Here is a 72089-nt window from a genome sequence, read left to right as displayed (position 1 = left end):
TCCCTTGGGCGAACCTGTAACCCCTATAGGGCGCGTCCCCAGATGGCGGATAGGGGAATGCTTCCCAGATATGGGTGGTAGGACGGAAATCAAATACGTCCCGCGGACCAACAGGTTGCTGCGTCTGACCTTAAGTAAAGCGGCAGCAAACAGCGTCTGAACTCCATGCGGAGCGGCTGAAAACTAGATGGAAAACTGTAAACCCTTCAGAAGGCAACGGGAAACCACTGAAGTAATCTCCCTTGAAAATCATACAATATGAACAACACAAACCAAAACACACGGCCCTCAGTCTCCGGCCAAACGAGGGTGCTAAGAATCCCCGGAGGTAAAAACAAGCAAAAACTGAATATTGGAACATGGAATGTCCGAAGTTTATACGAAGTTGGCAAATTAAACAACACAATTAATGAAATGAATCGGCTTAAGATTGATATACTAGGTGTCAGTGAAACCTGGTGGACAGAATGCGGCCATTTTGAATCCCAAAATGTTGTAGTATACCACTCAGGAAATATGGAAGGGATACACAGGAAGGGTGTAGGCATTATCGTCAAAAAAGACATTGCAGACTGCGTGATTGGTTCTGTCCCAATGTCTGAAAGGACTATGATGATTAAAATCTCAGCAAAGCCCCTGAATTTAAGTATTATCCAGGCATATGCCCCTACATGTGATGGAAGTAACGACGAGGTTGAACATTTCTATGAAGAAATAAGTCAATTATTAAACATGACGAAATCACATGAAATAACTATAGTTCAAGGCGACTTTAATGCCAAAGTGGGAAATGATGAAGTAAATGGAGTAACTGGAAGGTATGGACTTGGAGAAAGGAATGAGAGAGGAGACAGATTAATTCAATTTTGTCAAGAGTTTAAGATGACAATTACAAACACAACATTCCGATTACATCCCAGGAGACTTTATACATGGAGATCACCAGTAGATAACAGAAGGAATATCGTTCGAAATCAAATTGACTTCATAATGATCAACAGCAGATTTAAATCTTGTGTAACGAAATGCTCAACATACCCAGGAGCTGATGTACCATCCGACCACAACCTGTTGATGCTCAATATTCGGCTAAAAATTGCACGAATTAAAAAAAGGAAGAAAAAGTCTCACAAGATAAATACTGAGATACTCAATAACCCATTTACCAGAAATGAAGTGAAGATGCAAATTAATAACAAACTGGAAGTCATCGATTCAAACGATGTAGAAAATATATGGAACAAAGTCAAGGGCACAATGTGCGAAATAACAAAAAATTATCTTAGAAACTGTACAAGAAGAACACAACAAGAATGGATGAACGAAGAAATTATGGAGCTTCGTGAGGAACGAAGGAAATACAAAAACGTTGACTATGAACGTTACTGGGAAATCAACAAGGAAATTCGCACTACTACCCGAGCTGCAAAAAATGATCTACTCAATCAAAAATGTAGAGAAATTGAACATCTGCAAAACGTTCATGATGACTATAATCTACATAAAAAACTAAAAGAGTCCGCAGGAGTGTATAGGAAGGTAGCACCAGCATTACTAATGGATGACAACAATCAGCCAATTTTCGAGACATTACACATAAAGGATCGATGGAAAAACTATATTGAACAATTATTCACAGACGACCAACGATCAAGAAATGATCAGAACACAATTAATTATATAATGGGAAACCCAATCACTACAGCCGAAGTAGAATATGCGATTCAATCGATAAAAGATAAAAAATCAACAGGACCCGACGAAATTCCTTCCGAAATCTTAAAATTAATTGATGGAAACAACATCTCACTCATTACACGACTTTTTAATCATGTGTATGGTACTGGCCAATATCCAAACGATTGGTTGAAGTCTACTCTTATTGCAATACCAAAAAAATCTAATGCAAAAAAGTGTTGTGACTACAGGCTTATAAGCCTTATGTGTCACATATTAACAATTTTCCTAAGAATAATTCACAAAAGAATTTACTCCAAATGTGAAAGAGTTATGGGAGAGTCCCAATTCGGCTTCAAGGAAGGTATGGGTACCAGATAAGCCCTACTATCCATCCAATTACTTGTACAGAAATGCAGAGATGTCCACAAAGATGTTTATATATGCTTTATCGATTATGAAAAGGCATTTGATACCGTCCAACACGACAAATTGATTAATATACTGAGGGAAATAGGAATAGAAGAAAACGAAATTAGGTGCATACAGAATCTATATTGGAACCAAACTGCAAGAATCGAAATAAATGGTGAACTGACTGACGATATTCCCATATCAAGAGGAGTCCGGCAAGGGTGCATACTATCACCACTCCTCTTTAATATATATTCCCAAAAAATATTTCATGAGTCAATCGAAGGAGAACGAATTGGAATAAGAGTTCAGGGTAAAATTATAAATAACATACGGTACGCTGATGATACCACAATTATTGCTGGCAGTATATCTGGGCTACAACAGCTTCTAGACAAGCTCACGTACGTAAGTGAAACATATGGCCTCAAAATAAATACAAAAAAGACAAAATACATGATTGTTAGTCGGAAAGATGCAAGTTATGAAACGTCACTGAGTATTAAAGATGAACTTGTCGAACGTGTAAAAACTTTTAAATACCTTGGCGTTTCAATAAACGACCAATGGAATATTTTAAACGAAATAAAGCGCCGAGTGGAGATGGCCATAAACGCCTTTTTTAAATACAAAAAAACCCTTACAAATCACGAATTAAGTCTCGCAACCAAGATAAGATTCGTCAAATGTTATATTTGGTCTATACTATTATATGCCGTAGAAACTTGGACCATCAAAAGTGCAGATCAAACAAGAATTGAAGCATTTGAAATGTGGGTCTATAGAAGAATACTTAAGATACCCTATACATCGCACATTTCAAACCAAGAAGTTCTCAGACGAATGCATGTCGATAGGCAACTCTTACACACGGTCAAATCGAGAAAAATCGCATACCTTGGACACCTGATGAGAAATGACAAATACAGATTTATACAATGCATTATTAAATGCAACATAGAAGGACAACGACCAAGAGGCAGAAGAGAGATATACTGGCTAAGTAACATCCAAGAGTGGACCGGATACAGAGATGAAACAAATCTGCTACATGCTGCTAAAAATCGAGAGCTGTTTATAATTTCATAAAATAAAATAACATAACATGTACATATGATATATATAAATGTAATGTATACTATTGTATGATCGCTTTATATCCGAATAACGGATCCGCAAATAAAGAAGAAGAAGAGTGACTATATCGTTCAACTCTTTCAGGATTTCTCCCAAAAATATTCAAATACATATGTATATTCGCTAAAGTATAGCATAAGGACTATTCAAACATTATTTTTACCAGATATAGTCCTGTGTCGACTGTTTTGGTTATATCTTCCTAAAAATTTAAGCCTTGGTCCAGTCTATAGTCTGGTCTCAGATCGTTTTATCAAACTTCTAGCGTTTGAAGTACTTGTGCTTTAAACAATTTCTTTGTCATTTACGAAACTGCAGTTTCTATTATATTCTATTATGCTACTACTTCCTCCTAGTACTTTTGTGTTTTTCTTTTTAAAGACACGTGCTGAAGGTACATAGCTCTAGGCAACCACGATTGAACCTTTTTTTTTTAATTTGCAATGGTGAATAGTCACATCCTCTCATTACCCGTTTTTAATTCCTAGGATCTGAATATATTCCTGATTTATTACTTGTTTCATTTAGCTTTAGTTTCCACCTATGTTGGCATAATAAACACCAACATCTGCACACATTAACTGTTTCGCACCAAAACACACATTCATGAATTGTTAATGTATATATTGCTGTTGCAATCGAAATTAAAATTCATCGTAGTAAAAGATATGTTTGTAAATCGTCATAACATCTGTGTATTTCACACCTGCATTCCAGAGGAATCTTGTGTTTAACCCATGTGTGATTGAATGTCACTCAAATCGGCTTCAGAGCAAAACTCTAGAGTTCAAAAATAAATTTCCGAAAGATATGAAACAAGAACACTAACTCCGACCACAAAAATGCAACAAATGACGATAAGATAACTCTCAGGGTAACAACAGAGCGAGAATTGTGTTTCCACACTGAAGCAATCGTAGGTCCTGTATCGTAAATACGCAAATGCCATTGCTAAGATAAAAGTTTACACTAGTCCCTCAATATACCTTCTTAGATAAAATCAGAAGTTTTAAGCCACAACTACTAATATTCATGGTATCTTTTATTTGATTTTGATCTGCATAAGGGTTAAGCATAAAATCTGTTCGGTCTGTTGGTCGTCCCAAACTTTGAATATTCAAACAATCAAAGGACGTGAACACAAAATATGAATGATGAATTCAATATTGAAATGATATCGGCTGCCTAACCGAAAACAATGGTGGCGCATAGCTTGCATTATCGCAAGCATCAAACCATACACACATTTAAGTTTTTCGCCACAAGTGTAGGAAATGCGAGTTACTCATTGAAAAAGAACACAAAAAAAAAAATTCCCACCTTTAACTAACACTCATCCGACATTTATTCATGCGTTCACCATTTATCCTCTGTCCATTTCAGGTTGATGGCCTTGCAATTAAGCTTTCTACGTTTCCCATGTGCCACACAATACATCAAAATACGTGATGAACCATCATTATCATCTACATTGCTGAAGGAGTTACAGGGTAGTGGAGGAGGGATTTGGGTTGCTAGTAGCAGCAGCAACACAGTAGGAACTCCTGCAATGCAGCCTAATGGTAATTCACCTGTGGTATCCAGCGGAGCTCAATTGTTATTGGAATTCTTTGCCGGTGATGATGGTAGCATTGAAAACAATACTGAAATTCATACGGGTCTAGTATGCACTGGTGGTTTTTTGGCTAATGTTGAACTAAATGGTAAATAATTTTTGGCTCTGTATAGGGTGGGGGAGAGTGATGAATAGACATCGGATTTTGCATATTTGCATATTTTTTATTAATAAAGATACGAAAATTTTGATTGGACCAAAATTCGTTTTGAAGAAAACTGAATGCAATGACAGGCTCATATTTTTTATTTTTTTGCATATTTGCATATTTTGCATATGCACAAAATATGCAAAAAATATGCAAAATATGCAAAAAATATGCAAAATATGCAAAAAATATGCAAAATATGCAAGTAATTTTTTTGACAAAAATCATCAAATTAAATTTGGAAAGTCATCAAAAAGTGTTCTATATTAAGTTTATTGCCGTTAAACGTCGATTTCTTAGCAGATTATCATGTTATTAGTTATTATTCCGCCACAGCAATAAATCTGGACTAAAAGACTTAGAAAATTTCCTATAACACAGCCTTCTTATTACAACATAAGTTGCTTTCTAATACAAATTTGTTGAAAAACTCAATCAGAAATGTCAAAATGTATGTATCCAAATATGTTGATAAGTTCTGCTCGGCCAAAATTGTGTGACAGAATAACAAATGAGCTAGAAATTAATACTAAGGAAATATTGAATATTACATAAAATCTTTCATATTTAATTAAAAACATATAACAAATATATACGGTGCCATCATGAATATTTCCTTCTGAATTTTCCACACGGAAAATAATTTTTAAAAGTGAAATTCTTTAAAAATCAATATTTGTTAAAAGTTGAAAAGTACTAGATTCGCTTCATTATGGCGTATACTAGTCGAATCGACAAAAATATTCCCTTTTTGAGCATAAATACGGAAATAAAAAATTGTGAAATTGGGGAAAGGAAACAAATTCTGCACGGAATTTTTATTCATGATTCATTCATTTTAATACCCTAAGGGTATTATGTCTTAGTGAATGAGTTTGCAACATGCAAAATGAAACGAAATAGACCCACAGTTCCTTTTGATGATCTGCATAGATTCGCATCTCGCCATGTCTTTTTGAAAATAAAGCACATGTCACATTTATAGACCACTTCGCATAAAAATTGGAGAGTTTTTGGCCCTAGGGTGATCCCTATTTTGGTAAGAATTGATTCAGATTTGGATATTGCTCCCATATATACAGTTGATTCGCGATAATCCCTACACCACAGGTTTCGGCGGTGTCCGAATTATCAAAATGTTCGGATTAACGAATTGTAAGGAAAATAAATTATTTTATATGATTAAATCACTCGTGGAAGTTATATAATAATACTTTTTTAAATTGTAACTGCTAATTACGAACACTTAAATGAAAGTGCTCTACGTGTAAAAACTAGTGAGATTTTTTACTCGAAAATCCGGAAAAAGAAAAAGCCAATCAGATTGTGAAAGTAGTGCTAGAAATATGGCGTTTTTAAAGTTTACATCAGGATGTAAGCAAACCTAGAGACAGATGCATAATTTCATCGTTTTGTAAATTAATATTCCTTAACATGTTTGCCTTTTAGGCGTATAGTGCATTTTGCAACTTTAATGACAATATTGCGCGAATATTTTTCTTAATATATTTATTAATATCCTATACAACAAGACTAATGTGTCATGAAAGGTTTGTCCTTGTACTCGATAATCTTCTTCTATATATATAAAAATGGTGTAAAAAATGTATAGTAATTCATAAAATGAGAACGGCTAGGCCGATTTCTGTAAAATTTTTTGTCAGTTATTCGCATTTTCGAGGAGAAGGTCTTTACGGAAGAAAATTTTGGAAAAGTCGGAAAATTGGAAAAATCGAAAATTGAGTTTTTGTACGAAATTTTATTCCTTAATAGCGAGACGAAGTTCGCCGGGTCCGCTAGTTTTTACTAAATGTTGCTGAAACAATTTTTTTACCAACTTCTCCATTAAACAACTGTCAAAATTCAAAGCATTGGTAATAATTAGTACAAATTATCGAGTACACGGACAGGTATAAATTAAACAATTGTGTGTACCAAAGGGTTATGACTTTTCGACTGTGTTATCAAAATTGTTTTCCTGTAGCAGGAATGAATGAACTATATTTTTTAGCATTCCAAATACTTTTCTAGCAGAAATATGTGAGTGGTTTTGCCATTTAAAGACAATTCCAAGGTTTTTGACTTATTTTACCACTACCACTCTATTGTGTGGTTTTTCTAAGTGATGTCATATTGCACTAATCATTGGACGTTCTTCATTTTTCTTATTATTCATCGTGGGTGGGTATAACAATAATGCATTACTTTTCGCCGAGGAGTGAACATTTTCCAATTCTGCATTATGCGTACAATATAGACCGAAATTATAAAATTATGTATTTTTAGTGCATTAAACTAAAACCATGTCATCAATATTAAAGCGGCAGTTAGAGCATTTTTCCAATGAAGCTTTTTGACCATAAAGAACAAAAATTGTCAATTTATGTCTGTATAAACTGAATAAAGGACTAAACACTATAAATATATTAAAATCTAATATGTGGATATTCAAAACGTATACTTCTAATTATAGTTATATTCCAGAACCTGGAATCGTAAATGGTACTTTAGTACTTTTTCCCATTTTTCGCTAAAAAACGAACCCTTTTTCCAAAAACTAGAAAAAATTGAGCTTTTATCTAAACAAAAATAGCGATGACTAACTCTAGCTCCTTTGTTTTTCTGCTAGACAATTTTGGCCGATTAGAAACTATCACCATATTTGGACACGTTGATTTTGACATTTCTGATTGAGTTTTTGAAATTTTTCCATTATCTATCTACATTTGTATAGGAAGCAAATTATGTTGTAATAGGAATGCTGGGTTATTTGACATTTTCTTACCTTGTGAAAACTGATTTAAGTCTTGTTAGTCTAGATGTATTGCTGTGGCGGAATATCTGGAGAGTCTCAATAACATAATAATCTGCAAAAAACTATGTTAAACGTCAAAAAACTTAATTTAGAATGCTTTTTTGATGATTTTCCAAGTTTAATTGACGATTTTTGTGAAAAAAACACTTGCATATTTAGCATATTTTTTGCATATTTTGCATATTTTTTGCATATATTTTGCATATTTTTTGCATATATTTTGCATATTTTTTGCATATTTTTTGCATATTTTTGATATGACCCCAAATATCGAAAAATTGACCCTCAAAACGCCTAGATCCAAAATTTGAGTCCAATCGGATAAGAAATAAAAAACATGCTAAAATCCGATGTCTAGTGATGAATTATTTAAACTTTGTTTGGGGAATATTTGTTTCAATTTTCTAGGGAAAAATGCAAGCGTCTCATCAAGACTTGTTATGGCAGTCACAGGTTTTATTCTGAAAAATAGAATTTTACCAAAACCTAAATTAAAAATCAAATTTAAATTGTTCCACTTAGTTGCCATTGCTTTTGACAGTATTATTATTCTGATAAGTGTTTTGTTGAATAGGTTTCAAGACTCCGAATTCCCTTTCACTTTATCATAAAATGAGTTTTTTTATAGGAGCCCAATATGTGTTACGTCATCGCAAATATCACCTGGCCAAAACTAAGCGTAGTGAAGAGTACTCTCGTCAACATACACCCAGTGCTTCAGTGAATTCACTGGCAAGATCACCTTCAAGGGCCATGTCTACTAGGACACTCATATCGGAGGTTATTTATATGGAAAAAATGCGCCGCAAACATCACTTAAGCATTCGATACTCCGCGAAAGCGTAGACGCTGAGAATTTTGCAAGGCAGACAGAAATGAATGAGATGAACATTAAGGAAATCGCAATCATGAGGTGAGTAGCCGCGCACTTAGTGGCTTGTTGGACATTAACAATTTTGAAAAAAAAAATATTCTTAAAAAAATCCAAAATGCATATTTTTTAAAAAAGGACTGTTGGTACATTAAGAAAAATTCTTTAAAAAATCCACGATTTCATTAACTGTTGGCCCTTGAAAAAATATTCTTTAAAAACTTCACGTATTCATGGATAGTGGGTCCTTCAAGAAATGTTCTTTAAAAAATCCACGTTTTCAAGGACTGTGGAGCTTTTTTTTAAAAAAATTACGTCTTCAGGAACAGTTGGTCCTTGAAGAAATATTTTTTAAAACAATTACGGGTTTCAAGTACTTTTAGTCCTGGAAAAATATTCTTTAAAAAAATCAGAATTTTCAAGGACCTCCAGTATTCTTAAAAAAATCATAACTTTTAAGGACTATTGGTCTTTGAAAAAATATTCTATAAAAAGTCCGCGTTCTCAAGTACTGTTGGTCCATGAAAAATTTTCTTCTAAAAATTCCAGGTTTTCAAGGACTGTTTGTTGGTCCTTGAAAAAAATATTCTTTAAATAATCAGCGTTTTCAAGGACCACCTGTATTCTTTAAAAAATCGTGATTTTCAAGGACGGTTGGTCCTTGAAAAATTTTTTTTAAAAAAAACCACGTTTTCAGAGACTGTTGCTCCTTGAAAAAATATTCTTTAAAAAGTCCAAGTTTTCAAGGACTGTTTGTTTAGGGTTCTAAGGCCTTGCAAAAAATATTCTTTATAAAAAGGACCGTTTTCAAGGACCACCAGTATTCTTTAAAAATCATAATTTTCAAAGACGATTGGTCCTTGAAAAATTATTCTTTAAAAAAGTCCACGTTCTCCAGGTCTGTCGGTATATGCAAAAATATTTTTTTAAAAAAAATCAAGTTTTCACGGACCGTTTATCCTTGAAAAAAGATTCTTCTTTGAAAAAATCACAAAGACCTTTGGATCTCACTTTCAAATAAAAGAAAAACCTTGCATTCTTCTTTACAGCGTTGATGAACATGGCAGCGCTGACTCCATAGCTACTCTGCAAAATGAAATCATTTCCCCCCCACCCCCATCGAGTCGTTGAGTAGTACTCCATCTACTGAAGGAGGTTTGACAAATCGTCTAACCAGTGATGTTTCAAATTGGAAGGAAGAGGAAAATGATACCAAGAATGCCAATTCGTAACGCAAGGATGGTGACAAGTATTCGGAGGGTATTATATCATCAGTAATGTCTTCAACATGTAATAGCCCACCAATGAATGCCAAACGAAGTAGTAAATATTCTGAGCGTTATGAAGCAGCCACTTTGAAAGTGACCAATTCATATATGGTAGAGAAAACCGATTGTCGGTTGTTGATTTTTTATTTCAATTTCCTCACTTTTCCTTCTTTATAGACGTGCTATTCTCCTGCATTAAGTGTTGCCAGCTCCGCTACGATATGCAGCACAAATGCCAAGGAAAGTAAAGAAAAACAAAATCTCAAAAAACTTTTAGGTGGACTTGGTTCAGAATTCTCCCTAGGTAATCATGAGGACTTTTAGCTGGATTTTTATGACTATAATGTTACAAATGCTGGTGCAGCGCCTGGATCATATTTGGCTATGGATCCAGCGCATTATATATGGGTACCACCTTTCAATGATACAAGCGACAATGCAGACCGAGATGATGATAAAACCCCGGAACCAATGTCCAATGGAAATCATAAAGCCACAAGGCAGCAATCAAAATCTTCAATGTCGTTAGGTGGACACAATGATGAAAAATCTATACCTCTCAAAGAAATTTATGTTGAAAAGGCCAGGAATTTAGCACCACGAAAAGAAAACCACCAAGAAGTGGAGCGTGAAACCATCTTAGAAACTGATTCCATGAGTGGTCCTTTTGTTGAATAGGAAACATCAGTTGTTAAATCTCCAAGTGACTTACATATATATTCCTCATTAGCAATGGATGATATACAATTTGCGGATAAATAGTAATGGAAGCGATTCAGAAATACCGTTGGAAGAAAACATAGAGAAAGTAGAGAAATTATCGGCTATGGACATTCTATCTACGGAGTTCAAAAGTGTGGGAAATATGAAAAGAGTTAGCGGGACATTGTTACACCACAAGCAGGATGGATGTGAGAGACGTTAAAGAGGTTAAGGCTTCGTACCTGAAAATTACTGTGATATTACAACAATAGGTTTACACTTAAGTTAAACTATAAAGTTTTTTTTTAAATTTATATTACTTTGACCATTCTAGTCCTGCCCGCAATATCAATTTAGGCAGTGATCAATTCAAATATATGTAAATTGTAGTGAAATATATTCCATATTAAATGCCCATACGTCGGAGTATTGGAGTATAAAAATTAAATTAATTAAAAAAAATAATATCACTGTTTAACTCTGGGGAGCAAATTCTCAAACAATCTCAAATTAATGGGAAGACAGTTGACAATTTTTTAATGATCGCTATAAGAAGTGAGTATATATCAGGTAAGTTAAAGCGTTTTTATTAATAGGTGTCATCTGAAAGCATTTTGCCCTTTTTATTCCCTATACCACTATGCGGTAACATATCGAAATAATGGTCACAGACACAGTTTTATATATAAAAGGGGTCGGGGATAGGGGTCCATGAAAAGAAGAAGCCTATTGATTTTTTTTTGGTCGGATAATATTTAGTCGAAATTTAGGCGCTTTTATTAAGGGTATTCCAATGCAATGCCTGTCAATGAAAGAAGAAAAGTTTACCTTTACAATGAAGCGCAATAGGCTGGCATAGGTTGTCAAATAACGAAGATACCACAATAGTAGCTAATCCATCCAAATATTGCGTTTTTATACCCTCAACCATAGCATAGAGGGTAAGTTAAGTTTATTTCTCGCTTTGTAACACAACGAAATAAATATTTGCGATCCGATAAAGTGAAGTTCTTGATCAGGGTAAAATTCTGGGTCGATATTGCCATGTCCGTCCGATATTGAGGCTACCACTTTCAAAATACCGAAATCGGGAGGTACTGTTCTATGGGATAAATGAAAACGTGGACTTATACTGACAAATTTCAGGTGGAAAGTTTTTTACTCCCAACGAAGACTTTATACAAAATGTCAGCCATTTAAGTCTGATGTTGAGGCCACAACCTTCAAAATATCGGAAATCGGGAGGTACCGTTCTATGGGGGCTATATGAAGACGTGGACCCATGCGGACAATTTTCAGGTGTAAAGTTTTATACCCCTTCGAAGACTTGATAGCACATTTCAGTCATTTCGGTGGGATTTTTAGACCACATATGGTTTTTACATATGCTCTTTTTTGCAAATATGTAAAAATATGTCAAAATATGCACGATATGCAAAATATGCAAACATTTATGGGCCTAATTCATTTTTTTTGTGATAAAACGAGTTTCTGTCTAATCAGATTTTCTCTATGACCATGCTAACCATATATGCATTTGCATAGGATTCCGCTGTCTATTCATCATCCATGTATAGCCCCAAATAACAATAGCTCTCGAATAATGTATTTTGAGGATGTTAGAATCGTTTTTGACCGAACTACCTGTTATTTGACATTTGAGGTTCCCCATGGCCACAAAATATTTCTACCAAAAATAGTTAATATTGGTCCATATTTTTGCATAAGCCCCATATCTCTCGATTTTTGGGAATTTAAAGATTTTAGCTAATTTTTTTACTAAACTATTAGTAATTTGGCATTTGAGATTCCCAGTGGTCACGAAACTTATGTACCAAATATTGTCAACATAGGTTCTTGTTTTGGTATAAGGCCCATATAACGGTACCTCCAGATTTTCGGTATTTTGAGGGTTTTAGCATTTTTTACTGAACTATCCGTAATTTGGCATTTGAGGTTCCCAGTGGTCACAAAACTTTTTCTCTAAAAATTGTCAACATAGGTCCATGTTTTGGTATAGCCTCATCCCGATTTTCGATTCGAACTATCCGAGGTGTTTGATGTTCGCCGCCAAAAATTTTCAACATAGGTCCATATTGTGGCATAGCCCCCAAATAATTTTACCTGCCGATTTTCGGTATTTTGAGGATTTTAGCTAAAATTTTTAACCAAACTAGCTGTAATTTGAAACTTGAGCCACGAAACTCCTCCATCAAAAATCGTCAACATAGACTTATATTTTGGTATATCCCCCATAAAACGGTACCTCCCGATTTTCGGTATTCTGAGGATTTTTGCTACATTTATTAACCGATCTACTTGTTATTTGACATTTGAGGTTTCTAGCGGTCACAACACCTATCCACTAAAAATTTTCAATAGAGGACCATGTTATCATATAGCCCCCATATAAAAATACTTACCATTTTTTTTGGTATTTGGAGAATTTTAGCGACCTTTTTTGGTCGAACTATATGTACTTTAACATTTGAGGTTCCCAGAGGTCACGAAATATTCCAACCATGTTTTGGTATAACCCCATATAACGGTACCTCCCGATTGTAGGTATTCTGAGGATTTTAGCTATGTTTTTTGACAAAACTACCTGCAATTTAACATTTGAGGTTCCCAGTGGTCACGAAATTTATGCACCAAACATTTCCAAAATAGGTAGATTTTTGGTATAGCCGCCGTATGACAGTACCTCCCGATTTTAGGTATTTTGAGAATTTAAGCAAAGTTTTTGACCAACTACATGTTAATTGACAGTTGAGGTTCCCCGCGGTCACAACTTTTTTCTACGGAAATATTCAGTATTGGTCCATGTCTTAGTATAGTCCCCATATATCGGTACTTCCCTTCGGTATTTTGAGGATTTTATCTACATTTGTTGTCCGAACTACCTGTTATGTGACATTTGTGGTTCCCAGTTGTCGCAAAATTATCCATCCAAAAGTGTCAACATTAACCTATTATCCCTCATATAACGGTACCTTCCGATTGTAGACATTTTGAGGATTTTAGCTACCTGTTTTGACAGAAGAACTTGAAATTTGACTTTTGAGGCTCCCGAATGTCACAAAACTACTGTCAACATAGGTTTATGTTGAAATGCAGTCCCCATAATACGATTTTTCCTGATGTTCGGTATTCTGAGGATTTTACCTATAATTTTTAACCGAATTATCTGTAGGTCGACATTTTAGATTCCCAGCGGTCACAAAACTTCTTCACCAAAAATGTTAAACATTTGAGGTCACAAAACATCTCTACCAAAAATAGTCAATATTGGTCCATGTTTTATCTCCATATAATGGTACCTGCCAATTTTCAGTATTTTTAGGTTTTAGTTACACCTTTTCATTTAAACTACTCGTACTTTGAATTTGCAGGTTTCTTGCAGTCAGCAAACTTATCCACCAAAACTTTTCAACATGGTTTCACGATTAGGTATTGTCGTTATATAACAGTATCTTTCGGATTTTCGGTATTTTGAGAATATTAGCTAAATTTTTTACCGAAATAGTGGTAATTTTACACTTGACATTATTTCATGGTGGAGGCCCAGCAGTTTATCCTGGCGGAGCCATATTACGACCTTACAATTTTTTCTGGAGCAAGTCCATATTTCTTGAGATAATAGCCCTAAATATGAAGCCTGTCTACACCAACTTAAATGATTATGAGCACTACAACTTACCAATTGTGTACACGAAGTGGCCGAAACTTTGCACATTGCACAGATTTCTGTCAAAAGTACATCATGTTCAAAGAAGGTCTATGTCGGATAACATCTTAGGGTACACCATTCACAAAAGGTAAATTTGTTCTCTACAAAATCCTACAGTGATCAAGTAAAATAAAGTGACTACCGAAAGCTAATGACTCCCAATATTAGATCGCGTTCTATGATAAACTATTCCTACAGGTACTTGCTTCGCACAAGCTCAATACTTTTGCGCTTTAATCCAGTTTAAGGCCTATTTTCGGATAGTGTTGAAATATTTAATCGCAGGTAGTCATTGCGATGATTACTGCAATATTATAATTTATTTTTCCTAGAGTAAGTTAATACCTTCTGAGATATAGGAATAGGTATCGATTTGTTGGTCTTGGTTACATATTTTTTTAGATAATGACCCGAATGTTCTTAAGAGAGGTAAAACTGTTTTTTCAAACATGAAAAGGAGGCAATCCAAAAATTCATCACGTCATAACTTAGAAACTTGACGTATGGAGAAAATTTGAGTATATTATCTACCCACCGCCAAAAACCCTGTTGCACAGTAAAATCATTATAAAGAATGAATCACTCATAGTTATTCTGCAACGAAACTCACGGTCTCATTAACATTAAAGACAATCAATGTCCGTAGACGCACAATACGCAAAAAGAAATGTGCTAAAACATAACGAGTTTATTATCTACCCACCTTTATTGTTAAACTTCACAACATAAGGTAGGCAAGAATACACCTCACCCATACTCCAAAAAAAATTTAAAAACAACATCAAAACACCCCACTTAGATGGTGGCATGTTGCACATGGAGGGTCAAAAAACAACCACTAACGGTAAATTCGCATGTTATTTTATTTGGGGAGAGAAATTTGCTTTAGTTCTCCTGTTAACTTCCTCTTAATTAAAACGTTTGCCGATTGTGTAAGAACATATAACAGTTATTCATTGCAATTTCATTGAGATTTTCAGTGAAGCAGCTCTCTTTCTTATCTCATATTCCTTTCGTTTGTTCTTCATATGCACTTGCACACATGTTGATGTCTGTTTTGTTTTGCTGTTATTAAAGCAGGGGTGCCAAGTTTGTGGTTTTCCCACTACTTGTGGTGATTTTTGACGTACAAAAACCACTGTTTAAGCAGGAATGTCAACTGTTTTAGGGTAAAAATCGCTACAGACCTATGGTGCGTATGTGGCTGTAGCGATTTTTACCTCGGAACAGTTGGCATCCCTGTATTAAAGTATTTCCGAGAGAGTTAGTAATAACGATGCTCACCATTTGAAGGAATTTGTTTGTGTTTGAGCAACCACAATAAATACAGTTCTGTTATTTTATGAAAGGAAAAGAGAAGAGGTATTCTCATTCAATGTAAATAATGCATATCTAGAGAAATTTTAATGTTTTATATCATTCAGTGATAAGTAAATTTAACAAAGACACGTACTACCGTCATTTTTGCCAGATAACATATCCTCAGTGGAAGCAAACGCAACAGAAGCCAAATCAGTAGCAGCTGAAGCAAGGATAGCAGTCGCGACGGCTATGAGCAGCTGTTGTATTCTACCAAAACATTGTATTTCCACCACAAAGCACCGTTGTAGTCGACTGAGTCACTGCTTACGTTCCATGTTTGTCTGCCATCATTTTTGTCCTTACTGTCTGCTGTTATCCTTTCGAATCGAGACGAGTACGTCTACGTCAACCTGCCCTCATTTGGAGTACGTTACGTTATGGTATATCAGCAGAGCAACACGTGCGCCTTCAGTTTACAACTGGATGTCGCGTGAGTTGGTTCATTAACAGCGGTTGAATACAGTGCGAAACGAGACAATTTTTTTCACGAAAATAAGAAACAGACGCGTCGCAATAGTAGATTCTTGCAGTACTGGAACACACCAAATAATAATAATAAAAAAATGAGAATTGCAAACAAAAGCAAAGACGTCAAACTATTAATAATGACAAGGTGCATATGCAGTTTTATTATTTTGTGTATAACAGAGACAAAACGGAACACAATAACGGAACACAATATGTATGTTAATCGAAAATCGCTATTAAAATCAGAAAATTAGAAAAAAATAATACCTGGAAAATAGGATCTATTCACGAACATTGGGTGGCTAAATTTTGTAAAAATACAAATAAAACTCTTAAAAATAACATAATGTTAGATAACCATGCTGTTGACTAAGAATACTAACAGGGAATGTTAGTAAACCATGTAATTCACTACGGAAAAGCCACATCTTATAATATTATATATCTTTGACAAAAGAAATAAAATGAAAAGGGTAAAAAGTCAACAGTTTTGTCGGAAACAAGAAAGAAAAAAAATTAAAACAAGTAAAAAGTCGTTAAGTTCGGCCGGGCCGAACTTTTTATACCCTCCACCATAAAATAGTCTTAAGTAAAATGGAATAATTAGGGTCCTTTAAAAATTTTAGGTGGAACAACTTTTCGACAATGGATAGATTCCCACTATTGCTTAAATTACACTGTGAACACAAATGTTGGGGCAGGGATAATTCCTTTTGGAGATGAAAGCCCTTGGTGTGTGTATATTAAAAACCCCGAAGGACAGATGCGCCGTGAGTTGAACTTCCGCGTTATGGCGTGATGAAGTTTTTGCTGTTTTTTCTGTTTTAGTTAAATTCTTCTGTTTAGTTAAAATCACGTTCTTTATTCTAATCACTTCTCGAATACACGCTAACATCTAGCAGAAGATATGGGTATCGTACAAATAAAGTTTGGGTTCCTTTAAATGGGGTATAATCTTAAAATAAAACTGTATCGGGTAATATTCATTTTGAAATGCATGTAAATTGCGAAATCCTGAAAATAACTTGATGGGCACGCGTTTTACCAATATAGCGAATTCTTCTCTATTAATTTGTACACATTTTCGAGGATTTACTTTGGCCTCTAAGATGTAGCTTCGTCTGCAGTTTAGTATGCAACAAACTGTATAACTCTTATAATTTGCACAAAGTGCATACACTTTTTATGCGCATCCGATTTCACTATCATCCATGAAAAAATACATCGACCGTGGATGTAGCATCACACACACTATTTTTGGGATAAATCGGATACAGCTCATATGTCACTAAATTTTTTATACCGCTATTTTTGCAAAAAGGCGAATGATGTGTCAGTTTCTTCATTGAAAAGAAAACGATCCACAAAAAACGCGATTAAATCCGCGATATTTTCAAAAACATCTTTTGTAAATTTTTCGGTTTTGCAGTTGCTGTTTTCGCCGTTCTAGTGGATGGATTTTCACGATGTGCGATTTATATGATCCGGACCGTCAAAAAAACTAAAATATCTTGGGGTCCCATTGTCAGTTTTGAATGTCGATATTTCTCAAGTATCGATAACCGTCCAACCATCCAGCAACCACAAAACATTTTGCGGTTGCATGATGAATGATAAAAATGAACGGTCACACTAGCAAGCAACAACAAAGCTATCATTCAGTACTGACAATGTGTATCCAGCTTTTGGCAGTTTATTACTGTGATGCTGTGTGGGCTACATAGTCAATATACATATCAAATTATACGTAATCGCGGGGTACTTTGATACTATTATATGTTTTCTAAAATACCCGAATGTGTGTCGCAGTTAGATCAAAAATACAAAAAACAACTAAAATGTCAGCATCGATAAAAGGTGGATGTAGTGGAGATTTTGAATTGTGATACATTAGAAGTGTAATCTTCATTTTGTATTCTTCCATTTTTACTTTTGACAGATATCCCTAATTTAAACGGTTTAACCGCCAATCGAATAACAACGTAAAAAAACTCGTTTGCTTCAACGTGTTTTTCCTATTTTTATACCCTCCACCATAGTATGGAGGGTATATTAAGTTTGTCATTCTGTTTGTAACACATCGAACCAATCATTTGCGACCCTATAAAGTGTATATATTCTTGATCAGGATAAAATTCTAAGACGATCTAGCCATGTCCGCCTGTCCGTCTGTTGTAATCACTCTAGCGTCCGCAATAATTGAGATAGAGTGCTGAAATTTTGCACCCGATGGTCTTTTTTCCATAGGCAGGTCAAGTTCGAAGATGGGCTATATCGGTCCACTATTTGGTATAGCCCCCATATAACGGTACCACCGGATTTGAAGTATTTTGACGTTCTTCGCCACATTTGTAGACCGAATTAGCTATAATTTGGCACTTAGGGTTCGTAGTGATCTACAAACTTATATCCCAAAGGATATGGGCATAGGTCCATGTTTTGGTATAGTCCCCATATAACGGTACCTTCCGATTTTCGGTATTTTGAGAATTTTAGGCACAATTTTTAACCGAACTATCTGCATTTGGACATTTGAGGTTCTCAGTGGTCATGAAACATCTCCACGAAACATCGTCAACATAGGTCCATGTTTTGGTATAGCCCCCATATATCGGTACCTCCCGATTTTCGGTATTTTGAGAATTTTAGCTACAAATTTTAACCGAACTAGCTGTAATTTGTCATTTGAGGTTCTCAGTGGCCATGAAATATCTCCACCAAACATCGTCAACATATATCCACGTTTTGGTATAGCCCCCATATAACGGTACCTCCCGATTTTCGGTATTTTGAGAATTTTAGCCACAATTTGTAACCGAACTATCTGCAATTTGACATTTAAAGTTCTCAGTGGTCATGAAACATCTCCACCAAACATCGTCAACATAGGTCCATGTTTCGGTATGGTCCCCTTATAACCGTACCTCCCGATTTTCGGTATTTTGAGCATTTTAGTTACAATTTTTAACCGATCTATCTGTAATTTGACATTTGAGGTTCTCAGTGGTCATGAAGCATCTCCACGAAACATCGTCAACATAGGTCCATGTTTTGGTATAGCCCCCATATATCGGTACCTCCCGATTTTCGGTATTTTGAGAATTTTAGCTACAATTTTTAACCGAACTAGCTGTAATTTGCCATTTGAGGTTCTCAGTGGTCATGAAACATCTCCACCAAACATCGTCGACATAAGTCCATGTTTTGGTGTAGCCCCCATATAACGGTACCTCCCGATTTTCGGCATTTTGAGAATTTTAGCTGCAATTTTTTTTTCGAAATAGCTGTAATTTGACATTTAAAGTTCTCAGTGGTCATAAAACATCTCCAACGAAACATCGTCAACACAGGTCCATGTTTTGGTATAGCCCCCATATAACGGTATATCCCGATTTTCGGTGTTTTGAGAATTTAAGCTCCAGGTTTTAACCGAACTAGCTGTAATGATCGGTATTTTGAGAATTTTAGCTACAATTTTGTCTATTCAAAAATAATCGTCAATATAGGTCCATGTTTTGGTATATCCCCCATATAACTGTACCTCCCGATTTTCGGGAATTTTCAGTGGTCATGAAATTTCTTCACTAAAATTCGTCAACATTGGTCCATTTTTGAGGGTCTACATTGTTTTGATGAAACTACCCTCAATTTGACTCTTGAAGTTCCCTGCAGCTATAAAACTTTTCCGCCAACAAAATTTAAAGATAGGTTGACTCTTTGATATAGCCCCGTTAGTGGTACCTTTCACCTAGCTGATCACATTTTTTTAGATTAGATTAGATAACACTGTGCAACAAAATGGATGTGAAAGTCTGGGGTACGGAAAATTCCTCTTGGGGAAGAAAGGCCTTGGTAAGTATATTATGAACCCCGAAGGACAGATCCGCCGGGAGTCGAACTTCCGCGTTATGGCGTGATGAAATTTTTGTTAGAGACCCTGTGGCCCATCAGAAATTAGCATTATATCTTTGTTCACTGTTGCTTAAGTGCTCTACAAAAACAACAAACAAAGATATAATGCTAATTCATGGTGGCTTACAGGGTCTCTTGTAAAGACTTCATCACGCCATAACGCGGAAGTTCGACTCACGGCGCATCTGTCCTTCAGGGTTTTTAATATACACACACCAAGGGCTTTCATCTCCAAAAGGAAATATCTCTGCCCCAACATTTGTGCTCACAGTGTAATTTAAGCAATAGTGGGAGGCAGTAGGAGTCTATCCATTGTCCAAAAGTTGTTATACCTAAAATTGTGAAAGGACCCAAATTATTCCATTTTAATTAAGACTATTTTATGGTGGAGGGTATAAAAAGTTCGGCCCGGCCGAACTTAACGACTTTTTACTTGTTGTAACTCAGACGGTATTTTCTCCAAAACCACGTAGAAAATATCTGACTAAAAATTTAAAACGTTTGAAGAGACTTAAAGCAATTTCCATCCTAGGCACACATTCCTACAAATGGCTAACAAAGGAAAGTTGAGAGAAATTATAGAAGGAGGTGAGTGCAAAGAACCTCTTGTGGGGAGCCCACAGCAATAAGAAAATTCAAGAAGTTGATTGTACGCAAAACTGATTGTTGTGATTGTCGAAAGTTTCGACAAAGAATATGTTGTCAATTATATGACAGCCGCATAATCTCACAAACATAAAAGAACCAGTTTAACGCCATATTTTCCCTTTTTAGGATGTCAAAGCAACCATGCAAGACAATAAATAGAACCGACACAACAAAAGAACTCAAAATTGTTTCTCATTGTTGGATTTTTTTACGCTTGACATTGCAGGCATAATAGCCGTCAGTCATAAATGTCATTATCTGTCTCGCATTATGTCCCTCATTTGCACTTTACGAGCGTAAAATATGTTTTAGGGATTTAATGAAGAAATAATGCCTACAACTATTTACATTTTGATATATTGTCGTAAAGCTTTTGAATTCAGTGTGAATGACCACCAACCATCCTTATACACGGCAGAAGGTAATATATTTTCCATAAAATCTGTGTTTTCGAGCCTGTAGTTGTTCTTATTTTTCTGTGTTGTGGGGTAAGGAGTCTAAAGATGAAAACGCAAGCATACAAACACTTAAAATACTTGACATCTTCTTGTGGTTTTATAATCGACTTTCTCTTAATTGTGGTCGTTGAGTAAAGGGTTTATGTCCAAAAATGATAAATCGGTATTAACTGGAGATTTACTTCAAGTTATATTGTTAGTAAATGAAGTGTTTTATAAATAAGTTTGGTTAAACGACATGGAGTGATGTCGGCAACATTCACATATACATATTATAGCAGATATACTCATGGTTTTCGGCATTGTAACATAAGGTCTCGGAGGTCTGAAGGCCTTGTCAATAACACCATAAGGCCTTACAGGACGTCTATAGGCATCGAAAATCATCGACTTAACAACAGAAGGTGTAGACATATTCTATTCATGCTTTACAGAAGTCTGAGTTGGCGTTCGGTTAGCCCACAGGAAACCTCAGAGGTCTTCCACAGAACCAGTCTGATGTTCTATAGAAGACCTTAGAAGGCTTCTTCTGCTATACAGATGAACTTAGAGACCTCATGATGTTCTAAAGAACATCTCAATGGCCTTCTGTTGCTCTACAGAAGACCTCAGAGGTGATCGGCTGGTCAACTGGTACTCTACATAAGACCTTACAAGTCTTCTGCTGCTCTACGAATAACCTTAAATGTTTTTTGTTGTTCTAAAGAAGGCCTCCGATCCAGGGACGTAGTCAGACTTCAAAGGCAGCGCAAGAAACCGTTTGTCATGAAGAAATACAATTCAACGGCCAAATATCCGTGATTGTATAAAAACACAATTGCAAAACCAAAAGTTCTAGGACAGAGAAGCCATTCCACAGTCGATATGTCTGAAGAGCTGCCTATAGACACACTATTTTTAAATGGGAAACTATGAGCCAAACTTTGTTTACGATAGGAATTTTTTTATGTATTATATCCTTTAAGTATATAACATAGATTTTTACGTGTTTCCCTCCATAACTACTCCGGAAATCCTTTCAGGTAAAAATCTCCTGATAAGGGATTTTTTTTTTAAAGGAAGCCAATCCTTTTTGCCTCCGACATAATCCTCATTGCAATAATATAATCGATCATTACAGTGTGCCCAGGATGAGGCTTTTATGGCTCTATCTGTCTTCCAAATACACTTTTGTGGCACTTTTACTTACATTGGCTTCTTTGTTGATGCTATGATTTGCTTCTTTATCTCTATTTAAACACCAATTTCTTCAAGGTGCATGTCATTTTAGTAACAACTTTCCTTGTTTTACAAAACGTCGCCTTTCAAACACAGAGTGGCATTGTAGCACTAGCTAGAATTGTAGACGACATTAATGTCTCATTTCATTTTTTCTGGAGCATTACCAGCAGCATCATATCAAATTCGTTGTCATTCATCATGAACAGCATCATCTCGTCATTATAATGGCCATTGCATCACTTTCTTTTTCTTTTGTTTCGTCATCCATTTATTCATTGCACTGTCCTTGCAATCTCATTTTCTTTCAGTGGAAAATTCTATGAAATTTAAATCTTATTTAGCCCTAAGCATTCCGCAAATAGTATTTTCTATTAAATTTGTGAGCATGTTTCTCTTTTGCATTACCTTTCTTTCTAACATGTTAAGAGATGATGGAAAACTTTACACCAGAATGTCTGATTAGAAGAAGCTGCAATGCATTTTCCTTAGACTTCAGCCAATGTTATAATATCATGTTACAATTTCTTACAGTTGTAATGTCAATTACTCTTATCGGACAAACAGATGGGGAGACGCGTCAAGTAAATTCTAGGATATTCTTCACACATTTCACTAGGATTGATGTTAGGTAGTATGAAGAGATTTGTCCGATTTTAATGATTAAGGATATTGTTACTACTACGAAGACCCCAGAGACAATGTGGTACCATACAGAAGACCTCAGAGGCCTTCTGTTTCTATACAGAACAATTCAGATACTTCCTGTTGTTATACAGGAGACTTTCGAGAATCTCTCTGGATATTGAAAGGGCCTTTAAAGGCTTCTATCGGTATACAAAATACCTTTTAGCCCTTTTGTGGTAAACAAAAGACCTGGTATCCGAGAATACCTCATTTATACAGAAAACTCGGAGTTGCACTGTTGATACACAGAAGAGCACATACCCCTTTGTACAAAGATAGGCCTTTTGTTACTAAACAGACAATTTCAGTTACCGACAAAAATCGGTAAAGGTAAAACGGAAAATTATGAATGAAAATTTCAAATAAAAGTTGTCAACATTCTGGCTATTGGTAGAACTTTATGACTAATTTTTATTCGTCGTTAACTTACCGACAAAAATCGCTAATTACCAAAATTATAAGCATTTTAATTTTACCGATTTTTGTCGTTAACTCAAACAAGTAAAAAAATATCAGTCGGCTTTGCCGACAGAGATATACCCTCATCCTGTGTATATTGAAACAATTTTTTCCCAAAATACGTATATTTAGGGGGGTTTAAAAATTTTGAGTGTTTGAACCGACAAACATGTTGATTAGGATTAAATATCAAAAGTTTTGCGGAGGAGATACTAAAAGGAATGTATCGACATTGACCGTTATGGAAGTGGATTTCCAGCCGCAACATATGGTGCCATATGGGGCTTTCACACTTTTCGGGCTGTTTGCTCAAGAAGTATGGACTTGCCCCTAAAAAAACTTTCACCATCTTACTCGTAATTGAGGCAGCGAATGCAAGTTGCTTCAACAAAAATCAAAGTGATTCGATATAAGGCCTTAAAGTGAACTTATCCGAAATTTTGTGTGGGAGGTACCGGATGGAGTGGACAAATATAGTCCATATTTGAACCTGATCTATATATGGTAGATATATTAGGATGTGTACCGATATGGATTATCTTCAAACTTAAACTATGTTTGGACAAAATATTACTAAGTCCAAATTTTGGACCGAATCGGCTGATCCGTTCGAGAGTTATCTTGCGCTCCAACCACCTCACACGGTGTCATAGGGGTTTTTTGCAACGTTCAGGCTATTTTCTCAGGATGTATGGACTTGCCCCTGATAAAACATATAGCGTCGTATGAAGGGCAGTGAATACAAGTTGCTAACTGGCAGACCTTAGAGCCCGTTTGTTGATGTAGAAATGACCACAAAAGCATTTATTGCTAAACTGTAGACATCTGTTACTGAATATAAGACCTCAGAAGCCTTTTGTTGCTACCGAAGATTTCAGAGGCCTTTTGTTGCTATATAAATGACTTTCGGAGCTTCGGTTGCTAGACAGAAAACCGGAGACGGCTTCTGTTGCTAATCCCCTCTGCGGGCCTATGAAATTCTGTATATCAACAGATATCATCTGAGGTATTTACAGAAGACCTATAAGAATTTGTATTAATATACAGGAGGCCGCAGAGATCTTCTATTTTAACGCAGTAGACTCTGAAGCCTAATGTCGCCAAGCAAAAGACCTCTTTCAAACCTTCTATTTATAAACAGAAGATCTAAGAGATCTTCGTTGCTGTACACAAGACCACTGAAACCTTCTGTCCTATATAGAATAACTCTGTGTCCTTACGTTGGTATGTCGTTATACAAAATACCTCTGAGACCTACACTGAAAGAAAAAGCTACGTAATATGAATGAAATCGTACGTTGGTACAAAATTAATGACACATTTCATTGATATAACGTAAGATTTCATTCATGTTATGAAGTCATTTCATACTCACGTAATGAACAAAAATGAAGTCAATGCTAAATATGTTTATTTCGTTTTATTGCAATTAGTGTTGAACATGAATACAACAAGTTATTTTTAATTCATCAGGTATTAACCACATTGATGATAGTATTGGGCGTTGTCATTTGTAAGTAAAATTGAAATAATAAACAAATTGTAACAAATTAACTGGTTTTTTTTAACAATAACTTACCTCCAACTTTTGTCGCTGTGTCATCCCCTGTGTATACAGCATTTGGTTTCTTAAGGCAGTAGTGCTTCATTAAATTTTAAATAACGTAAAGTTTCATAGCATGAAAGAAACATTTCATTATATTAATGGAACGTTTCTTAGCATCAATGAAAAATAATCAATGAAATCCGTTCATTGATACAACGAAGAATTTTTCTTTCAGTGTAGATTTAGAAATTCGATGTGTGTTTTAGATTTTAAGGCTCCTTTAAGGGGTTATCCCTACTTGTCAATTTCAAAAAATCGAAAAAAAATTGTATTGGTTTATTTTTAAGTACAGGTAGTATAGAGTGTGTCGCAAAAATTGTCAAGTCGATCGGTGCAAAATTGGCTGAGATATGACCTTTCTAAGTGAAGAACCCGTAGAGGTTTGTGTCTTTTGGGGTACTTTATTGGTTTATTATACCACTTCGTTTTGCATAATTTTTATGTACCTCACAATGGCTACCTGTTGGGAATTCCCTGAAATGAATCCTATTAAATTCTAATCCTTAATGGCGAGATAGAAGTCATAAAGAAGGAATGTATCGGACACGTCCAAAAGCGTATAGGGTCCCGCCTTCGAAGTTTAGTAGAAAGTAACAAAGAGCTTGGAGGCAAAGGAATGTTGGCAGGAAAGTTGATTGGCAAGCTCACTGTCTACTATGAACTTGCAATTCGACGCCATTCGAATTCAATTCACGATATGCATGAGGCAATATGGGCGATATTTTATCATTACAGTTCAAGCAATACAAATCCACGTCACGAGAGATGTCCAACCGGTGAAGACTCGTGGTGTTCATATCAACGGGCTCGGGCAAGAAAAGAGGCTTTCAAACACGATTACAGACCACTTCTATCAAATGTTTTGGATGCTTTTATACCTATATACAGCGATCTAAGTAAAGAGTCTTTACTCGAAAAAAGCGGGGCGGTTTCAATCAAAATAGCAACGAAAGTTTCAATCAACTGATTTGGAAAATTTGCCCCAAAACCTTTTCATGTGGAGCACTCGTAGTAAATTTAGCAGCTTACATTGCAATTGGTCTTTTTAACGAAGGTACAAAATCATTGTTATTTTATTTGAGCTCGATCGGAGTGAGCTGTGAACAAAATGCACACGAATATTCTAAAAAATCGACCAAGCACGAATTGCACTGGCAGAGAGACGTGCGACCGAGTGCACTCGTAAAGGAGGAATGTTGCGAAAGCAACACCAATTTTCCATTTTACAAGCTGCATCGTCGGCGGAAGAGCTCCTGTATGGATCAGGAATAGGTGACTCCTTGTAATTTTACCAAAAATACATTTTTTATTCATGTAAACCGAAATAAAAACTTAAAACGCGTTTTTCTCGAAATGCCATTTTTTAAGTCGGTTCCAACGATAGCTTGAAAACGGATAGACCGATCTTCGTATATTTTGGTGAGCTTATTAAATACTTAAAAACCATGTCTTTAAGCAAGACAGATTTTTTTAATTTTTTTTCTTGCCGATTTTTGGAAAGTTTCTATCCATTTTTTCGTTAAAATTGAAATTTTGATTTTACAGGTCACTATTTTTGTTAAAATAGGTTTTTGAAAATTCTGTCTAGCTTAAAGACAAGATTATTAGGTTCTTAAAACGCGCACCAACATATATGGAGATCGGCCCATTCGTTTTCGAGCAAGCTTTGGCACCGCAAAACACTTTTACAAAAAATGGGTAGCCATTTACCACAAAACTGTGCAATATTTTGCAACAACAAAAACTCCAAAGGTAGTTTAAGATGTGTTCTTTCATAGGAACAGAAGATTTACCTAAAAATATTGGTAGTATTCTCAGAAAAAAATTATGAAAATTGAGTTTTTTTGGCCAGCACAACTAGTGATAACCCCTTAAGAGATTTAAAACGTGACTCAGACTTTTGGTGGTCTTCTTTTCATGCTAAGAATATTTTTTGCTTTACATACAAACGGCTTCTGAGAATTGGCAATTTTACGGTGGATATTCCGATGAAAGACCAGTTCTAAGAAGACTTTTCCATTTTGTTTTTAATTTTTCCAAAATCTCATAGAAAACGTGTGTGTTTTTTCAAGATCCCTGAAAATTTATGTTTTTATGCAAAAGATTCAAGGAGGAAAAAAGTTGTAGCATCATGTGTATGCTTATCTTTGGAAACCAGTGAGACATACAGCTATACCATACCATTTGTTATGAACATTAAATATTTGGTGACAAAATTTGCCGTCTGTTGCTTTTATAAAATTTTTAACATTTCTCTCATTATTTCTCTCATCTTGAGATTTCCATCCCGTGATATCTAAAATATAACGATTTTCTAACGTCAATATTAAAAAACTTCATCAAACTTTAATCACGGCAATCCAATTAAGTGATAGCAATCAATTTTCATTGACACAAAATAAAAAAAATAAATTTTGTACCCGCATTGTTGCTGTAATGGCACTATCGCCCCATAATTAAATTAATTGATTTCAAATAGCAAAATACATAGAACGTTTTCACATTATTTTTTCTTTGTTTATGGATTATGGCAAAGTTATACGTAATCTCATTTTTTATTTTCTTCCTAATGGTTTTTTATTCGTCTTTATATTTTCTGTTGCACATATTCCAATGTGGTATCATCCACCACCTTAGGGCTCTAATTCTTCTTCATCATCAAATAAAGAAATAATTTTAAATCGCAAATAAACTTTAATCGCAAACAAATATTTACGTTCTGGCGACCTAATGCATACAAGAAGTCGTTATTATTTTTGAGCGGGGGAAATTCCTTTGAGTTAGAGAAAAAATAACATTCTTTGATTCGTTTTCTAAATGCAAAGCAACATTCCAACCCCATAACAGTTGTCTTTCGCATACCATATTTGTTGTTCCTACCAAACACAAAACTGCTGTACTTTCACTTTCTATGGTGATTTTAGATTTAAATAAATTATAACGCAAATATTTTAGCCACATGGATGTGTGAGTATACAGAAACCTCAATGAAAAGGAGAGCAAACATCGTCTCAGTTAGACCTTTGAAACCAAATCACTTCTGCTGGGGTAAAATAATTTTCAAACAAGAAGTTCCGCTGCTTTGTATATTTTATGTTTGGCGCCGTATAGGCTTTGTAAGTGTGTTTGGCTACAATACCGTCTGTGTAATTTGTGGGGTAAATAAGAGAATATTTTCGCCAACGAAATGTTACGTCTGCTCTGTTATTCGCCCAATATTGTGTTATGTGTTGGTGGCTTGTAAATAAACAAAACAATTGTCTATATAAATTTTGTTCTTGCTAACGTTAATTCCTGTCAACCGTTGTTGGCCTCCCAAACTTTGTTACAAACACCAACTCGACTTCTCACAGACAAGGTTTTATACAACTTCACAAAATTTCAAACTTTGATGTCAGTATTGTTGTTGTTTTTATTCCATGGTCTACAACACAAACACACACAAACATTGAAATATAGGGCTGAAAATGTACAGACACAGTTAACCCAGAACTTCACACATCTAAAAGATATTAACTCAACCTATTTGTTCAACAACAATTGGTCTGTTCCTTTACTTTAGAAAACGGTAAAACCGGCAAAAGTAGTAAAAGTTGTAAACTGCTCCCATATGAATTGTATAGTGTCTGAAGTAAAGGAACGCTTTTCGAGTAAAAAGTGGTAAAACTTGAAGATTCTTGCACGCAAAGGATCAGAGCTAATAATAGCATTACGAGAAAGTGGTAGTGGCATCAACATCGACGTGCATGCTCGTGGAAACATTCCCCACAAATGGAATTAAAGGAAAAGCCTAAAAGTGAAATGATGTTTGGAACTAGAGATAACATCAAATACGAAAGAAATAAAATAAAAATCACAACAGTGTAACTAAACAACACAGCATAGCTCCTTTACGTTAACTGATCTAAACGCTAAATTTTGGCTTGTGTCTATTTTTAAGCGGTAAAGCAATTTTTGTCGGTAAAACTCTATCCGGAAATTGCATAGATTGGCACTGTGACTTCAGACGTTTCTTCTGCGGATATTTTTGTGTGCATAAAAAGTAAATAGTAAATAAAAAGTATTTTGTTGCTATAGAGAAACACAAGACCTTCTGATGCTATACAGTATACCTATGTATATACCTCTCGTGATTTACCAAAGACCCAAGGTCTTTGCGTATGAGGTCTCCTTATGTTATACTGAGAAATTGAAGTCATAAAGTTTTTGGATGTTTAAGTTACTGTACAGAAGTCTTGAAATCATTTTACATCCTGAGCCTTATGTTTAGACAAAATTCATTACAGGAATCTTGAAGCTGGTGTGACTAGATCATGGTTGCAGAGAAAAGAAACATAAATTCCTATGCACGCGTGCAGCTTGTGTGCGTATAGTTTTGTGTGTAAAACTAGTGGTGGTGGCTTGGCCATTTGAGGACTAGATGCATCCAAGTATAATTTTCAAGTTCGATTTTTATACCCTCCACCATATGGAGGGTATAATTAAATTTGTCATTCCGTTTGTAACACATCGAAATATTCGTCGGAGACCCTATAAAGTATATATATTATTGATCAGCATAAAATTCTAAGTCGATTTGACCATGTCCGTCTGTCCGTCCGTCCGTCCGTCTGTCTGTCTGTTGAAATCAAGATACAGCTCGCAATTATGAAGATAGAGAGTCAAAATTTGGTACAGAAGTTTTTATTACTTGCAGGATGGTTGGTATTGAAAATGGGATATATCGGTCCACGTTTTGATATAGCCCCCATAGAACGGTACCTCCCGATTTTCGGTATTTTTAAGGTTTTAGCTTCATTATCCTACCAAAATGGCTGAAATTTGGTACGAAGTCTTCTTCAGGGGTATAAAACTTTCCACCAGAATTTTGTCGGTATCGGTCCACACCTTCATATAGCCCCCATAGAACAGTACCTCCCGATTTTCGGTATTTTTAAGGTTTTAGCTTCATAATCCTACCAAAATGGCTGCAATTTGGTACGTAGTCTTCTTTAGCGGTATAAAACTTTCCCTCAGAATTTTGTCGGTATCGGTCCACACCTTCATATAGCCCCCATAGAACGGTACCTTCCGATTTTCGGTATTTTTAAGGTTTTAGCTTCATTATCCTACCAAAATGGCTGAAATTTGGTACGTAGTCTTCTTTAGGGGTATAAAACTTTCCCCCAGAATTTTGTCGGTATCGGTCCACACCTTCATATAGCCCCCATAGAACGTTACCTCCCGATTTTCGGTATTTTGAAGGTTTTAGCTTCATTATCCTACCAAATGGCTGACATTTGGTACGTAGTCTTCTTAAGTGGTATAAAACTTTCCCCCAGAACTTTGTCGGTATCGGTCCATGCCTTTATATAGCCCCCATAGAACGGTACCTCCCGATTTTCGGTATTTTGAACGTTGTGGCCTCAATATTCCACCGAAATGGCTGAAATTTGGTATTTAGACTTCGTTGGGGTACTCAAACTTCCCCTTTAAATTTGTCGGTATAGGTCCATGCCTTCATATAGCCCCCATGGAAAAGTACCTCCCGATTTTTCGTATTTTGAAGGTTGTGTCTTCAATATTCCACCAAAATGGCTGAAATTTGGTATTTAGTATTCAATGTGATATAAAACTGTTCGCCAGAAATATGTATGTAAAGGTCCACGCTTTCATACTTCTCGATTTTCGTTATTTTTTAAGTTTTAGCCACATTCTCTTACCGAAATATAGGAAATTTAGTCTTCTGTGAGCCTAAAAACTTTCCGTCAGAAATTTGTCGGTACAGATCGACGTTTTGAAATGGCCCCCATAGAACGGTACCTCCCGATTTTCGGTATTTTTAAGGTTTTAGCTTCATTATCCTACCAAAATGGCTGAAATTTGGTACGAAGTCTTCTTCAGGGGTATAAAACTTTCCACCAGAATTTTGTCGGTATCGGTCCACACCTTCATATAGCCCCCATAGAACAGTACCTCCCGATTTTCGGTATTTTTAAGGTTTTAGCTTCATAATCCTACCAAAATGGCTGCAATTTGGTACGTAGTCTTCTTTAGCGGTATAAAACTTTCCCTCAGAATTTTGTCGGTATCGGTCCACACCTTCATATAGCCCCCATAGAACGGTACCTTCCGATTTTCGGTATTTTTAAGGTTTTAGCTTCATTATCCTACCAAAATGGCTGAAATTTGGTACGTAGTCTTCTTTAGGGGTATAATACTTTCCCCCAGAATTTTGTCGGTATCGGTCCACACCTTCATATAGCCCCCATAGAACGGTACCTCCCGATTTTCGGTATTTTGAAGGTTTTAGCTTCATTATCCTACCAAATGGCTGACATTTGGTACGTAGTCTTCTTAAGTGGTATAAAACTTTCCCCCAGAACTTTGTCGGTATCGGTCCATGCCTATATATAGCCCCCATAGAACGGTACCTCCCGATTTTCGGTATTTTGAACGTTGTGGCCTCAATATTCCACCGAAATGGCTGAAATTTGGTATTTAGACTTCGTTGGGGTACTCAAACTTCCCCTTTAAATTTGTCGGTATAGGTCCATGCCTTCATATAGCCCCCATGGAAAAGTACCTCCCGATTTTTCGTATTTTGAAGGTTGTGTCTTCAATATTCCACCAAAATGGCTGAAATTTGGTATTTAGTATTCAATGTGATATAAAACTGTTCGCCAGAAATATGTATGTAAAGGTCCACGCTTTCATACTTCTCGATTTTCGTTATTTTTTAAGTTTTAGCCACATTCTCTTACCGAAATATAGGAAATTTAGTCTTCTGTGAGCCTAAAAACTTTCCGTCAGAAATTTGTCGGTACAGATCGACGTTTTGAAATGGCCCCCATAGAATGGTGCTTCACATTGTTTTACCGAAATTGCTGAAATTTAGTATTAAGTCTTCTTCATACACGAAAGAAAACTAATTATTCCATTTTACTTCAATACAACTTGTGGTGGAGGGTATAAAAAGTTCGGCCCGGCCGAACTTAACGCCGTTCTTACTTGTTTATAATATTTATTTGAGAAAAACACATTAACATTTGCTGTTCAACATTTGTCCCTTATGGGCGTATAAGTAATGCCAATAGTTATACGACACGGTGCGCCTGAACTAACTTCCAATGAAGGGTGCTTGCACTTGGGATTCATAGATGAGAAAAATCAAAAAAACAAGAAAAAAATCGCCGGATAGCTTTTGAAGTAAATCGCGGTCAAAGTTGACACTTTTAGGTTTTCACTATTATGTTGTGGCAGTGAGAATTCTCTACAAGATAGACCTTTATGATATATTCCTAAGTTTTATCATTTTTCAGATATAGGAGTTGAAATTGGCACAAAGCAATGACTGTATCGCCTCCTTATAAAACAATATCATGACTGCAATTTCCTTTCTTGCGGTTTCCAAGCAAAATCGTGAAAACCTAAAAAAACCCTAAAAATACGAACTTTGACCGCGATTTATTTAAAAAACCCTATTTTTTTATTGAAGTTTCAGAATCCGCAAAAACTTTCCATGTGTAAGTTCCTTCCATTTAAAGTTGGTTCAGACGCACCCGTCCGTCTCCTTATTTGCATAACATTGTGTTATAATTTAGGTGTCTTTTAAATAAACAAAACCAATTGTCTATTTAAATTTTGTTGTTATGAACCCTGATTTCTGCCAACCGTTGTTGGTCTCACACACTTTATTACCACCACAAACTCGTCTTCTCACAGACAAGGTCTCATACAACTTCACAAGTTTTTGCAGTGATTTTGAAAAAGGTAGCATTGTTTTAATTTTATAGTTGCTGCTAATATTCTATGGTATACCAGACCAGACCAGCTGCACAAATAACACAAACGGGGTTGAAATATGCAGACACAGTTAACCCAGAACTTCTCACATCCAAGAGGGATTAGCCCAACACAATTTTGAAATAACAATGAAATAACAGTGGAAACTTTGGCCATGGAACTAAAGAAAAATCATGCTATATACATAGTTAGGGAACAAACACAAAACTGAAATGGTTTTTCAAAGTAGAAAGAGAATATAACTTACAAGAGTGTAACAAAAACCAGGGTTTCGGAGTCGAAGTTGAAGTCGGAGTCTAGCAAATTTTGCTGGAGTCGGAGCCGGAGTCGTGACTCCGGGCAACATCTACGTTTATCAATTTTTTTTAATCAAAAATTCTTTAAATCGCTTAAAGAACCATAATTTAAATACAACCTTTGTAATTTCTATATTGATTACAAAATAATATCGGAAACATTTTTGGGTCAGTTGATTGTTTATAATACACTTTGCAATAACGGTTTCATATGCCAGATATTCTTGGGGAAGTTCTTCTAGAAGATTTACTGGTCACTGGTCTTCTCTTCTTGTTTTCTAATAGAAGATATTAATGCCCTCTGTGAAAGGACCTGATGGTCTTCTAAGAAAGACCTTGTGGTACTTTACGACAAATCGTAGTAAAGACCACTACTGGATGTCTTGCTCAATTTGTATGGGAAAAATTAGAGTCTTCTTTTGGATGACTTTCCTGCCATTTTCATGATATCCCCATGCTATGAGGAAATTATGGACTTTTTATGTACTTTTGAAGAACCAGGAGTATTTTATGAGGAAGTCTGCTCTTTTATAATAGAGGAGCATGTCGTCATCTTTAAAAAAACCTACTTGATCGTTTGTTTCTCTATGGTAAAACCTATTCGTATGCTATGAGAACCCTGTTGTTCTTCGATAAGAAGAAATCAAATGAATTTTTATTAAATGTAATGCCCATATCAGACGTTTGAGGTAAATTTATCAATAGACTTACGATGAGGAAGGCGCAAATATATGCTTTGTAGTAGAATTATAATTGAAATGACCGAAAGGAAAAATGTTTAACAAATCTACGTTAAACTATTAGCATTACCTCTATAGGATGGTGGACATATTAATATCTATGTATATTTAATCATTTCCGATTGTTTGTTCGACCTAGCCGAACTTAACGTCGGTGTTACTTGTGTTCTTTTGAGTTGGTTTACAAAGAACACTTTCCAACATAATCTAATCTTTCCGTTTGTTACACATCGAAATATTTGTAGGAAACTCTATAAAGAATGAAAATGCCTGTCTATCTGTCTGTTGGTGCAGTAGTATACATTACTCTTAAGATGTGTGGTATTCAAAATAGGTTATATTGGTCCACGTTTTGATATATCCCCATAGAACTGTACCGTATTTCGAAGGTTTTTTGTAAATTGTGCATAACCATATTCTGACCCTGCAGCGTTATAGAAGACCAAAAAAGGAGGCATGTGTCCGGGAAAATTGATTTTTTTTAAACTGTTTTATTATTTTGATCTAGAAAGTTCAGATATTCTAGCATGTTACTTACTGAGACCTAAGGACAAATTTTGTAGTTGATTGTTTTCTTGAATTTTGAACGGCACCTGAGAAAAAGCAAAAGGCCAGAACAAAACCACAGAAAAATTGTAAAAGGAATTTGACCTCGGCAATTTTGACCTCGAAGAACTTTGCCTTCAAGAGCAAATAAAAGGTCTTAACGGTTTGGGCAAAATTATCCCTTTTGAAATCAATGCGTCAAGTTTTTTGGGGCCCATAATCGGGAAAGTGCGCGTGATGGGGAAACGGGACACGAGTATTTTTTGGTCTTCATTCACGCTCTGGTGTTAGAATATGGTTAATTTTCCTTGACTTAATCTGCAAATTTGGGTGACACCGTGGTGCAATGGTATACACACCCGCCTTGCACGCTGAAGGTTTTGGGTTCGATTCCCCGGCCAAGCAACATCAAAAAATTTTCAACGGCGGCAAAATACGCTTCAGTAATGTTGGAGACATTACCTGAGTATTTCAGCCATGTAAAACTTCTCTACAAGTGGTGTATTAAGACACTTTTCTGTGAAATTGGTAAAAAAATTCAATAACGTAGCGGTTAAACAACGAAGTAGTACTACATAAGTGGGTTTCATTACATTTTACATGAACTAAATTTTCCTTCCCTGCTACAAAAATGTCTTTGTCATGCTAAATAACTTTTTGGTTTTGGTCATATTATACTTATGACCAAAACCAAAAAGTTATTTATTACCCCCCATTATTATAAGTCTTCTTTTGTTATAGTTTGGATTTTCCGAACTGATTTATCGCGTTTCAGTTAACTTATAGTTAAAATTGATGATGGAATTTCAGGGAGGAGCTTCTTGTCATTAACTTTCAATGTGAAAATTATATTTTTAATGTCTCCAAGTTTGTTTATTTTGCATTTTCAATTCCATCAGATAGTAAAAGAACACATGTAATAATGGCCCTACATCTCTGATATTTGATAATTAAATTTTCACAATCATTGAAAAGAAGTTCCGTGGAGAGCGATTGTCCAGGTATAGGGTATCCCATGGTCGGCTCCGTCCGACTATAGACTTTTCTTACTTCTTTTTGTTATCAAGAAACGTAAGATCTTCTAATGCTATACAGAATACCTATAAACCTACCGTGGTTTGCATATGTGGTCTCCTGATGTTAAACAGAGAAATTGGAGTCATAAAGTTTTTAGGTGTTTAAGTTGCCATACAGAATATATACACTTTAAAACAATAGAAAATATGCCCCACATATGGTTAGACAAAATTCATTTCGGGAAACTTGGAAACTTGTCTGACTAACTGCCTCCAGGGTTCATTTGAACACAATATATCCTTTTTAACACAGTCTTGGACTCTATACACACACTTGCATACACCGTTGAATGTAAGTGTCAGGTATTCTCAAAATGTCTGCTAGACACAAACGTTAAATATGCAGACAAAAAAGTTGCGCAAACTTTATTGAATGACATGCATTTTTTTCTGGTCTACCTTTTAATGTTTCTTTATGTTTTACCATCTAGTCATTTCTGATAATCGGTTTGTTGCATGCAATCACTACTTGAAGTGTTTGAGGGGTAAATATTGGTAGAAGAAGTGTAATTAAAAATTAATACATAGTAACATTTGCTATGTGGTCGTGACAGTGTTGGAAAGTAGGGGATTTCAATTGCAAAGAAAGGAATAAATTATTTCTATATAAAACAAGTAAGAACGGCGTTAAGTTCGGCCGGGCCGAACTTGTTATACCCTCCACCACAAGTTGTATTGAAGTAAAATGGAATAATTAGTTTCCTTTCGTGTATGAAGAACACTTAATACTAAATTTCAGCAATTTCGGTAAACAATGTGAGGCACCATTCTATGGGGGCTATTTCAAAACTTCGCACAGAGGGGAAACATAGGCCTAAAGTTGCTCAAAACTCAAAATATGAAAATAGTTTTTTATGAAAAAATGTTGATAAACGGCAACCAGACTCTTTTCTACATTTGCTTTAACCATCCTCGACTATGTAAGAATAACCAATCCAATGCAGCAGTCGATTGAACTCAGCCATACTGAAAACAAAAAGTAAATTTTCGAAAACTAAGAAATTAGGTGAACATTAAAATGACATTATTTTCGCGAAAATTTATAGTTTTCAAGATTTATTGTTTTTGTACAGTCTCCGAACAAGATTAGCATTTAAAATTTTGTGATTGATTTTACATCTTTGCTCTTTAATAATGGTGATACATATCCTCTTTATGAAAATTTTTTATTATAATTTTTAAGATTACTACAATTTCAATAGTGAAAAAGTCTATTTCCCCGTCGTTTCCCGACCATAGTTTCTTCTAATGTTTTATGCGCTTGAGTCTCAAATATCAGATTCAATCATAAAAAATTCCGCATATTTGCGCCATTTCGAAAAAATCAAATTTTCCTCAACTAAAATATGAAATATTTTTATATGGAATTGCAAGGTTTACTCACACTAAATTTTGTTCCGCCTTATAACCGGAACTCTTATTTATCAGACAAAAGAAACACCTATCAAATATGTTTGCATTATTCAGAAATATTCACGGCTTTTCTCATGTGAATTGAGAAAAATTTAATTTAAGTAAGTTTCAAAAAATAAAATTTGAAATGAAATATATGTATATGGGACTATATATACATCTGTACCGATTTGTTTGAAAATTGGCTCAATGTTTTTTAGGCTAGTTCAGGTTGCATGTGTAAAATTTCAGTGATTTTGGTGCATTTTTATCTCATATCAGATGCGAATATATATGGAAGCTGCATCCAAATCTGGACCGATTTTCATTATTTTCTATAGGATTGATCCTTGTACAGAAGATATGCTTTGTGCAAAACTTTATATCAATCCGACTATAAATGAGCTTTCTAGGGCTTTTGATCAACTTTAACACAAATTTCCCCTCTGTGCGTCGATCTATACCGACAAATTTCTGACGGAAAGTTTTTAGGCTCAAAAAAGACTAAATACCAAATTTCCTATATTTCGGTAAGAGAATGTGGCTAAAACTTAAAAAATACCGAAAATCAAGAAGTATTCTTCTATGGGGATATAGGAAGACGTGGACCTATACTGATAATACTCTTCTGGAATATTTTATATTTCGGTGTAATATTGAGGCCAGAACGTTCAAAATACCGAAAATCGGGAGGTACCATTCTATGGGGGCTATATGAAGGCATGGACCGATACCGACAAAGTTCTGGGGGAAAGTTTTATACCACCAACGTAGACTAAGTACCAAATTTTAGCCATTTCGGTGTGATAATGAATCAGAAACCTTCAAAATACCGAAAATCGGGAGGTACCGTTCTGTGGGGGCTATATGAAGGTGTGGACCGATACCGACAAAATTCTGGGGGAAAGTTTTATACTCCTAAAGAGCACTACGTACTAAATTTCAGCCATTTTGGTAGGATAATGAAGCTAAAGCCTTAAAAATACCGAAAATCGGGAGGTACCGTTCTATGGGGGCTATATGAAGGTGTGGACCGATACCAACAAAATTCTGGGGGAAAGTTGTATACCCCGAAAGAAGACAACGTATGACATTTCAGCCATTTTGGTAGGATAATGATGCTAAAACCTTAAAAATAATCGGGAGGTACCGTTCTATGGGGGCTATATCAAAACGTGGACCGATATATCACATTTTCAATACCAACCATCCTGCAAGTATTAAAAACTTCTGTACCAAATTTTGACTCTCTATCTTCAAAATTGCGAGCTGTATCTTGATTTCAACGGACAGACGGACGGACGGACGGACATGGTCAAATCGACATAGAATTTTATGCTTCTTGAGAAGGAGTCTCAAGGATCTTAATTATATTTAAGATATCATAGATTTTGTATTTGGATAGTTGGATTGCAGAATATATATCTTATGTACTTATTTGAGCTAAAATCCAATCTTGCCAGATTTATTTAATATCAATAAACGTGTATTTTCAGGCTTTCGGAGGACTCGTGAATATTTCACAAAGGTTAATAAACATACTTTTTAATGATATGGGGTTTTAAATGTATTTTATACTGGACATAAGAAGCCAACTTTCCCGAACAAATATAAGTGTAATTTTTACTATGATACTATATTGACGTAATTCATCAAATTTCTCAAATTCTACAAAATATGCGTTTTTTCCCCAAAGACTAATAGTTCATAGACGTTTAAAATGAACATTCATATTTCCAGCGACCTACTAAACATTAATAACTAAAAGGGCACTTTTTAAATATTTTTAATGTATTGAAAAGGTGACTTTTAAAGGCTACTTGGAGGTATTTGTGGTATTTCATTTTCTGAAAATTACTAAGAAAATAATGCCTAACCAAAATTTGTAAAATGCATGCATGTTTATTTTTCATGACACTGACTTCCGCAAAAATTTTGCGGAAAAGGTATTTATGGAATGGACCGACGAATGGACCGACATAGACCATGGGGGTGCCATAGGGGGTTTTTTACACCCTTCGGGCTGTTTTCTCAAGAAGTATGGACTTGTCCCTGAAACAACTTTTACCATCGTAATTGAGGCAGCGAATGTAAGTTGCTTCAACAAAAATCAAAGTGATTCAATAGCAGGCCTTAAAGTGAACTTATACAAAATTTGTGTTGAGGTACGGGATGGAGTGGACAAATATAGTCCATATTCGAACCTGATCTATATCTGGTAGATATTATGAGAATGTGTAAAGTATGAACCAAATCGGTCACTCCCATCAAGAGTTACCGTGCGCACAATTTTTCCGAATATTTTAAACTTTTGTGGGGTAGGTACCTGAAGGAGTGGACCGATATGTCTTATCTACGAACTTAAACTAAGTTTGGAAACAATATTACGAAGGCCAAATTTTGGCCGGAATCGGCATATCCGTTCTAGAATTATCTTGCGCTCCCACCCATAAACGTGGTGTCATAGGGTTTTGTTTTTCAACTTCAGGCTATTTTCTCAGAAAGTATGGACTTGCCCCTGAGGAAACTTGTACTTTCGTATAGGGGACAGTGAATACAAGATGTTACAACAAAAACCAAGGCGATTCGAGAGCAGGCCCTAAACTGAACTTTTCCGAAATTTTGTGTGGGAGGTACTCGAAGGAGTTTACCGATTGAGTCCATATTGGAACCTCATCTAAGTCTGGTAGAAATTTATAATGTGCAAAGTATGGACAAAATCAACTCCGCCAAAGACGGCCCCAAGCCCGGTTGCAAAAGGAGGAGGGAATTGTCACGAGCCCAGGGGGTGGACTGAATACTCCAAAGTTCAGCTTGGGACGAGCGACATATATAAACACTTTTAAGATCAAGGTAGTGGGAGTTGTGCTGAGGATCTGAATGGCCGACAAGTGTCTAAAAGAAGTCTGGTCGCTAGCAATTCCCCCTCGACACCAGGGCACGGGTCGAGTTGTACTTATTAATAGCCAAGTCTGCGCACGCCGTCACTGCGTACGATGGTCCATCCCCTTACGGCACACTCGTGGGAACAATATATGGAGAAAATACAATAAAAACACACAAACCCAAAAACAAAACTCCTCGGTTGCAGTCTGGCAACTCTTCCGAGGATGAACTCTTAGCCTCCAGCCAGGAGCTGGTAGCCAGCCAACTAAGTGTTGTCAGCTCTGCAAACAGGTCTGACTCACTTCAGCAACAAAATACACAAAAATTAACGCCTCTGTCCGTCACGAAAGATGGACAATCCACTGACTCCAACCAAAGAAAGAAAAGTCCGTCCGACGTTCGGAAGGCCCTGTACCAAAAGGCAAAGTTTATTCTCGGCAAGATAGCCAAGAATGCTGCTAACGGTACAGTGCATGAACGGGATGAGGCGGACAAGCTCAAATACACAAAAATTGTTGAGGATTATGAGAAAGCCAAAATCTCACAAATCAGCGATCGCAAATCTTCTTCGAAGCGAGAGCGTTCTCGGACGGAGGACACCAAGCCCGCAAAGCGAAAGAAGTTAAAACACAACACCACAGCCTCATCTACAACAAAACGACCCTTCAATGAAGTTGTTAAGGACAACATGTGGTTGCCGTAGCCAACGAAAAGGAGGGTAAGCTGTCCCCTATCACCACTGCGGAATGGGGTACTGTAGAAACCAAATTGTCGGAACTTGTTATGGAACACGTTCTAGCAAACGAGGATTCTCCTGTACCCCATTTCGACTCTAGCGAGGTACATCGTGGTTACAGGGTGATCAAATGTATGGATGAGTACTCGAAGGAATTTCTAGAAAAAAGCTTAGCTAAGCTTAGCGATGCTTGGGACGGCATCGGCCTGAGGCTGATCCCGGCCCAAGAAATCCCGATGAGACCTCGTGCCTGAGTTTGGTTGCCCAAGATAGAGTGCGACGGAACCAAGCTGCTGAAATGTCTGGCGAAGATGAACAAAGATGTTCCGATGGACGAGTGGTCCGTAATCGCCACAGAGCCACCTAACAATAACAGCATGAGCTTAGTTCTCTCAATTACTGAGGCCGGAGTAGAGGCTCTCGAAAGATTGGGGAACAAGTTGTTCTTTGGCATAAGGGAAGCCAAAGTCAAAATACTACGCCCACATGGCCCGAATGGCGAAGACGATGAGTATGACATTGACGATGCCGGTAAGCTGCTTGACAACATGCAGCTAGGAGGGGCCATCCACATCTTCACCCAATAAAAATGATGTTTAAGGTCGTGCAGATCAATCTGAAGCACTCGAAAATCGCTTCAGATAACCTGCGGATCCTTCTGGTTGAGAAGGATCTAGACATCGGCATCATCCAGGAGCCCTACGTTTACGATAACGTAGTAAAAGGCTTGGATAACAGAGGTTACAAGACCATATACATGAAGGATAATGGTAAGCCTGGATCATGTTTAATTGTTAAAAACACCATAAACGCTTTCTTATGTCCCCCAAGTTTAGCACAGCGGACTTCACCGTTGCAAGTGTGGAACTGGAAAACGGTAAGCAGTTCCTTATTGCCTCTTGCTACATGGCCCACTCAAGGGAAGCTCCACCAAGCGAGGTCTCGAGCTTCATGGGGGCCATTCTACCACACGACACTATTATCATTGGCTGCGACGCTAACGCAAGACATACCCTGTGGGGCAGCACTGAAACAAACGACAGAGGTGAGTCAGTTTTAGATTTCATAAATACTAACAACCTCACAATATGCAACAGAGGTACTAACCCAACTTTTGTATTTCCAAGCTCGGAGAACTTTAGGGGGTGGCAGGAGGTCATCGATCTCACGCTAGTATCAGACAGACGACAAATTGAAATAGATAACTGGATAGTATCCGATAAGAGGTCCTTCTCAGATCACAATTGGATACTATTCAACATATCAGAAAAGGCAACACCCACTAAATGTTTTCGCAATCCTAAAAGAACGAACTGGGAAAAGTTCAAAAGGGTTCTGAAAGACAAACTTCCAAATATTCCACATGCAGATGAAACCACAGCAGATATAGAAAAAGCTGTATCCATTCTAGAAAAATCCTTAGATACAGCTTTTAAAGTCTCAGGCCCACTGACGCGCTCAAAGAAACATTATCCACCATGGTGGACGTCCGAGCTATGAAGGCTAAGAAAACAATCACGAAAAGCATTCAACGTCAGCTACCAAAGCGGATCCTGGCAGCCATATAAGGATAACCTTAAGAAATACAAAAAAGCAAGGCAAAAAAGCAATCCTGGATTGAATTCTGTGGATCTCTAGATAGCACCAAAGATACAGCCAGACTAAGCAAAGTTATGGCAAAGGGTCACTCGAATCCCACATACATAAAGAGAAATAACGGTACCTGGTCAGAAAACTCGGCCGAATCTCTTGAAATCCTTCTTACGACGCACTTCCCCGGTTGCACGGATAGAACCATCGAAGAGCAACCCAATACAGCTATAAATAAAGACAACATTGAAGCCGAAAAGATAATAAGTCCGAGTAAAGTCACATGGGCTATTAATAGCTTCTCTCCCTACAAATCTCCGGGGCCAGATGGTATTATACCAAAAATGCTTCAAAGCGCGGAGAGCATAATTAACCCTTGGTTAGTACACATTTACAGTAGATGTCTATCCCTAAACTACGTCGCTACGAGTTGGAGACAGGTAAAGGTTGTTTTCATACCCAAAGCTGGAAAACGTAGTCACGAAAATGCTAAAGACTTTAGACCCATAAGCCTCTCATCATTTCTGCTTAAAACACTCGAAAGGCTCATCGACGTGTATATTCGAGAAAAGATGGAGAACTCAAATAACATATCTTCAAGTCAACACGCTTACCTTAAAGGACGCTCGACAGACACAGCCCTACATGAAGTCGTTAGGACTATTGAGATGTCCTTGGAGCACAAACAATACACCTTAGCCGCTTTCTTGGATATAGAAGGCGCTTTCAACAACGTTTGCACCTCAGCAATAGAACAAGCTCTATATAACTTCGGCGTGGAACCATTCATCAGTGGTTGGATTACCACCATGCTGCAGAGTAGAGTCATTAATGCCACACTGGGAAATAGCATGCTGTCGAAGCACGTAAATCGAGGAACCCCACAGGGAGGGGTGATCTCGCCACTGCTTTGGCTCCTTGTGATTAATGAAATCCTAAGCAAACTTGACCATATGGGGATTAAGGTGGTTGTTTATGCGGACGATGTGGTAATGCTCGTCTCTGGTTTATTTCCGTCCGTGCTGAGTGACATCATGAGCGGAGCCCTGAAATCACTGGATACTTGGGCCACAAGTAGTGGTCTGGGGGTGAATCCAGGGAAGACTGAGATGGTGCTATTTACTACAAAAACCAAATATGCAATCACCAATCTTCCTCGACTACGAGGTCAAGAAATACCACTATCAGATCACGCCAAATACCTAGGCGTTATCCTAGATTCAAAACTGTCATGGAAACGTAACATGGAACATCGTGCTCATAAAGCAACCGTTGCATACTATACATGTCGCAAAATGTTTGGGAGCCGCTGGGGTCTCAAACCCAAAATGGTGTTATGGATGTACACCAGCATAATAAGACCAATACTCACATATGGAGCACTAGTTTGGTGGCCAACAGTGGGAAAGAAAACAATTCAGAGAAAACTATACAGCATACAAAGATCGGCATGCATCGGGGTGACAGGGGCAATGAGAACTTGTCCGGCTGAAGCCCTCAATACAATGATGCATATACTGCCAATAGATCTACACATCAAAGCAACTGCGGCCTGCAATGCTGCAAGGCTACGTGCTCTAGGAACGTGGAGAGTCAGAGCTTACGGACATGCCTGTGTGCTTCTCAAACTACCAAGAAAAATAGCAACTAATGCTGATTACTGCACACCTGCAATAACTTTTGATCAGCCTTTTAAAGTTAAATTTCCAAGCAGGAAAGAATGGAAAAACAGAACTCCACTGACGGGGTACGACATCAGTGTATACACGGACGGCTCTAAGATGAATTGTGGAGTCGGCTCTGGTGTCTGCTCGGAAGAAGCAAACATATCTAAATCCACAAAGCTACCTGAAGATTGCAGTGTTTTTCAGGCGGAGATACTGGCTATAAAGGAAGCTTGTAATATACTTCTACAGCACCCCTCACCAAACTCAATAGGAATTTTTGTCGACAGTCAAGCGGCGTTCCTAGCATTGAAGTCAAACATTGTCTCATCAAAGCTGGTGAAGGAATGTAAAGAAGAACTTGCTAAGCTAGGGCTTCTGACCAGAGTAGTTCTTACTTGGATCCCAGGTCATAATTGTCTTGTTGGAAACGAAAAAGCAGACGAACTAGCTAGAGCGGGATCTGCCTCTAACGAACTTCCAAGGGCGTCAGTCGCAACACCAATGGGAGTAGTTAAAGGGGATATCTTCAAATACTATCCTTCACAAGCAGAGATCAGATGGGACAAGACTGAAACCTGCAAAATATCAAAATCGACATGGCCACACTACAACATCAAACGTACAAAGTTCCTGATTAGCCAAAATCGACGGAACCTGGCAAGACTAATTGCGGTGCTAACCGGTCATTGGGCCATTGGTAACCATGCAAAGCGCTTACATATTCCACACAATGACTACTGTCGCAGCTGCGGAAACGAAGAAGAGGAAGAAACGGTTGAACAACTCCTCTGTACCTGCCCTGCACAATTGCAAAGAAGATTTAAAACTCTTGGACGACCGTTCCTACACGATCTTGCTGAGACAACCGAACTAGGTCTGGGGGACCTTCTGAGGTTTCTCAATTTATCAGGCTGGATATAATTTACCAACATATAACGGAATAACAATCTCTACCCGAGTGGTGTGGTTTTCAAAACGGTATATTTTAACATACTAATTGAGGCTATGAAGATTATAGCCACCACGTAAACCAACCAACCACCATGGACAAAATCGGTTACTCCCTTCAAGAGTTATCGTACCCACAAATTTTCCGAACATTGTCGAATTTTTGTGGGGGAGGTACCGGAAGAAGTGGACCGATATAATCCATCTTTGAACTTGAACTAAGTTTGGATAAAAAATTACGAAAGCCAAATTTTGGACCGAACCGGCAGATCCGTTCGAGAGTTATCTTGCGCTCCAACCACTACACACGGTGTCATAGGGTTTTTTTGTTACGTTCAGGCTATTTTCTCAGGAAGTATGGACTTGCCCCTAATGAAACTTACAGCGTCGTATAGAGGACAGCGAATACAACTTGTGTAAACAAAAATCAAAGCGATTCGAGGCCAGGTCCTAAACTGAACTTTTCCGAAATTTTGTGTGGGAGATACCCGAAGGAGTGGATCGATTGAGTCCATATTGGAAATTACACGATGTGCAAAGTATGGACCAAATCAGTTATTCCCAACAAGAGTTATCGTGCGCACAAGTTTTGCGACAATTTTTGAACATTTGTGTGGGAGGTACCTGAAGGAGTGGATCTATATGGCACATCTTCGAACTTAAATCGAATCTGGACAAAATATTTCGATACCCAAAATTTGAACCGAATCGATTGATTCGATCGAGAGTTATCGTGCGCACCAGCCTGCCAGACAGACAGACAGACGGACGGACATTGCTAGATCTACTCAAAATTGTCTGAAACGGATATCGTACAAACATACTTGGGATCTAAAACCATTATTTCGATGAGGCACTTTTTTGGTCGTATCAAAGTGTAAATACCCTCTTTAGCCTAAAGGCTGAGGGTGTAAATATCGGGTCATTCTTACATAAATATTGGTTGAACATTCGGACATTTAATAACGTACAGCGAGTCAGAATGTTTACGCTTAAATAATTTCTGAATATTGGAGCTAGAAATAAAGTAGAATTCATTGATAATTAATCATAAATTTCTAAGCAGAAACAACAGCACTTATCCGCACCACAGTCCACGTTGGAGTTGCGGAGAAAACTAAGGGTCTATCACTACAGAATTTTTAATGTGTAAGATCTCTTTAAGATTCTAAGGAAATATCCTTGAATATTCGTAAAAAATTTATTCTGCCCAATTTAATGATATCATTATTTAAAAAATAACCTCCATTTTTTCGTTTAATATTGTAGTATGTTCATAGCTTTAAATATCCCTCAAGTCTGTGCATTAATGCAATATCTTGTCAATGAATACAACACGACTGCCTTGTTATAGCCGTTCAGAATCGTCTACAGCTGTAAAGAAGGAGTAGAGTGTGTCCACCATGATGTGTTATAGCGCCTTTTGTTTCCAATTTTACGACGGAATCTTTAAAGCAGAATATCTTCTGAGTATTGGAAGTTTTTGAGGACGAATAGGAATTATTCCTTTTCATTCTAAATTTAAAAGGAGACATGTATCGTATAACTAACGACAGCACTTACTTCTTTAGATGTTGATCGTGTAAGTAAGTAAAAAGGAAAAAAATAAAATATGAATTAGTCAGATTTGCCGACAAATTACTATATAAAACCAGACCTTTAAAAATAGTGGTGGATCTAAATGTCCTATGAACAGATACCAAATCGTCGGCGTCATGCTTAAGTGTTCCATACGCCATTTTTGACTTTTTGAGATACAAGTGGTTTCTAAGGTATTCCGGTATGCTCTTTCTGAATTTCTAGTCAACTTTCTCCTATCTGCTCTAGTTTCCGAGATATCCACGCCTCGACGGGAAAGCAAAAAAAGCATTAAATTTTTTCAGTTATGAAATTAATATTTTAAAAACTTACAAGTTTACCCAGCAAAAAAAGTCATTACTAAGTAATGACTTTATTCAGTAAAATTTGGCAGTAGTAACTACTTACAAATATACCGTAAAAGTCATTATTTTTACATGGGGATGTCATAGGGAGGAAGTACTTCCTTAAATATGTTTTTTAAGTACATACTTAACCACATACCGGCAGTCGAAAAGGAGGTAAAAAGCAACGTTCTATTTTTAGAAAAAAATGAGGTGAAATTATATTCAAATCCAACACTACACATTTTTTTGTTTTTTTTTTCTTTTTCATTCGATACCTACTAGTTTTGAACACACGAACTTCTGATTTGTAGCCAAACACACTACACACTAGGCCACTCGCACAAACAACAAGGGTGGTTTAACTCATCCATGTACATCAACCTGTTTTTGTAATTTTGTAAACAAAAAAACCCCATGCCGACGCTGAGCTTTGAACACAAAACTCTAGAATTTGTAGTCGGACACACTAGCTCTGTGCCACCATACTCATTACTTGTAAGTAAGTAGCAAGTAAGGAAGTAACTAGTTATGTGTAAACTGTTATATATGTACTGTCTGATAATGCGGAGGGTAATGAGTACTCATTACCTGGTAATGCAGAAAGTAATGACATGTGCCTACCAAATTTTTGCTGGGTAAAAACACATTTCAAAAATCAGAATTTTAATTTTCGATTTAGAAGTATATAGTTTATTGAGGCAAAGATAGAAAATTTTTTTGTTACTTTGTTCCATGTGATTTACAATATTTCACATTTGTGTCATAAGTGCGGATATGGAACAAATCGACAAAAAAAATTTTTTTTAAATAAATCTCTATAACTTTTATATTCCAATACATATTCTTCTAAATTATTGCAAATATTTTCTATACACTATTGTTAATATTTCAAGTCAAAAAAAAAAAAAAAAAATTTATATATATATATATATATATATATATATATATTTGCTTTAGCCAGCTCCACACAGTTGTGACGCAAAACATTAAAATGCGATTATCTCAAAACAGGCAAATGGCGTATGGAACACTTAAGCATGACACCGACGAAGCCGACGATTCGAACCCACACAACCACCAAAGTATGTGACCTGGTTCGCGGTTGGTTTATGCAGCTCATCAGAAATATCGGCTGTGCAATGGCTTCTCTGTCAACGAACTTTAATTTCTGAAATGCAATGTATTTTAATTCGAATCTTCGCCTTTCGTTATTCACTTGCAAAAATCTTCGATCATCAAGCTGATCTTCGCCTTAACAGGCAAATTAAAAAAAAAAAAAACACACACACACATTTATGTTTGTGGCAACAGAAGGTTTCGAAGTTTGCAGCGTACATGAATAAAAAACAAATGTTGCTAACATCATCTGGTTTCTCAGATTCATTTTAAGAATCATGATCTCCCTTGAAACCATTATTTGCACCAATACCCAACGACTTAAATTTAACACTCAATTCTTTTCACAGAATATTTACATCCCCAAAACCAAATCTCTTAACATAGGAAAGTAAACAAACAATCACAGGATAATCAACCAAATACTCGCACTTAATAAATTGGGAAATGTTGATTTAAAGCTGCAACAAAAAAGAACGAAAGAAACAAGAAAGTATGTGTAATAGTCAACAAGTATTTATGTAATATTTATACAGAGAAAAAAATACTGAAAATACTTTAAAAACAGAAAACTTCATTTATAAAAACCCACAAGTTACTTCACTTCTTCTTTTCCGGGTTTCTTCTCTCTGTGTAAACTTATGGTATATTTCCATACAATGAGAAAGGAACAAAGTAATATTCCTTAAAACCACAAAATATTATAAAAAGTTTGTCTCATTTACTTTTTTCCATAGCAATAAGACAAGTCATAAATACTCAGAAATTTAAAGACAACGAAAGCCCTAGTATTAACACTTCTTCTTTAGACCTTAAGTGTAATTTGTTAAACATTATAAATGAAAAAGTTTAATTTTTTGTCATGAACTTTTTTCGGGGGCCATGATAAGAGGCTTAACATTTGTTTGTCTTTCTTTTTGCTTGAAGTGAAAATCTAGAAGAGTTTAAATTTTACCCCTTAAGTTCGTTTACGACAGACAGTGGAATTACTTGAAACGAATGTACCATAAATGAGAATTTCTTAAGTAGATTATCATTACTTGAAAAATTTTTGCTTTGGATGTGAAGCAACTCTAAAAAGGAGGTTAAATGTCAAGTATACACGAGATTAGTGTTTTAGGTATATATGTATTTAAAACTCAATGCACATACATACATAAAAAGTAAATTTTTCTGGTTTCAGAGATACCTTTGCAAGAAATAAGAAGAACATCGTTGAGGGACAAAACTTTAAAAGAAATTGGTAAAACTAAGGAACGTGTACCTGAACCTCCGGTGCGTATAACCGCCATCGATACTTATACGTCACGTTTGCTTATTTGAAATGTGCTACCCAAATCCTCAAAATATCCTTAAATAACATAAATAAGCTCACATAGAATTTTTCAAATTGACAGACCAAGGAAGTAATATTGGATTCAGTAAATAACGGTGGTGTATAGAAAGCAGAAAATGGTTAGCGATGTGTTGATTTTTGACTATACTTATAAGTCTTCGGACATTTTTCCCGGTTTTCTTGCAAAAAACAACCGTTTTAAACATTACATGAGGCGCTCAGTGCCAAAATGACCTAACCCACATGCTCACGTTTAAATTATTTCTGAATATTGAAGCTTGATAAAATGTAGACTTCATGATAATAAATTACAAGTGGATCGCATCGTTGAACAGATGTTTAATGTGTAAGGCTGTATCTTCGCCTCCTCAATATTCTAAGGAAAAATCCCTGAACGTTCGTAAAATCTTTTATTGTGACATATTTGAGGTATATTTTCCTGCATTTTAATGATATAATTATTTAATAAACAAATGGGTGTTTTCTCTTTTAATATTGTAATATTTTTATAGCTTTAAATATCTCTCAAGTCTGTGAATTACTGCAATATCTTGTCAATGAATACAACACGACTCCATTTAATAGCCGTTTATAATTGCCTACAGCTATAAAGAAGAAGAAGAGTGTGTCTACCGTAATGTGTTATGGCGACTTTTGGATTCGTATTTTCGTTTGAATGCTGGACGCATTTTTATTAGGCATTAAATGGCGCGTAATAAAATAACTTGATTTAAACATTGAGTTAATGCCGTTGAAGGTTTAAACTATTTGTCATACTACTGACTGAAATCCTACGGGCGTAAAACGTGTTACATATTTAAAGTTTTTAAAATAAAAATGGTCGAATTTGATCTTCGAGAATCATTCCCAGAAAGTGAATGTTTTTAGAGGGTTGTTATTAAGATTTCGTGTACATTTTTGTATTTGGCTATTGGATTTGAAGGGTTCGTGTGTTCTACATGACAAGAGCTACAACTTTTCCTCAGAAAGTAAATCAAAGTTATATGCTAGATACCCAGCAAACCAAATGTCGGATGTCCGACACGTCTGAACAATTTCGGAAGCAACGTCGTTCAGATTTCGTTCCGATTTCTAAACGATTTTTTCGGAGCGGAAATAGTTTAGATTTTGTACCGATTTCGTTCCGATTTCGGAACGAATGTCGGAAAGAAATTTCCTTTCAGAATTTCCCAAGGATTTTCTTCAGATTTCGTTACGAAATCGGATCGAAATCGATACGATGTCGCTCCGACATTTCGTTCCGAAATTATGTCAACCACTTCATACAACTTTCGTTAAGATATCGTTACGATTTCGGATCAGACATCGGACGTATCGTCCGAATTTTGTTCCGATTTCGTTAAGATGTCGGTACGATTGGTTTGCTGGGTATTAACATACCTTTTGATATCAAGACTCTAAATCTGCGAATGTGCATGAATTTGGAAAAACGGTGAGGCTCGTGTCTTTTTTATCGGGCCTTCTATTACGATATATTGGTGAAAAAATTGTTTATAACGCTAAGGATCAAGGATATTGAGAATACTACGAGTACTGATCTTCCAATTGCACCACAGAATTTCTAGAGCAGAATATCTTCTGAGTATTGGAAGTTTTGAAGACGAATAGGAATAATTACTTTTCGTTCTAAGTCTAAAAGGAAACCATGTATCGTACAAATAACGACCGCACTCATACGCCACACTGTCTAAATGGTTTCTGAATTTACTTCTTTAGATGTTGATCATGCAAGTAAGTAAAAGGTATGAAAATAAAACATGAATTATATAGTCGGCATTGCCGACAAATGACTGTATAAAACCAGACATTTAAAAAAAGTGGTGGATTTTAATGTGCTTTGAACAGATAACAAATGTTTAAAATAAAAAAAAACACTGTTGTTCTATTAATTTTCTCGTTTAAGTTTAAAAGTTAAAAAGGAAAGCCGAAGATTCGAACCCACACAACCACTAAATTATGTGATCTGGTGTCGCTGTGTGTTTATGAAGCTCCTAAGATATATTGGCTGTGGAGTGGCTTCTCTGTCAAAGAACTTCAATTTCTCAAATGCAATGTATTTTACACTCGAATCTTCGCCTTTCCTTTTTCACTTGCAAAAAGCTTCTTTTCACAGGCAAAATTAAAAAAAGGATTTTTGTTTGTAACAAAGAAGGTTTGCAGCGTATATAAAAAAACAAATGTTGCAAACATCATCTGGTTTCTCAGATTAATTTTACGAATCATTATCTCCTATGAAACCATTATTCGCACCAATTCCCAACGACTTTAATTTAACACTTAATTCTTTTCACAGAATATTTACCTCCCCAAAACCAAATCCAGCAACATAAGAAAGTAAACAAACAATCACAAGATAATCAACCAAATATTCACACTTAATAAACTGGGAAATGTTAATTAAAAGCTGCAAGAAAATAAAGAAAGAAAGAAACCAGAAAGTGTGTATAAACTTATCACTCTTTTAACCAGCCAACTAACCATCCTGCTAGTCAACAAGTATTTATGTAATATTTATACAGAACAAAAAGAAATTGAAAATAATTTAAGACAGAAAACTTCATTTACAAAACCACAAGTTATTTTACTTCTTCTTTTGGTTTTTCTTCTCTCAGAAAAAGGAACAAAAAATTATATTCAACAAAACCACTAAATATAAAAAGTTTGTTTGTTTTGTTTGCTTCATTGCTTAAAATAAAAAATAATATAATTTGGAGGAGAAACATACTCCTCCAGCTCAATGTAGGAAGGAGAAAGTTTTTTTTTTTGTATTTTGTACCTCTTAAGTGTAATTTGTTGAGCGTTATAAAAGGGAACAAAAAAGTTTCATTTTATGTCGTGCGTTTTTTTCGGGGGCCATGATAAGAGGCTTAACATTTATTTTTCTTTAATTGTCCTTGAAGTGAAAATGTAGAAGAGTTTATGTTTACCTCTCCATTTCATTTATGGTAGACGGTGGAATTACTTAAAACGAATGTGCCATAAATGAGGATTCTTTAAGTAGATTATCATAGCTTCAAATATTTTTGCTTTGGATGTGTAGCAACTTCAAAAAGAGGGTTAAATACAAGTACAAGTATACAAGAGATTAGTTTTTAGAAATATGTTTAAAAGACCTTTTACAATATATATGTACAAAGCAAGTTTTAGGGGAACATCGTTAAGGAACGAAAACTTTAAAAGAAGTTGGTAAAACAAGTGCGTATGATTACCATCGTTACTTATACGTCACATTTTCACCATCTGAAATATGGTATTCAAATCCTCTGCACTGCCGACCAAGAAGAGGGCACACAAAATTCTGAATATTGGCAACTTTTGACTGTGTGTTAGTTAGGTTGTATACACGCATGCTGCAAAACGAAAACAAATCAAAACATTTACTCTCTTTTGTGTGCTCTTTCGTTGCGTTCGGGTCATGTGTGTGTGAATTGCCGAAAAACGTCGTAACTTCAACAAAACCAAAGAACGGCATTGGTTTAGAGGGAAACTAAAAAGAACACATGTTGAATTGGAGAATCAGGGAATGCTTGAAGTGCTCTTCTGTTAACTCGTCATAGCTTATTTAGGAAAAAAGCAAGATATTATACAGTCGAAATCGCTTATAACGTCGTCGTTTATAACGTCATATCGCTTATAACGACGAAACCCAAAAGTCCTCAATTTCTGCCCTTATATTCCACACAAATAAATATCGCTTATAACGTCGTCGCTTAAAACGTCATATCGGTTGTAACGTCGGTTTTTTGTGAAATATTTGTATTTTGCTTTCGGATATAACGTCGAACCATATGAAGAAGAAAAAATTCTCTCAATATTTTGTTGTATGTATATTTTTTCAAACTCAAACAACAACAAAATACCAAACATATGCGCAACATGTTCGAAGATGGGGTTGAACCACTAGTGGTTGGACCAAGGTGCATTAAAATCACATTGCCGGAATCGGAAAATATCCACTATCCTGCAAGAATAGAAAAGGATCAAATTACGAAATTAAATGTGTTGGATGCCGTGTTATTGTTAGATGAAGGGTGGGAAAATTTAAAGTCGTCTGCCATTGCTAATTGCTTTCATCATGCGCGATTGTCAATGGTCCTTTAGACGATTTTGAAGACATTTATTTTGATTCTCATTTCTCCCAGCACGTAGAAGATATTGATGAATAAGTTCTCATTGATGATAATGTTTTCAATGACGACATAATATTGGAAGATGGAGACAATTTTAACGAAGAAATTGCGGATACTACAGAACCAGAATTTCAACTACCGTCAGTGTCAGAGGCATGTCTAGCTGTAGAAACACTTCAAAAATGTATTTACTCAGAAGATGTTACAAGTAAGGAATGTGTTTTAAAAGACCCTTTCAAAACTCAGATCTGAGTTAAATTTAATGCTTATGTTGGAATACGAAATCCCAAACTAAAATATGTAACAGGCTATTTTAAAGATAACCAGATAACTATATCCCATATTTGCGTAATTATATCTGCTGAAGAATGTATTTAATATAGTTATTATTTATTTTTTTGTTTTTAAGTCATTCATACGTATGCATATAGATGAAAAAGTAAAAAAAAATATATTTATACCAAAAAGTCACTCTACATAATATAATTTCACCTCTTTTATAAGTATCGTTTATAACGACTATCGCTTATAGCGTCCGATTTTATTCGGTCCCTTGACCGACGTTATAAGCGATTTCGACTGTAGTACAAACAATGTAAAGTTAGAGGGAAAATGGAGTTGTATGGCCATGGTTAAAGGACTTCAAAGCATGTTTATTTTCTTCTTCTCCTGTTGAGCATTCTGAGTGCCCAATGTGAATAAATTTTGTCAGATAGATGAATACCTTCGATTTTCTTTGCTTTATTTCTGTCTGTTTGTTTAATTTTTCTATGACCAAATTTCCTTTTGTCGAATGACGCTATGGTTAGACACAGAAACCGACATACATACATAAAGAACGACAAACTGAATGCAGCCAAATATTGTGAGCACATAAATCGTAGTAGGATAGAGAATTAGAAATAAGGTTAGGTCAGCGACTTCAAGGATTTGACTTACATCCACGACTTAAATACATTATTTTGTAATTTATAAAAAAGCACATGACCCTAAGGGCAATATTCTGTAACGTATAGAGACTTTCAACCACCCAATAGCAAAAATATATGTACGTTCCGAGGGCATTTATCTTTGATCTTAAGATGACGGGTGAATCCATAAACCAAATAGTATCAGATCGCGTACCTGAAAGTAGTGAAGTACCTTTGTGTAAAGTTTTAATACCAGACAGAGATCGATGGAGCTCTAGCACAGATTCCCGCTGGAAGCTGTGGGTTTACGGATGGGGCTGTGCTAGATGGGAGAACCGGACTGGGTCTATATATCATGGAAACGGAAACGAAAATCGCAATCCGACTGCCATATCATAATGTGATTCTTCAGGTGGAAATCCGAGCGATAACAAAGTGTCTGAACGGGTTTGACACTCACACAAAGCCTACCACTGCAAACAACCTTACGGGGAGTAAAGCAGTCATTACGGCTATAACAACCAAGACAGTGAAATCTAGAACTGTCATGGAATGTATACAGTCTATAAACAACTACTCCCAACATGGCACTGTAAACATTATATGGGTACCAGGGCATATAGGGATTAGGGGTAATGAAATAGCAAACTCCTTGGCAAAAGAAGCCAGGGAGCTACCTACTGGGAGTCTAGATAACGCACAGCCCTTAAAAGCAACGCGTATAGAACTATGGGCAAAAGATGCACATATATCCCTCTGGAGTAAAGGAGAGAAGAAAAAAATCCAATGGGGGAACCCAGACGAGGACAAAACAAAGAAACTGTTATACAAAGTAAAAAAGACATCAGTATACTGAAGGACATCTGGGGCTACAAGCGCACCTGCACAAAATAGGTTGTGCAGAAAGCACTGAATGCAGAGCATGCAGAGAGGACGACGAAACATTGGAACTCTACCTCTAAAATGGGTGGATCCAATATGAATGTACCGTAAAAGTAAAAGGTTTAAAATAGTTCAGAGGCCAACCATCATGGGTGAAATAAGATAATAATAATTGTTCCACAAACATCTAATAAGGGACAATGGAGACTTCTCTCATATCAATGAGTGCACCCCGATTCATATTAGCTCAATGATATGGGACCTACAGGCCGAACGGTGTGTCTAAGGACACGACTTTTGTAGAGAAGTTTTATATGGCTGAAACACTCAGGAAATGTCGCCAACATTACTGAAGGGTATTTTGCCACCGTTGAAAAGTGTTTTGATGTTGCCTGGCCGGGGAATCGAACCCACGACCTTATGTGTGCAAGTCGGGTGTGCATACCATTGCACCACGGTGAAATAAGAACATAGGTCATTTATCACGAGTTGATTTGTTCAGAGGAGAACAACTACAGATAAGATATGCTCAAATACCAACTACGATGATCGAGATATACTTTGTGTTCATCTAACATAGATTAAATAGTCGCAGAGGCCATCTTTCATAGAATAAAGCAATTAAGCAACCTATCATAGAGTAGAGGGGCACTGAGACCATATTCTATAGAGTATATGTGCCATGAAGCCATCTACTCTAGAACAGATGGGGCTTGAGGTCATCTACAGTAGAGTAGATGTGCCCTTAGGTCATATACTGTATGATAGATGGGCCCTGATGTTATCTACTATAGAGTATGTGCACTAAGCCATCTACTAAAGAGTTCATGAGCCATGAGGTCATATATTATAGAGTAGAGGGACCCAGAGGCCGTCTACTATAAGGAAGATGGATCCTAAGGTCATCTACTCATTGCTCTAAGATAATTGGCCTCAGCTTTTATTCGCCGAAGACTAGAAATTTCAGAAGTCAATTATATAGATTGATTAGTGTAAGAAGACTTTTTCCATAGAGTTGACTATATCAAGGTATGACTAATGATCGTTGGTCAGTGACCGCTGCTCAATGACCTTTGGTTAGTGATTTGCGACCTGCGGTTAATGTTTATTCATAAATGATTATTGACTTTTGGTAAATGACTAGTGACCTCTGGGCATGACTAAATTTTTTAAATTAATTTCTCGTTAGAGTCGAGCTTAAGATCGATGGTTTTCTGCAAGTGAAAAAGGAATGCCGAAGGTTCAAGCCCACACAACCATCAATGACCATTGACTATTGCCTTCTGGTCAATATCGGTTGACAGATGGTGTATGATTATTTACTTCTTGTTAATGATTATTGACTATTGACCTCTTGTCAATGGCTATTGATCTCTTCTCAATATCTATTGACTTCTGATCACTGTTCAATTAATATTGACCATTGACTAGAGAACATTGACCTCTGGTCAATGATTATGTGCCCCTGATTAATGACTTTTGACATCTGGTCCATGACTTTTGACCCCTTGTCAATGACTTTTCACCTTTGGTCAAAGACATGTAACCTCTAGTTAATGAACTCTGGTCAGTGGCATGACTTTTGATATCTGATAAGTATGTACCTCAAATCAATAACTATTGACCTCTGGTGTATTTTCATCACTGGCTAGATTCACGACGTGGATTTTTAATTTTCTTTGAAATGTTTCTTTTTTTCCAGATTGTGCAATATTATGCACATAATTATTTGCATTACTGAATAAATTTACAAATCAGTCACGGGTTTTCTCTTTATCCTTGCAAATTCTGACATTCCAACCAACCTTGTGTCAATCCTTGACTCTATCACAATTGCTTTTTTTGCCCCTTTTTAGCTCGTCCACCGTGATTTATATAAAGTGTAAATATTTCAAATAAAAGTTAAACTTTTGTTATTACTTGTGAAAATAGTTTTTTATTTGACAGTAAAAATAAAAGTTCATTCTTTAACAAAGGAGAAATGCATTAACGAACGAAGTTAATATAAAGAAAAGAGAGAAAAGCGCTTGCATGCATGTTGACACTTTATTGTTTGTTCATTGTTCACAGCTACTTATCGTCTCTGGTTAATGTAGCAGCCAGCAGTATCGTGCTTCCAAGAGGCCAAAGGTAAATAAATACTGTTGAAGTTTTATAGAATATGTGACGCCCAGTGGAGAAATTAGCGAAATTATTTGCTCACGTAGTGGATCACTAGATACTATGATCTGATCTTAAAACAACGCATTCATTGAAGCATGCAAAACAATTTTTCACCTGCATAGGTCATTTGAAGTCACAAATTTGCTTGGGTGTAAATGAGTTTCTATTGTTTTACACAGTATTTCTTTCATTCCTTAGTGTTCCGTTATTTCACCCTTGTAATGCTAAATGAGAAATGACAGTTAAAAAGCTTTTTTATTCACGATCGTCAACATTATTGTAACATGGCGTTGGTGCTAGTAGTTGGAGTTTTAATTCATTCGCTTTTTTCGTTGTTACTTTTGTCTTCTCTTGTATAATTTAAAGAAATGCTCATACATAGTTAACAATTGTTACGTATTGTGATTGTATTTTCATAAGGAATGCACAAAAGGGGAAGATTCGCAATAACATAATTTTGAATAGTTTATTTAATGTGGTCTCATTGGTATCTGTTGAAAATAGTGTTGCAATACCTAACTCCCATCTCTGTCTTACTTTTTTACTTCAAAAGAGCTCATTGACTCCATTACACATCGCAAAGGCAGTGAATTGAACTATAAAGTTTTAAATTTTAGACAAGTGGGTGTTGCGTGTTGTTTACTAATACTCATACGCCCTGATTCGTCTCCTCATATTTTAAATAACTCAGCAAAAATTTAACTCTTATTTTAAGTTAACCCTACAATAGTTGGGTATGTTGTAAGTGTAATGATGTGTATTACCAGAACAGGTTAACACCACACCTGACACCAACTATTTACTCTTCTTTCTCACTCTCTCTATGGTTTTGATATATGTATGTATTGCTTCTGTGTTAAAAAGTGTCAATTGAGCTCATTTCAATCTATTGAACGTACTTTCAAAGCTATTAAGTATTGCATTCATTTTGTTTCTTCTGTTGCAATTTCTGATTTTTAGTTTTTAGTTCTGATGAGTTTGTTTTATATTGAATAAAAATTCGAGTTTGTATTTTAAAAGGTTTGCAAAATAAACCCACGTGCACATACACACTTTTAACTATACAAAATGTTGATTTACTAGCTTGTTAGCTTTTTGTGTGTCAAAGAGTTTGTATGGGTTGGCATAAAGAGCAGTGGTTACCACTCTGTAATGCAATTCAGTAGAAGCTTTTAATTGAAATTATCCTGCAAGTGTGTGAGCTGGTTAGTTCGAGAGTATGTTAGTTTTAGTTAAATATCTATTTTAGTATTATATTACATACAGCCATGTACTGTGTTTGCGTTTGGTAAACAAAGTCATTATAGTCGACTGCAGTTAAATATGTTCAAACTAACTAAAACTACAAAGTAAATTGTTTAAAAATCAACTAAGCAGAATTTTGTTTAAATAAATAATAAGAAAAAACTCTTTTGAAAATATTAAACGTTGTTGCTTCTATTCATTGCGTGATTTGTGCGAAAAATAGTAACCCAATTAATATCAATAGACCGACCACTCTAATCTAAATAATATTAAAAAATAACACTGGCCAGCTTTTGACTTTTTGTGTGTTCTAATTCAAATTGGCGAGATTTTTTTTGAGATATAGTTTTTGCTATCGTGGGACTCCAGAAATATTTTGGGTACATTACTATTGCCATTAGAGCGAGCCAAAAATAAAAAAAGAATCCTTTGGCCCCCCATACAAAGTACTATGGAAATAAAGATCGGTCCGGGGGCATGCGTTATCGTTAACCGATTCTCATAAATTTTGTAGAAATCGTTTTTAGCCACAACAATAAACTGTTAAAGTTTTTCGTCGATTGGAACATAATTGCTGCCTTTACAGAATTTTCGTGAAAATGCACCTTTGGCCCCATACAAATGACTCAGGTGGCAGGGGTTACCGTTATCCGATCGCCATAAAATTTCATATAATAATTTTGGATCAAATGGAAAAAAAATTATTGGGTAGCCGCCTTACTGGTCACCTTTAGTTGACCTCAGGCGACTGCCAATTGATCTTTATTCTATATCTAGGACACTATTTTTTATTTCTATTTGTTAACTGCACAAACTTTGATTTCATTTAAATTCCGCTCAAATAATGTATCCTATCTTCCCATTCTGGAACTTTTGCACATTATTATTTGCCTTGCCCAACCCAATTTAAATATCATTATTTGCTTGGCTATTGGCTGGAAATTTCTTTCAACTTTGTGTCAATCCTTTTATTAGCCTGTTTTTCCTTATCTACTATGATTAATGTGTTTTGCAATGTAAATAATGGAAATAAAAGTTAAACTTCTGCATTATTTGAAAAATAGTTTTTTATTTGACAGTAAAATTAAAAATTTTACTTTTACAAAAGAGAAAATGCACAAATGAACGTAGTTATTAAAACGGAATAAAAAATTGTGGTTTTGTCATGCTAATATTTGTTCGTTGTTCACAACTATTATCATCCACCGGCTTGACTTGACTTGACACCTAGGGGTAATAGTAAATTAATACCTTTAAGTGTTTATGAAGTGGGAGTTGGCATAATACGAAATTACATTCTATTAAAAGTTTTATCACACGTAGGTCTCATTGGCCTGAATACAAAAATATATATGGTAACATGGGGCGCCTTCGCCACTGGGGCGGGTACGCCATCGCCGATTTTCTCGCAAAATACAAGTGCTAGAAAAAATCCGTTAAAGGCAAAATTGTGAATTTAATGAAGAACTGTCATCTCCCAAAAGTTGGCAGTTGTGTCATAAGTATGATAGCGGAGGCACGCGGTTTTGTGTTTTGACGGGTATTGGGAAAAATAGTTATGGTAGATGTTTTTTGTGATATCTTCTTTACCTTTTGTGATATCAAAAACATATTTTATACCGTTAGAAGACAACTACTGAAGAATAGAAATCCCAATAATTTGCATGAAAAAACAATAACAAATGTCAATATATTCATATTAAGAGATATGTTGGGGGTGGGCGTCTACGCCATGATAGGGGTGTGGTGGGTTAATGTCAGAAATTTGTCATGTTTAACTTCAATTCTTTATGCCATAGACATACCGCACTATAATGTGAAGTTAAAATTAAATAGTTATTGCAAGAGACACTGTAAGCCATCATGAATTAGCATTATATCTTTGTTTGTTGTTTTTGTAGAGCACTTAAGCAACAGTGAACAAAGATATAACGCTAATTCCAGATGGCCCACAGGGTCTCTAACAAAAATTTCATCACGCCATAACGCGGAAGTTCGACTCACGGCGGATCTGTCCTTCGGGGTTCATAATATACTCACCAAGGCCTTTCTTCCCCAAGAGGAATTTTCCGCGCCCCAGACTTTCACCTCCATTTTGTTGCCCAGTGTTATCTAATCTAATCTAATCTAATCTAATCTAATCTAATCTAATCTAATCTAATCTAATCTAATCTAATCTAATCTAATCTAATCTAATCTAATCTAATCTAATCTAATCTAATCTAATCTAATCTAATCTAATCTAATCTAATCTAATCTAATCTAATCTAATCTAATCTAATCTAATCTAATCTAATCTAATCTAATCTAATCTAATCTAATCTAATCTAATCTAATCTAATCTAATCTAATCTAATCTAATCTAATCTAATCTAATCTAATCTAATCTAATCTAATCTAATCTAATCTAATCTAATCTAATCTAATCTAATCTAATCTAATCTAATCTAATCTAATCTAATCTAATCTAATCTAATCTAATCTAATCTAATCTAATCTAATCTAATCTAATCTAATCTAATCTAATCTAATCTAATCTAATCTAATCTAATCTAATCTAATCTAATCTAATCTAATCTAATCTAATCTAATCTAATCTAATCTAATCTAATCTAATCTAATCTAATCTAATCTAATCTAATCTAATCTAATCTAATCTAATCTAATCTAATCTAATCTAATCTAATCTAATCTAATCTAATCTAATCTAATCTAATCTAATCTAATCTAATCTAATCTAATCTAATCTAATCTAATCTAATCTAATCTAATCTAATCTAATCTAATCTAATCTAATCTAATCTAATCTAATCTAATCTAATCTAATCTAATCTAATCTAATCTAATCTAATCTAATCTAATCTAATCTAATCTAATCTAATCTAATCTAATCTAATCTAATCTAATCTAATCTAATCTAATCTAATCTAATCTAATCTAATCTAATCTAATCTAATCTAATCTAATCTAATCTAATCTAATCTAATCTAATCTAATCTAATCTAATCTAATCTAATCTAATCTAATCTAATCTAATCTAATCTAATCTAATCTAATCTAATCTAATCTAATCTAATCTAATCTAATCTAATCTAATCTAATCTAATCTAATCTAATCTAATCTAATCTAATCTAATCTAATCTAATCTAATCTAATCTAATCTAATCTAATCTAATCTAATCTAATCTAATCTAATCTAATCTAATCTAATCTAATCTAATCTAATCTAATCTAAAAGAATGTGTTCAGCTAGGTGAAAGGTACCACCTACGGGGCTATATCAAAGAGTCAACCTATCTTTAAATTTTTGGCGGAAAGTTTTATAGCGACAGGGAACTTCAAGAGTCAAATTGAGGATAGTTTCATCAAAACAATGTAGACCCTCAAAAATGGACCCATGTTGACGAATTTTAGTGAAGAAATTTCGTGACCACTGAAAATTCTCGAAAATCGTGAGGTACAGTTATATGGGTGGATATACCAAAACATGGGCATATGTATATTGACGATTATTTTTGAATAGACAAAATTGTTCGGTTAAAAACTGCAGCTAAAATTCTCAAAATACCGAAAATCGGGAGATACCGTTATATGGGGGCTATACCAAAACATGGACCTATGTTGACGATGTTTTGTTGGAGATATTTTATGACTACTGAGAACTTCAAATGTGAAATTATAGCTATTTCGGTTAAAAACTGTAGCTAAAGCTTCTCAAAATAACGAAAATCGGGAGGTACCGTTATATGGGGGCTATACAAAAACATGGACCTATCTTGACGATGCTTGGTGGAGATATTTCATGACCACTGAGAACCTCAAGTGGCAAATTACAGCTAGTTCGGTTAAAAATTGTAGCTAAAATTCTCAAAATACCGAAAATCGGGAGGTACGGTTATAAGGGGGCCATACCAAAACATGGACCTATGTTGACGATTTTTGGTGGAGATGTTTCGTGACCACTGAGAACCTCAAATGGCAAATTACAGCTAGTTCGGTTAAAAATTTTAGCTAAAATTCTCAAAATAACGAAAATCGGGAGGTACGGTTATAAGGGGGCCATACCAAAACATGGACCTATGTTGACGATTTTTGGTGGAGATGTTTCATGACCACTGAGAACCTCAAATGTCAAATTGCAGATAGTTCGGTTGCAAACTGTGGCTATAATTCTCAAAATACCGAAAATCGGGAGGTACCGTTATATGGAGACTATACCAAAACATGGACCTATGACCATATCCTTTGGGATATAAGTTTGTTGATCACTAGAAACCCTAAGTGCCAAATTATAGCTAATTCGGTCTGCATATGTGGCGAATAACGTCAAAATACCGTAAATCAGGAGGTACCGTTATATTGGGACTATACCAAAGAGTGGACCGATATAGCCCATCTTCGAACTTGACCTGCCTGTGGACAAAATACCCTCGGGTGCAAAATTTCGCAATTATTGCGGACGCTAGAGTGATTACAACAGACGGACAGACGGACATGGCTATATCGTCTTAGAATTTTATCCTGATCAAGAATATATATACTTTATAGGGTCGCAAATGATTAGTTCGATGTGTTACAAACGGAATGACAAACTTAATATACCCTCCATACTATGGTGTAGGGTATAAAAACAGTTTAAAAGCTTTTTAATTCTCGGCTTTCAGTATTATTATTTCATAGAGTATCTGTTTGGGTCGTTTATTTCTAAAAAAATGCCAAACGAAAAGAAGGGAATAAAGGAAAACATTAGGTGAAATTGGTTATTTCATTCCTTGTTAGTAACCTTAACGGTATGTCACAAAAAAAAAACAATTAATGTCACGGAATGTGTATATTGGCACCATTAGCCAGAGATGGAAAGTTTAAGATATAAAAAGTTAATGAAAATATTAATATTGATGTTAATGACGACATTGCCTATATAGTAAACTCCCATCCCTGCCTTACATTATCTTCACACGCAACAGCTCATTGACTTTATCACATATAGAACGAAAAAGTTTTGTGTTAATGCAGTGTGAGTACGTGTTGTTATTTTTGTATTACACATACGCTCCGATTCCTCTTTTCTCGCCAGTTAGTTAAGTCTTCTCATTATTTTCCCTCGTGGAACTTGTGTTTGAGTACTTACTATGGTATGTGTTGTAAGTATATATGCGCTTACTCGTCACTTCTCCCTCTGTTACTCGATGGCTCTGTCACATTGCACCAGTGTTTCACGGAGTTAATTGGTTGCATTACTTTCCTTTAGGGGTATTATGCTTTGATTTTGTTTATCGCACCGTTGTGGTTTCTTTTTTGCTGTCAGTTTTTTGTTCCACACATATTGAACAAAATGGCGTTCATGTACTTTCATGTACTTTTGTGGTTTAACAGGTTTGCAAAATTTAAACACACACATTTTAAAATACAAAAACTGATTTATTAACTTGTTAGCATTTTGTTAGTTAAACATAAAGAGAATAGCTGCAGCCAGTCGGTGTACCGTCTCTGATACTAGCAATCCATTTCAGCAGAAGTTTTTAATTGCATTTATCATGAATGTGTGTTAGTATGTGAATGTTATTAAAAGGTAAATATGTCATAGTTATGTAACTAGTTATGTAACTAGTAACTATTTGATCCTAGTTACTGTACACTCAAAAATGACACACAAAAAAGCTTGCTTTTATCACTGGAAAGGGGCTTCCCTGCCTATCATGGCAATTCTCTAGATACAAGCAATGCGGCGTGTAATATATGACAATTTTTTAGACTACAAGTGGATAGCGTAATATACAATATTTCTCTCTTGAATCTTTTTTCAACGTTATTTCTCTTTATACCCTCAGTCTTTAGGCTAAAGAGGGTATTTACACTTTTGATACGACCAAAAATGTACCTCATCGAAATAATGGTTTTAGACGATATGTTTGTGCGATATCCGTTTCAGATAATTTGAGTCGATCTAGCAAAGTCCGTCCGTCTGTCTGCCTGTCTGGGTGGCTGGTGCGCACGATAACTCTCGAACGGATCAATCGATTCGGTTAAAATTTTGGGTATCGAAATATTTTGTCCAGATTTGATTTAAGTTCGAAGATGGGCCATATTGGTCCACTCCTTCAGGTACCTACCCCACAAAAGTTAAAAAATGCTCGGAAAAATTGTCCGCACGATTTTTTGATTTTTTTTGCAGCCACTTGTATTCACTACCTCCATTACGACGATATAATTTTTATCAGGAGCAAGTCCATACTTCCTCAGAAATCAGCACAAAAACTGCAAACAACTCATAAATACCATGTGTCGTAGTTGGAGCGCACGATAACTCTCGAACGGATAAACATATTTGGTTCAAATTTTGTGTCTTTCAATATTTTGTCCGAACTTAGTTTAAGTTCGAAGATGGACCATATCGGTCCACTCCCTTCCGGTACCTCTCCCACAAAGGTTCAAAAATTTTCGCCAAGAATGTGGACACGATAACTCTAGGAGGGAGTAACCGAATTGAGCCAAACTTTGCTATTGGTAATATTACTTTCAGGCATAGATCGGGTTCTAATATGGACTATATCGGTCCACTTATTTGGGTACCTCTCACACAAAATTTGGAAAAAAGATATAGTTTTACAACTCTTCTCTGATCTCATTAATTTGTGATGCAGCAGGTTGCACTTGCGGCCTCTGTTACGACGTTGTAATTTTTTTTTCGTGGGCAAGTCCATACTGAGATATTGACCCAAAAAGGTCCAGAAAATCCGACCGGGCTCCACCTAAACTGGCTAATGTGTAAAATAACCCTTTAAGAGAGAAATCGATTTAGCTCAAACTTTGTAAATTGAAAAGTAAAATTGTAATATACACTCCACGTCAGTAGAATAGAACACCTACATTTTTGTTAATGTTAGCTTACTTATCCCAAAACGAATGAATCGGCGTTTTCAATCTTGTGGGGATGTAAAGTCGATAATGTTCCATATCAAACACAGAAAAAATTATGTTTCTAGTTCTTCGCGAAATGATTTTCTGATCATTTTTCCGATAGTACTATGAAAAATAGGCATTTATTTTTGGTCATCAGGATAGAACAGTCACTTTATTTTCGCGAATTTTTGAGATATTAAAGCCGAATTTTCTTTCAGTCGATAAAGCAAGGCTTTCCAATCATTCTTCACCAAAGAAAACCTATAAATTATTCCGCGGACACCGAAATAACAGCGTTAAAGGGTTTAAATTGACAGATATTGGAAACATCTCGGAATATCAATAGGAGTCGCGCAATTATGCAATATTTCTTCACAATAAGATAGAATATGACACAGACAACCTCGACGGATACAATCGAGTGCTTCGGATGCTGATAAGATGGAATATTTTCAAAATATTTATGAAAAAGGTCAAAATTTCTTAAAAAACCATGATGATTTGTTCAATAAGATGGATTTTCCGCGAACAAGTCTGCCGTTTAAAGGTTTGGAAATATGCTCCAGGTTTGAAGGAAGATATCTGATACGAAAACAACCGTTATTTTAATACACTGAGGGAAATTTTAGTACCTTATAAAACAACATACGAAACCTAAAACCTCAATTTCCATGACTGTGTTTTCCCGCGGAAAACGGGTCTTTTACATTTGCGATTTCAGTTAAAAAAAATACTAATTCGTAAATCCGGTATGGAGAGCATAAACTGGTCCATTTATATTGGAGCATAACACTGTTAAGAACAGTCGCGGACACCGAAATAAGAACACATATGAAATTCAAAATCCAAAGGGTGTGTTCATTTGAAAAATGTGCTAAAATTTCCCTCAGTGTATTAAATAGCGGTTATTTTCATATCAGATTATTTTCCTCTAAATCTGGGGCATATTTCCAAACCATTAAATGGCAGACATGTTCGCGGAAAAATAATTTTATTGAACAAATCATCATGGTTTTTTAAGAAATTTTGACCTTTTTCATAAATATTTTGAAAATATTCCATCTTATCAGCATCCGAAGGACTCGATTGTATCCGTCGAGGTTGTCTGTGTCATATTCTATCTTATTGTGAAGAAATATGACATAATTGCGCGACTCCTATTGATATTCCGAGATGTTTCCAATATCTGTCAATTTAAACCCTTTAACGCTGTTATTTCGGTGTCCGCGGAATAATTTATAGGTTTTCTTTGGTGAAAAATTATTAGGAAGCCTTGCTTCATCGACTGAAAGAAAATTCGGCTTTAATATCTCAAAAATTCGCGAAAATAAAGTGACTGTTCTATCCTGATGACCAAAAATAAATGCCTATTTTTCATAGTACTATCGGAAAAATGATCAGAAAGTCATTTCGCGAAGAACTAGAAACATAATTTTTTCTGTGTTTGATATGGAACATTATCGACTTTAAATTCCTACAAGCTTAAAAACGCAGATTCATTCGCTTCGGGATAAATAAGCTAACATTAACAGACATGTAGGTGTTCTATTCTACTGACGTGGAGTGTATTTAAATTCAGAAAATTAAGTACAACATTTTTAATTATATAGTCAGTAAGAAAAATATCCATTGTGTTATTTTTTTTTTTTTTGACAATACACTTTTTCATTACGTTATTAAACTTTTTATATTTTATTTCAGGTACTTCTGAAGGACGCGTGAGATGGACAATGCCAGGACCCACTAAACATAAGTTCTAGTATCAAGGATTCACACAGAAGTTTCAATATCAGGAATACAGTCGAAATCGCTTATAACGTCGGTCAAGGGACCCACCAGAATCGGACGCTATAAGCGATAGTCGTTATAAACGATATTTATAAAAGAAACGAAATTATAATATGTATTGTGACTTTCGGGTATAAATATGTTGTTTTATTTAGTAAATAAAAAAAATCTATTAAATTTTTTACGTTTTCATAAAATAAATAAAAACACAAAATTCATCTCTATTGGATCGATGGAATGGGTTCAAATGCTGATGACAAGATCGGATCTTTCCCGACTTCCTTTGCATGGGTTCAAATGCTGATGACAAGATCGGATCTTTCACGACTTCCTTAGCGTTGGTTCAAATGCTAATAAAAAAATCGGTTCTTACACGACTTCGTTTGAACCAATGCAAAACATGCCAAGAAATCACGTCATCGCATGGAACCCCTTTCTAATTTTGCTGGGTGGTTACTGTTAATGCAATGAAAAGACAATTGACTTTCCAAAGACAATCGAATTGGTTGGTTACTGGTAATGCAGTGAGAGGATGATTGACTCATGTTAAATTCACCAGTCTATAGCATTGCGAGTATATTGGGTGGTAGCTAGTTGTGTTTACCAGTAGCCAGCAAAATTGCTAGTTATTCCCTAATTACTCGAACAACTGGGTAAATATTTTCCTTCACGTTTAGTGCTTGGCTTTGTGACTGAAGTAGAGTCACAGTCACCACAGTCGACTACAGTTAAATGTGCCAAAATTAATTAAAACTGTAATTTAAATTGTTGAAAACTACAGCTTAGCCAAATTAATATATAAATACTGCAGTGTGAACATTAAGAGAATACGTTTAAGCGTTGTTTTGAGGGTCGTTGGTCGTGATGGTCGTCCAAACACGGCAGTTGTGCCAGAAAAAACTAAGCCGTGCGTTAATTGATAATTATAGTGCAATTATGTAATAAACCATTTGGGCTTTTCAAGAATTAGAGTTGAGGAACGAATGGAAGTCTTTAATGAGGCTAGCTTTTAGACGGCTTGGGGGGGATTCTTTTTCCCACATACCCTAAATGAAATGGTCACCCATAAATGAATTTGTAGACTCCTTACAGCTATTGCTAATGATTGGACAAAACAAACAATAACAAGTAAGAACGGCTTTAAGTTCGGCCGGGCCGAAATTGTTATACCCTCCACCAGGAGTGGTATTAAAGTAAAATGGAACAATTACTTTCCTTTCGTTTATGAAAAAGACTTAATACTAAATTTCAGCGATTTCGGTAAAACAATGTGAGGCACCATTCTATGGGGGCTATTTCAAAACGTATTTCGGAGAATGTGGCTAAAACTTAAACAATACCGAAAATCAAGAAGTACGCTTCTATGGGGATATAGGAAGACGTGGACCTATACTGATAATACTCTTCTGGAATATTTTATAACTCTTGGAAGACGAAATTACGAATTTCAGCCATTTCGGTTGGATATTAAAGTCACAATCTTCAGTATTACGAAAATCGGAACGTACCTTTCTATGGGGGTTATATCGAAACGTGGACCTGTACCGACGAATTTTAGTCAGAAAAAGGGGCAATATGAAAGCGTGGACCTGTACAGACATATATCTGGCGAACAGTTTTATATCACATTGAAGACTAAATACCAAATTTCAGCCATTTTGGTGGAATATTGAAGACACAACCTTCAAAATACGAAAAATCGGGAGGTACCTTTCCATGGGGGGCTATATGAAGGCGTGGACTTATACCGACAAATTTAAAGGGGAAGTTTGAGTATCCCCAACGAAGTCTAAATACCAAATTTCAGCCATTTCGGTGGAATATTAAGGCCACAACGTTCAAAATACCGAAAATCGGGAGGTACCGTTCTATGGGGGCTATATGAAGGCATGGACCGATACCGACAAAGTTCTGGGGGAAAGTTTAATACCACCAACGTAGACTAATTACCAAATTTCAGCCATTTCGGTGTGATAATGAAGCTAAAACCTTCAAAATACCGAAAATCGAGAGGTACCGTTCTATGGGGGCTATATGAAGGTGTGGACCGATACTGACAAAATTCTGGGGGAAAGTTTTACACCCCTAAAGAAGACTACGTACCAAACTTCAGGCATTTTCGTAGGATAATGAAGCCAAAACCTTCAAAATAGCGAAATTCGGGAGGTACCGTTCTATGGGGGCTATATCAAAACGTAGATCTATACCGAAAAATTTCTAGAGTAAAGTTTTTTGACTCAAATGCCAAATTTACTATATTTCAGTAGGATTATGTGGTTAAAACCTAAAAAATACCGTAAATCACGAGGTACGTTTCTATGGGGGATATAGGAAGACGTGGACTTATACTGATAATTCTTTTCAGGAACATTTTATAATACTATGAAAGACTAAATAACAAATGTCAGTCATTTCGGTGGGATATTAACGTCACATCCTTCACAATTATGAAAATCGGGAGTTACCGTTCTATGGGGGCTATATCGAAACGTGGGCCTATACCGATGAAATTCAGTCGGAAAGGGTTTACTTCTAATGTAGAGTAAATACCAAATCTCAGCCATTTCTGTTTGCTGTTGTGGCCACAACCCTCAAAAAAAAAAAAAGAAAGCGGGAGGTACCTTTCTATGGGGGCTATATGAAGGCGTGGACCTCTACGACAAATTTCTGGGGGAAAGTTTCATACCCTCAGCGAAGACTTAATACCAAATTTCAGTCATTTCGGAGTAATATTGAGACCACAACCTTCAAAATACCGAAAATCGGGAGGTACCGTTCTATGGAGGCTATATGAAGGCGTGGACACATACCAACAAAATTCTGGGGAAAAGTTTTATACCACCAACGAACACTTAATAACAAATTTCAGCCACTTCGGTGTGATAATGAAGTTAAAACCTTCAAAATACCGAAAATCGGGTGGTACCGTTCAATAGGGGCTATATCAAAATTAGGACCGATGTAGCCCATTTGCAATATCAAACATCCTAGGAGTAATAGAAACTTCTATACCGTGGTGCAATGGTATGCACACCCGCCTTGCACACATAAGGTCGTGGGTTCGATTCCCCGGTCAGGCAACATCAAAACACTTTTCAACTGTGGCAAAATACCCCTCAGTAATGTTGGCGACATTTCCTGAGTATTTCAGCCATGTAAAACTTCTCTACAAAAGTCGTGTCTTAGATACGTCGTTCGGACTCGGCAATAAACTGTAGGTCCCATATCATTGAGCTAATATGAATCGTGGTGCACTCATTGATATGAGATAAGTCTCCCTTGTCCCGTATGGGATGTTTGTGAACAATTATTATATTATTTTTCCGAATTTCAAAGCTCTATCTTAAAAATTGCGAGCTGTATCTTGGTTTCAACAGACGGTCGGACGGGCAGACGGACATGGTCATATCGACTTAGAATTTTACCCTTATCAAGAATATTACTTTATAGGGTCTCCGATGAATATTTCGATGTGTTACAAACGGAATGACTAATTTAATTATACCCTTCATATTATGGTGGAGGGTATAAAAAGTTCAAACCGCCTAACGACATTTCAGGTAACATTCGAAATTCCCCTGTTGGATAATTTATCGGCAAACATTTTATGGCAATCTTTCTCGCTATTAACTCTTGCTGTTATGGAGTTTTGGGCTCTTTACCCTCCCTACCTGATTTTAGCATAACCTGGCTTGTATAATGCTAAATCCCTATCACGCTACACCAAGCAACCCTCGTATTTAACATTTTTAATCTGACAAAAAAATTATCTTATCCTGAAAAAGACAAAACATAATTTAAATTCAGTATGACACCGGCTTAGGCTACGACTTGCCAACTTCTTAGTTAGATAAAATTATTTAATGTAACTCCTTAGGTCATTATAGTTCAATTAGGACATCAATAAATATATCACAAAAATTGACACCAATAAGGGTAGACGGTAGTTTTTATAAAATTCGAAAATATTAAAGATTTTGGTCAACTTATGTTGAAATCTTGGTGGTGTGGTGTATTTCTTACTGGTTTATGTTGATTTTGTTTACATTTCTTAATTAACCCTTCTGAACTCTAGGATGTCCAGTTTGGATAAAATAAACACGGCTGACAATAACCCTTCTTGAATAAAAAATATTGTAAACTATTTGTCAAAATTCATCACTTTCTCCAATGACAGCAACAACACCCCATTATGTGTTGGAAGTTTGCATAACAACAAAACCTCATACGTGCTGACAACGCTAAAAAATATAAAAGAATAATGTACTCCTTCAAGAAAAGTTCGCCGTCATCTTATTATACCACACACATGGTTAACGCATTCTCCCAGTTCAAAAGCAAACACAGCCAGTCACTGTTGCGTGTAAGTACGAGTATAATGGTGCGGCTATTCTCTTTATATGAGTGATTATTACGTTTGAGGCACATCATGAAAAAAGTAGATAAGTATATATTTTTCCACCTCTTCCTACCAATTTATAACCTTCTTTCTCTGTAAATGTACATATAAGCTGCTTTTTATCTTCCTTTCGCACCTTCTTTCTATTTAAATTTCATCTTGGCCTTCTTGGGTATGTTTATTGTAAAAAACTTCAAACAAAAATATGAGTGTAATAATAATCATCCTCATTATCATCTAAGACGACAACAGACTTTTTTAATACACAAGAACAAGAGAAAAATTGTATAACAAAAAAATTATTTTAAGACATAATAAATCATTTATTATTGCTTTACCTAATCATTTGTTTATTTTACTCGAACAAAAATAAATGAATTTTACAGCTTTACATAAAAAACTAGGCCAAAGC

At 35.8% G+C, this 72089-nt stretch overlaps 1 long non-coding RNA gene across 3 annotated transcripts; it reads left to right on the top strand.

The window, feature by feature from the left end:
- The first annotated feature begins 16174 nt into the window (after positions 1-16174).
- LOC141403566 (uncharacterized) lies at positions 16175-67455 on the top strand. 3 transcript variants are annotated; one of them, XR_012412844.1, is made up of 3 exons: positions 16175-16421; positions 20652-20707; positions 67192-67455. It is a non-coding gene; the product is annotated as an uncharacterized lncRNA (long non-coding RNA). The 3 variants fall into 3 exon arrangements; XR_012412843.1 differs by lacking the exon at positions 20652-20707 and having other exon boundaries at positions 16175-16352; XR_012412845.1 differs by lacking the exon at positions 20652-20707.
- The last annotated feature ends 4634 nt before the right edge of the window (positions 67456-72089 follow it).

The sequence above is a fragment of the Musca autumnalis genome, unplaced genomic scaffold (assembly GCF_047663935.1).
Source record: "Musca autumnalis isolate F117 unplaced genomic scaffold, ASM4766393v1 scaffold_4, whole genome shotgun sequence".
Classification (NCBI taxonomy): domain Eukaryota; kingdom Metazoa; phylum Arthropoda; class Insecta; order Diptera; family Muscidae; genus Musca; species Musca autumnalis.
Note: the sequence above shows the minus strand (reverse complement) of the source record. Positions and strands in the feature narration are given on the sequence as shown.